The sequence below is a fragment of the Haemaphysalis longicornis genome, unplaced genomic scaffold, assembly GCF_048455015.1.
Source record: "Haemaphysalis longicornis isolate Haplotype H1 unplaced genomic scaffold, Haemaphysalis longicornis Haplotype H1 scaffold_3, whole genome shotgun sequence".
Taxonomy (NCBI): Eukaryota; Metazoa; Arthropoda; class Arachnida; order Ixodida; family Ixodidae; genus Haemaphysalis; species Haemaphysalis longicornis.
Window position 1 is genome coordinate 16232536 of NW_027526335.1, and position 72089 is coordinate 16304624.

The following is a 72089-nucleotide window of genomic DNA, read 5'->3' on the forward strand; positions in this document are numbered from 1 at the left end:
TGTTGGGGTCTCCTGTCGTCGTCGTCGTCACCGTAATCGTCGTCTCATGTAGTCACGCTACTAAAACATCGGGAAACTTGTTTGCGCCTCGCGCTAGAACGTAACGCGTACTAAAAAAAAAAAAACCGGGACACTCGTTTACCCCTCCGAGGGGTAAACGAGTGTCCCGGAGCGCTTCGTAACGTGTACTAAAAAACACCGGGACACTTGTTTACGCCTCAAGATGGAGAGCTTCATGCTTCAAAGACAAGAGACTCTGTCAGTGTTGTACAAGTACACGTTCCTCTAAAACAGGAACGAAAGCTCGTTTCTCGTTCCTTCCCCATTTTGGAATGAGTTCCCGATACAAGTTTCTTTATTGCGAAAGGAACGCGTTCCAGTTCCACTTCGAACATTGGAACGTGTCGTTACATTAACGTTACATCATTTTTAAATTAAAATATGGTGTCGGATAATCCTGACGCGAAATAAAGTGAGAAATTTAAAGCTCACGTCGAACTACGTATATTATACGACTATGAACACCGCCGGCAGCAGATTATCTGGAGACAAACAGAATCTAAAGAAACGCTCCTAGACGAATTTTTTCAGGGAGCACCGGACCAACTCCAGACATGTCTAGCGGCGACTTTGGTGCTCGTCTATTATAGGTGCAACACATATGGCACTTAACACTGCGGTCTTACAAATGCGCAGTAAGGTTACTCCGCTTCAGATGTGCAAATAGACAGTTACTCACACGCAGGAACATAATTAAATTTCTCGCATAAGAAACTGCCTCGAAAGGAATAATACATAGGTCTTTAATGTCATTCAACGCGAACGACATTAGCTATAAATGACATTCGCTTTGGCCATGCGGGTCTACACGGCAAAAAAAAAAAAAAAAAAAATGTCGTTCTATAATGATACCAGTGGCGATTAAAAAACTCGCAGAATTGCAAGATAACGACGTAAATGCGTTTACAATATCTATAACATTTTACGGTTAAATAAACAAATTAAAGTGCATCTCGATTCTAGATGACATTCACATCAGAAGCCGAGGCAAGTAAGTACTTTAGATGAACTTTTTGTTGGGCGAGTTGGTGCACATTATGAAACGGTGTAGGCTGGGGGTCCGGACAGTTTATCGAAGGCCGTTATATCGAATCCTGTTTATTAAATCCCGTTTTATGGAACCCCATTTTATAGAAGCCGTTTTATCGAACGCCGTTTTATCGAATGCCGTTTTATCGAAGGACGTTTTATCGAAGCCATTTTATTGAAAGTGTTTTTCCCGGCATTTTTGTCTAACAATACTTGCAGTACGTTTTTTTAGTTTCCTCTTCGCTATGTAATTTGCAAATCTTTCGACGGCAAGTCTAACAGAATTTGCAGTCTTTATAGTTAATTCGTTATAGTCTTTGTAGTCTTTATATAATAACTGTCTGGGAACCTGTAAGCTGCACTAGGGAAGACACCAGACAGCGAGAAGTACACAAGGATTGGGCAGACTTGCAAAAACACACACAAATACAGACGGACCCGCCACGGTGGCTCAGTGGCTAGGGCGTTGCGCTTCTGAGCACGAGGTCGCGGGTTCGATTCCCGGTCGTGGCGGCCGTTTTTCTGATGGAGGCGAAAAGCAAAAACCCCCGTGTGTACGAGATTTCGGAGCACATTAAGGATCCCCAGGTGGTCAAAATTAATCCGGAGCCCTTCACTACGGCGCACCTCATCGCCTGCGTTGCGTTGGCGCGTTAAACTTTACAATGAATCAATCAAATCCAGGCGGGCACATCATTGCATGCGCACGCGCGAAAACGAAAAAACAAAACAAATCTGCAAAAACTTGTGGTGAGAATTTTCACAAACGATCTTCGGTAAGCAACTCTGAGCGCTGGCCGTTGACTTTCGGGCGGCCACTCTCAAGTATTGTCCATACGGCGCACGATGAAATTAGGCCAAATAATGACGAAATTCTTCTCCTTTGTCAACACACCGCGCTCAATACAAAAAGACCTGGCACTCCCGTCAGCCGATTCTCGCGAGATCGGCGACATACCACGCCGTGACGAACTGCGCGCGTATACTCTGTAACTTCGATCAGTACGACATCCCGAGACACTGCGGTGCGCCCAGCTCTATTGATAGCCGGTGACCCTTTGAATGACCTTTCAGCGAGCGCCACTCTTCCGACAACAACGCACCCACACCTCGCGCGCACTAATGCGGTAATAACCCCTGACAATATACAAATACTTAGGCAACCCTTGCCCGGCAGGGAACAATTCTATCGGTCAGACGCCCATCCTGGCCTCTCCAGAGAAACGAATAAAGGTGAAAAGCATTATCGCGGGCGCGCTATTTACCCTTACGTTACTAGATCCGTCGAACGCAGCGTAAGCTCAACCGGCATGAAAGCAAGCCCAAGCTGCGGACCGCTGCGGGGTTATTCTTCTGCCTTTGACCTTCTAGAGAGAACGTTCCGCTGAAGGGCGGAGGAAGAGAAAGACAGTAGTGACTTGTGGATTTTTGTATTCGAGCCCTGGCATCAAAAACAGCCAAATCCTGGCGATGTAAAATTTGCAGAAGGAACGCCGTTCCTGCTGTTCCTTCATAAACCTAACGAGTTACCGTTACAGTTCCACCGACCTTTAACGGAACGGTGGCGTTCCTCCGTTCCTCCAAAAAGGAGCTAGTTCCAGGAACGCCGTTCCTTGGAACGACGTTCCGTACAACGCTGATCTCTGCCCCCCCCCCCTCCCCTTCCACAAAGGTTTCATCTCCGTTGGCAAAAACACCAAGGCGCCAAGAATGCTCTTATACATGCATGCTTCGCCTTTTCCCAGGTTTCACGTTAGTGGAGATGGCCCGGGATTTTCTTCTCATAGCATAGTCTGCCGAATGTCAGTATTTTTTTTGTTTGTTTGCTTCAATCGAAGCTCGCTCTTCCGTTGGCTACCCGAGAAGATGCTTGGTTTGAATGACCGCTGGCTGCAGGATTAGACGAAGTTCACGTCATTTCGAAGAAATTTGGACAGGTGCCCTATTATTCTCAAGCACCTGCAGCTAAACAGCATCCTTCTTGTCGTCAAAGATCTGATCCCGTATGGCTTTTTCGCGTGGCAAAATGTGGCTTGCGATTCAGGGGCCTGAATCGTGGCAAACCAAGCTTCGAGCACGTCTGCCGTCGGTTACTAGGCTGGTGTCAACGTTACTATATTAGGTGGGCTGGTGTTGCCTGGCGTGGCCTCGACCTTGGCGTTCTAGGCAGTTTTCCGTCTCCACTTTCCTATCCAGAACGGCCAACTGCTGCTGCACCCGCGCACGCACCATCTCCGCCATCGCCACAAAAAGCTATGTGAGCAGTCTAAGAGTTTTTCATGGCGAACATCTGCCTGAAATGATAAAGATATGCATCGCACGTGAAAAATTCAAAAAGTAAAGAGAAATTTTAGGTGACTTCAGAACAAATGAATAGTTAGCAAAGCAAATGTTTCCCCCTTCCCACACACTGCGTTTTTTTATTTCAGCATTCCAGCATAACTTAAACTTGTATGTACGTCGCTTGGCGACACAAGCGCAATCGCGCGATATAAAAAAAAAATATGTATTCCACTCAGCTGGAAAAGTTTCTGAGCAACGTCCACCCTCCAAGTAACCTTGGCTAAAACAAAGCTTTATGGCGGCGCTGAACACCGCTACTTCGTTTCGCTATTGCTGAAAAGCCTTATCGCTATACAGTCACTTTTGCCCGCGCACAGAATTCTCATTCGGTGGGCACAGCCCAGAGGACACTGATATGGTTAAGCCAAATCCACTGGGGATGCCGCCCACAAATCGTGCGCACGAGCGACCCGTCCCGGCGGCCGCAACGGTTTTACATGCCATCTCGAGCCCATCAGGCGGCAAAACACGCCGCACGTAATATGCATACAGAGCACCCTCTCCGTCAAGCGCCGGGGAAGAAACGGACCAGAAGGCGGGGGACGGCAGAACACACGCGGCAGCGCTTCCAAAATGCCGCCCTCCCAGTGCGCCCATCCCGCTTGCTATATCCGATCGCGTGCTAGGTAAACAAGCCGGCATCCCCCGTGGGGTCTGCTGCCCCCTTTTTGCTTGGCGACGCGCGATACTGTTGGCGTTCGCGGATTGAGCACGTCTACTCCATACTCTATCGGTGGAAATCTGCATGTTTTATACATCACACGGCGCCGCGGCAGAGAGTGGCGCGGCGGATCTATTCCTGAAATATGGTCGCGCGGCGACCCCACGTCGGCAGCGAGTTTACTTGGCATGCATGAACAGCGCTATGCGGGCGCGACACACACAGCGCCAGCATAGCTTCGGCGGGTTTGTCGCATAGCAAAAGAGCGCGCGTGGGTGCTTTGGTTCGCCGGAGCGCTCAGGCGCGCACTACTGCCGACGTGGCACGGATGGGGTCTGGAGGAGTTTTCGGCACGCGCCGCCTCCATCCCCTCCGCCCGGTTTTTTTTTTTTTTGTTTTCCCGCGATACCTTGTCACTCCCGGGCTCGGTACAAGTGTATGCTCTCGGCGAAACGTCTTTTGAATACCAGCATGGCCTTCGCTTCGATAGAGGGGCGTGTGCGGCGTCTCATGGGGCTTGCGAAATTTATAACGCACGTGGCGGGGTCGTTTAATAATGCAGTGCGAATGGAAATTGAATGAGCTCTGGACAAAGGGAGGCGCCGTCCCGGCTTGCGTGGCTGATGTACCTAATGCAAGAAGAATTGCTTTTTGGCAAGGGGAGCAGACACTGACGAAGAAGGGGCCGGTTGGCTGCTCTCGTCATTTTACTCGTCTGCGGCGGGCAAGCGCAAGTAGGCAAAATTGCTTGATAACTACTATAGTTCAATGAAAAAAAAAAGACAACGGAATTAGAGCAAGGTGTGTAGCTATTTCACGGATGAAGGTTACAAGTGATGCCTCGACAAGACAGAGAGGCATCTGCTATAAAGAAATTGAGCAAGTGAAGCTTTGCATTGTGAAGGGCACGAGGGTTAGGGCATTGACATCGCTCATTTGCCGTGAGCGATGTCTATTACTGTCGTGAGGTATCGATATGCTGAAAGAGGTTCTGAAAATAGAAAAAAAATGTGGTTGTTCCTTCTTCCACAGGAACCGGTAAAACACGAAAGGGAAATGTGCCTTCCCATGAGCACTTGAATGTTTATTGTGCATCGATATGAACTTGCACATCGCTATTCATATTTCGTCGGTTTGGCACCGTTATACGCATCAACGTTAGACACTGGATTGCACGCGCCGGAGCATTGCGTAAATCCGACTGAAACCACAGGCGCTCGAAAACCGTCCGTGCGAACGAAACCAAACAGGTTGTCAGCAGAGAGAGAGAAAATGTTTATTGAAACAGCAGGGACGGGGTAGGGGAGAAAAAGAGTTAGGAGCTGTGGCTACAAAAAAAAAAAAGATTCAAGGCCCGTCCTGCCAGTGTAGATGACACGTGGAGTTGGAAATCATTGTCACATATTATGACGGTCAAAATGACTTAATTGTCGCTGTAACATAAACTGATCTGCATACTCTAAGCTGCAGACGGATTTTCCAATAACGCCACATCGATGCACGTACGCCGCTGGGTGGTCAATAGGGCTGGATTGGCGTGACATCGCATGCCAAATAAATGCCTCCAGCACGAAACGCGTAAACCACTCCTTCTCCGGCCCGAACGCATCCACGTTAAAATCATCGACTACGACAATAGGGGCAATGTCATCGCAACTAACTGATGGTCCGAGGACAGTCCGAAAAAATATAAACACTATTCAATGGCTATGAATTCAAAAGCATTAATTCCCAATTGGACGCATGAGACGCTTTGCTTTCGCCCCATGTTCTCGAGGTGTGTCGTCTTCTTGCCGCTTGATACGATTTGCTGCGCGATACGCTTCCGCCATAAGCATTCGAATAGTTTAGATCCGCCTACTACGCGTTGCACCACCGATCGTCACCTTTTCATACTGCTGAGTCAACGCCCGTGCTGTGGAATGCATTGCGCTATCAAACGCCCCGTGCTTCGAGGACACAAGGAGTCTAAAGAGTTTTAATGTGAGGTCATCAAGAAATCTATGGAAGCCTAACCTAATACACCTCCACTGAAGAAAGTGGGGCAAGGTACCAAAGCGGTTGCAGCTACTGACGTCTTGGAGGAAAGCTTCTGTGGTTAGGAGCAGACGTGGTTGCGTTACGTCTGCCACGCAGCATTGAGAAAAAATGTGCCGCCATTAGGTCCTTTTGAATGCCGTGTAATATTTTGAGTGCCCATTCTTGAGGCGGCATTCGTTCACCTGAGGCCTATTCAATACCTTCAAACTTCTCGCCGAAATTCTGTAGTTTCTGTAATCTAGTATTAGACGGTAAGATTTGTTTATATTTGTTACGTCATTAGCAAGTTAGTGCATGGGGAGGCGTCATGGGAACAAAAAAACAAAAATGACAAGTAACTTGATGGAGGAGGAGGAATAAACCTGTCTCAAAAACAGTCAGCCCTGGGGAAGAGTCCTCATTCCAGGAACCCTTGAGTCCGTCCGGCTTCTTGGGCTCTCTGCACCAGCCCCAAACAAAACAGACATCTATGAGCGCAACGCGCAGCTACAGAAAAACTACTTGTACAAAGCTGAACAGTCCGGAACAGTACAAATCAGGGCTACCGGTTTTGAAGTATTAGATAGGTACATAAAACGCGATGATTATGATGAAATTGTCTGCATAAAAATTGATGGATTAATTGATTATTATGTTTAACGCGCCGACGCTACACAGGCGATAAAACGATGAGGAGAAGCTCGTGACGCATCATTGGACGTCAACCGTCCGCCATGCTTTTTGCTCGTCCCTGCTGCTCCACAACAGAGGGTGTACTAAGCGGATGAAAGGATACATTTTTCGCTGGAGCCAGGCATAGGCGCTATTCTGTGATACAAATGTCTAAAAAATTCACTGTTGCTCATCCTACCACTTGAGAGAGATGTAAAGGCTGAAATCGATGGGGCCCCTCATCATACTTAACTGCTCACCATTATCGCTCTACGCAACTTCCACTCGCATTCCCCGCTATTTCGAGGTGTCTCATTGGTACGACTCCCTACGAAAATTCACGCTTGCCTCGCTTTCTCCTTGGTTCTGCTTGCAAACGGTGATGTTTCGCTACGCGAACGCCTTCCAAGCGTTCGGCGTGTGGAACGGGTGTTTTGGCAGCCCCAAGACTCCGAGTTTTTCTGCCTGGCTTCGCCATCGGCCCCCTGTCGTGGAAGCAATCTCAGCGTCCCAGCGTGTAGCTTCCGAACGAGCACGGTACTAAATGTTTTTTTTTTTCCATCTTGTCGGATCGACGGTTGAGACTGGTGACTCCATCTCCTGCGCTGCCTGGCAGGAGCGGCAAGAGCTTGAAGCGCCGCCCGATGGCGCTAGAGAAGTATGAGTAGAGTGCCTTACTCTGGTCTATATTTATGGCTCTGTAACCCCATTCACTATTTTTTTCGCATGATGGTGTGGCAGAAAGATTGTTACTTAAGAAAGATTGTTACTTAAAGTGCGATTCTGGCCAGCTGCAGAGTGTCTTTATTTCTTTTTTCACATGGTACTCAGTTATGGGCTTAATTCCCTGAAAAGGATATCCTGTGCGGACATAGCCCCACCGGGAGCACGTCTTTCGTCGAAAATACGATACCCACTGGTTATTTAGGAACATAATTACATTAGCTGGGACGTTGGCACACCCCTGGCCAGCCGAAAGCACGTTTTCTCTCTTAGCGCCAGATGACTGGAAAAAACGCCCAAACAAGAAGGCGTGTGATGTACTACATTGGTCGTTTCAGACAGCCCCGTTGGCAGTGGTGTTGGCATCTGCACGTGTATTGGAGAAAAGCGCTGCACCGCGAGTGTCTCTGGAGGAAAACTGCGTTTTCTGTTAAATAGTAGAAAATGCAGTTTTGTGCTATTTTCTGCCGCTGAACCAATTTTCTGCCTTAAAAACAATATTGTTTCCGCGAAACCAACACCAGAGACAGTATTGCGTGAGCGGTGTTATGGGACGTCGTGGGTAGTGTACGCCTCCTGCAAAACTTTGGCTGCGTCCCGATGCACAACAAGCGAGCTGAAATAAATGGCTTGTTCTTGATTTCATGCCTGTTCTTGATTTCATGCCATCTTGCAGACTTCGTTCCAGACACTTTTTTTTTTGTCAGACGTTTGTTTCTGTCCATTAGGTTAGGCTAAGGAAAGTGAAGTAGCCCCAGAAGCTCGTCATGCAAGAAAACGAAGGTAGGTTGCGCTTTATTGTCGTGAAGGTTTGATTTGATCGATTTGATTGATTGGTTGTAGGGTTTAACGCGCCGACGCAACGCAGGTGGTGAGGCGCGCCGTAGTGGATGGCCCGAGATTAATTTTGACCACCTGGGGATATTTAACGTGCGCCGAAATCTCGTACACACGGTCGTTTTTGCTTTTCGCCTACACTAGAACAGGGACCGCCGCGTCCGGGAATCGAACCCGCGACCTCGTGCTCAGCAGCACATCGCCTTAGCCACTGGGCCACAGCGGCGGGTGTATTGTCGTGAAGGGAAGAGTTAATGACGTTGGGGGAGTGATCAAACAGATGAGAATTTAGGGCCACGGATAGGGGCGGGTCGAAACAGTGTCAAAGGGCAGGAAAAGGCGCAAGAAAGGGATGATAATTAGAACCACTGGGGAGACAGAAGAAGCAAGTCGATAAAGTTTGTTAGGGTAAAGCAAATAATATAAGACAGGCAAGATTGTCGTTAACGACCCACGTCCAGATACAAAGGGGAGCCTTTAACTGCTTTAACCCTCACCCGTAGCGGTGGTGGTGGTGGTAAAAACTTTATTCATCCAAAGCTGTTTAGGAAGAGGCGCCGATTGGGAGCACCGGCACACAACAGACCCCTAATCGACGGCCCGTGGGCCCTAGCGGTGAGTTCGGCCAGCTGGATTACACACTCTTGCACTTGTGGGTCGGAGCTGAGCAGCTTAGCCTCCCAATGCTCTAGAGTGGTAAGGGGCAGGGACAGAGTAGCATGGAGAGGGGGTTTGGAGGGGCACGCGCCCACTATGTGGTGGAGGGAAGCGAAAGGCGCGCCGCACCATGTGCACGTATGGCAGTATCGCGTCGGGAAGTGGAGGTGGCACAATGCGGGAGGCGGGAAGGTGTTAGTTTGCAGCCGACGCCACTGAACAGACTGCCTGCGTTTTAATGTGGGAGCGGGGCCGGTGAAGTGCATCCGACTAAGGCGGTAATGCTGCGTGATGTCCTGATACGTAACTAGGCGATCCCTTCCTCCCGCCCGAGGTGGAAAGGCAGCATCCGAGGCATCCCGGCAGCAGAAATCTCGGGCTACCTTGTTAGCCAGCTCGTTACCCGGAAGGGTCGAATGGGCCGGTGTCCTTATCAGGCGTGGGCAATGTGTAGGCGGATTCAGTGCTGTCTGCAGGATGCGTGCGGTGATGGCGGACAAACGGCCCGTCGCAAAGTTCCGAGGAGCCGTCTGCGAGTCGGAGATTATTGTGGTGGCCCGGGGTAGCTGTAACGGCCAGGGCAATGGCGACTTCTTCACCAACTTCAGGGTGAGGCGTGGAGACCGAGCACGAAACAACAGTCTCCTCGGGAGTCGACCACTACGGTGACGCAGGCTGCTTGGTCGGGATATTCCGTTGCGTCGACGTACAGGGTAGTGGGGTGCGAAGCGTGGGTCTTGTGTAAGGCCTTGGCCCGGGCAAGGCGGAGTTGTTGATGGAAGGCAGGGTTCATGTTCCGTGGCATGGGGGCCACGCTGTAGCGGGATCGGAGAGTCACTCAAGCTGACCTTATCTCCATGCTGCGTAGCAAAGGAGATGCCCAGTTTTGTTAAGATGGAGTGACCCGTCGGTGTAGATGCCAGACGGTGGAGTTGGCCAACACGCTGGACTTCAACCAGCCCCTCGAAGGTACTGTCCGTCCCAGTGTTAAGAAGTTTTACAGTAGAGGTGTGACGGGGGAGACCCATGGACAGCTTGACCGCCTTGCGGATGATGCATTGGAGGCGTCCAAGTTCGGTCTGGGTAAACTTCAGAAAGGGGGTGGCGTATGTGATGCAACTGGTAATGAATGCTTGCACCAAGCGAAGAAGGTTAGCTTCTTTGAGGCAATGGTTGCGGTTGACTATGCGGGCGGTAAGTCTGCCAATCTGGACGGCTGTGTTTTCGAGGGTGCGGATAATTTCGGTTTCAGCCCCAATTTCTTGAATTCGGAGTCCGAGAATGCGTATTGAGGGCACGTGCGCAATTAGGTTGCCTTGTAGCGTGACCTGAATATCGCTACCGAGAGATCAGGAAAGGTTACTGCGTGCCCTGCAGGTCAACACCTTCCCGCATCCCACCAGACTACACCTCTTTGACCGGACACACGTTTCTCCCCTTTGCCGCTTCTGTGGAGAGCCTGGGACTCTCAGACACATAGTGGGCGGCTGCGACAAGTCCACCCTAGACCCCCCTAACATCCACCTTTCCACAGAGCTTTGGGAGAGAGCCTTGGCCAGCTCCGGCCTCGAAGATCAGCTGCGCCTGATCGAAAGGGCTGTCGACGCGGCCCGAGCTCAAGGCATCCTGGAATGAGGACGCCTCTCTCAAGCATTTTCTGGATTAATTAAAGTTCATTCTCTCTCTCTCTCTATCGGGGGCACAAGCATAACGAAGGCGACGATTTCTCGAGTGGTAGAAGAAGAGCTCAGACTTTTGTGGTGAGCAGCTGAGACCCCGGTCGTGGGCGTAATTGGCAATGATGTTGGCAGCTTGCCGAAGGCGCTCTTGGATGTCACCATCGCTGCCCCCAGCTGTCCAAACGGTGATGTCATCCGAGTAGATGCTGTGGTGCAGACCTGGAATGCGTTCCAAGAGGGGAGGGAGCTGCAGCATAACCACGTTGAATTGAAAATGGGAAATGACTGACCCCTGAGGTGTGCCTTTACTGCCCAAGGGCATAGGGTCTGATTCAAGGCCTTGGACCGAGAGGGATGCTTTGTGACCTGTAAGAAAATCGGCAATGTACTGGTAGGCGCGGGGTCCCAAGCGAAGTTGGTTAAGCCTGGTCAGTATACTTTGATGAATGAAATTATCAAATGCCTTGGTCAAATCGATGCCCATGATGACTTTAGTGTTTTGCCGGGAGATAAGGTAGTTATCCAAAATTTGATGCTGAAGCTGCAGCATAACGTCCTAGGCAGATTGTTTAGGACGAAAGTCCAGCATGGTGTGAGGGAACAGCTCCTGATCATCCATATAGGTTTTCAGACGGGCCAGGATGACGTATTCAAGTAACTTGCCCACACAAGAGGTTAGGAAAATAGGTCTGGGCTATAGCCAATTCCTTTCCCGGTTTGGGGATAAGCGAGACTTTTGCTGTTTTCCAGGAGGCGGGAAGACGGCCGAACGTCCACACTGTGGTAATGTAGTCAGTGAGAGCCTGCTCCGCGGCTCCAGTGAGGTTCCGAAGAAGTTTGTGGAGAGGCCGTCAGGACCCGGGGCTGACCGAACATTGACACGAGTAAGAGCAGCCCTTACTTAGGTAACCGTGATGGGGAGATCTAAGGTCTTGTTGGGGTCGCCTGTGTAATCCTGGGGAGGAACGGTGGCGGTGGCTCTGATGCTAAAGCGTTGTGCTGCTGAGGCCAAGGATGCGGGTTTGAAGCCGGCCGACATGGCTGCTTTTCTGATGGAGGCGTATGTTAAAGATCCCTAATGGGTTAACATTGATCTGTAGTCCTCCACTACGGCGCGCCTCATAGCCCAGGTGTAGCGTCGGCACTTCAACCTCATAATCAATCAGTCGAGCCTCGAACTATCGTCAACCATTATCATCCTCTCCATCGTATAAGATTTTATGGCCCTTAGCGTTGTAGGGCGGCTCATGTGCGCACAACAAGTAGAGTTTGTAGTGTTCGCGGAGCGCGAGAAACGTACAACCGACACGTTTGGCGTTCAGTCTGAGAGTGCCTTTATTTTTCCAGTTCCCTTCCCGGGTCGCGCCCTAATAATTCCTTCGTCGGGCGGGCCGAGCCGCCGGCTGCGCGCCGTCGGCTCGGGTTTCCCTTTCGTCTCGGCATGAACACACGGCACATCTTCCCCTCACACCCTTCCCTTTTACAAGCGTTGGACAGGCTTGACTACGCGTCCACTCCGTGTCTTGTAGCCTTGTGGGGCGGATGCGCTCTACTGGGGCTCATTGTTTTCTGGCGGCTTTTGGTCGTCTTGAACCACCGCTTCTCCCACCTCACGTCTCTTTGCATCTTGCGAAGCTGGCGGGTTTCTCCTAGGCGTTGTTTCATGCGACGATTGTGGAACCTCAACTCCAGGGACTGTGGCTAAGTGGATTCTATCCCTTCTGAGTTGGTCTGTGTTTGTCTCCACAATGTAAGACCTCGGAGACCCCGCTGATGAAAGTACCGTTACAGTCTTGTTCTGGTTCTTTATCCACACCGTTTCTCCCGGCTCTAAATCACGGAGGATCCGAGCCCCATGCCTTCTGTCATGGTTTCTCTTCTGCTGGGCTGCTTGGTGCAGTTCCCACGCCTGGAGCACTGTCTTGGCGACCACAGTGGGATCAAGCGAACTAGACACTGCCGGAACAGACGTTCTCAGACGCTATCCCATTAAAAACTCCGCATGGCTAAAGCCATTTGCAAGTGACTTGGCTCTGTACGCGTGAAAAGCAACATAACTGTCCCCCGTTTTCTGTAGGCTCTTCTTTATGATCCGCACGGCTGCCTCAACAAAGCCATTGCTTTGCGGAAACCTGGAGCTTGATGTAACGTGTTCGAAGCCCCATTCTTCCGCGAACTGGCCGAAAGCAGAGCCATCAAGTTTTTTGAACTGAGGCCCATTGTCGCCGAAAACTGTTTCAGGCGTGCCGTGCCTCGCGAAAATAGACTTCACGTGCTTGATGACTTCTTGCGCTGTCATTCCCGGAAGCAGGGCGATCTCGGGATACCTTGAATAATAATCGGTCACAAGCAAGTAGTTATTCCCTCCTCAGTGAAACAGGTCCATGGCAACTTTCTGCCATGGTCGATCGGGAAAATCAGATGGCATCAACGGCTCATGTCTGTATCCCTGTTCTTTAACGCACTGTGTACATCGGCGAACAAGCTCTTCGATTTCTGTCGATACACCCGGCCACCATACCGACTCTCGGGCTCTTGCTCGACACTTAACAATTCCTTGATGTCCCTGGTGTATCTTCGCGAGTATTTCTTTGCGCATGGGCCCAGGAATATAATCCTTGATCCTTTAATGAGAAGGCCATCTTGAACAGCTATGTCTGACCTGTGCTGCCAATAATCTTTACATTCGAAAGGGAGCTCTTTGCCGTCTGGCCATCCATCATTGCAGTAGCTGCTCAACGGGCTGCAAATTGGATCTGCCGCTTGCTCTTGTCGAATTTCCGCAAGTCTCTTGCCAGTTGACGGAAGATTGGCAATTACGTTTCTAACGTAGCATGCAACTTCTTCTTCAATATCTCGGTGAGATAGCGGCTGTCGAGACAGAGGGTCAGCAGCAACAAGGTCCTTTCTCTGCACATGTGTCATTTTATAGGAAAAACGCATCATGCGCATTTTTAGCCTTTTTAGCCTGGGCGTGATATCTGACAAATGTTTCGACATGAAAATCGGAACTAACAGCTTATGGTCAGTTTCAATGGTAAACAGTAAGCCAGTGACATACTGCTGAAACTTCTCACATGCCCAGATCACAGCAAGGCCTTCTTTCTCAATCTGAGAGTACCTGATTTCTGTCTCTGATAGGCTACGGGATGCGTACGCTACAGGTCGATAGACGCCATCTTTCTGCTTCTGTCGCAGAACTTCACCTAACCAGAACGGTGAGGCATCTGCTGAAACTACAGTCATGTTCTCTGGCTCGAATACTGATTGAACTGGACTTTCAGACAGCTTTTTTTTCAGCAGTTCGAAGCTTTTCTGTTGGGCTGAGGTCCATACCCACTCGCATTTCGCGTTTAGAAGAGCGTTCAAGGGATGAGCTATTTCTGACAGGTTCGGGAAAAACTTCATCAGGTAGTTTGCCATTCCGAGAAACCTTCTCAGCTCCTGAGTGTTTGATGGTGGTCTCTTGTCAATGATAGCCTGCACTTTTGAAGGGTCGGCATGAATTCCTTGGTTATCAACGATGTGTCCCAAGAACTTTACCCTTTGTACATTGAACTCGCACTTTTCACGGTTCAACGTGACGCCGAGTTTCCGTAACCATTCCAGTTGCCGTCCTCAGGTCGCGCCCTCATAATTCCTTCATCGGGCGGGCCGAGCCGCCGGCTGCGCGCCGTCGGCTCGGGTTTCCCTTGCGTCTCGGCATAAACACACAGCACTGAGTTGAACCAAAACTCTAAGGAGCAAAGGAAAAGTGAATTGAAATTTTTGTTTGAGCCTACCTATGTCACCTATCTTAGGATGTTCTGCCGTTTGCTTTGTCTGGAGTGAAATTCGGCATGAGAAAGAACCTTCAAGATGTTTGGTGAGACTTGTAACAGAACACATTCGGAATAAATGACCAATCCCGGAGGCGAGGATGTCAGCGGGGAAGAAGAGGGGCGGGGGAAGGTGAACAGGGGTGAGAACAAAACTGACCTTTTTAATGTAACTTTACGTGAAATGCACTTTCCGGGTTACGAGGATCGAAGTATCATAATGAATACCAGTGTGCCCAGAATGGGAGTGTTTTTCAGTATTTTCATAGCCAGAGTTTAGGGTAATCCGGAGTACGTTTCGACAGCCCTTCGAGAAAAGCGCTTAAAATAGATGGCCGACATAGGCGACCGGTTTGAGATTTAAAAAAAGAACATTTGAGTTAAACGAAATTACGAGTTAGGCGAAGAGACTTTACTGTGGCATGCAGGAAATCCTCCTCTTGGGCTCGATCCCGGTCACAGCGGCCATTTTTTGGATAAAGGCAAAAAACGAGAATATTTGTGTCGAGATTTTGGCGCAAGTTTAAGGTGGGACTGTCATGTCCGCTATTATAGATGGCGCTGGGGCCTGGCCGAAAAAAAAAGCAAAGAAGAGAATTGTGGTGGGTCGGATATTGCGGACAGCCAATCACGGGGCTCGGCAGCTGAAGAGTGAGCCCTCTGTAGAGTTTTGCTTTTTTTTTTTTCCTTTCCGGGCTCCACCACTATGGCACGCCTCATAACTCAGCTGGAGTCTCGGTGTGTAAAACCACCGAAGTTTTAATTTCGAGGCCCTCGTCTTGGTGCGTTGGGCCGGAGTGGAACATGCTAAGTCAGCTCATTCCCATTACGCATATTCAAGCTTCAATACAGGAACCGATAGCGAGGTTTCATCATGCCTAATATTGTCACGTAGCCAAGGATGACGCAGGTTCTTTTAGAGAACCAAAGTTTATAGGAGCGAACTTGTGCTTCAAGGACTCAAAAGATTTCACAAGCGGTGACGGGGCAGTCAACAACGTGACGTTCCCAGACGACTGTCGGCGAATCGGATGCCGTGGTGTTTGCCTTGCGAGCATTTATCCTTCGGCGTTAATCCTTGGAGAACTATCGAAGCAGATCTAGGACGCTGGCGGCCAAAGACAAACATTCCATTCTAAAGACGACAGGTGATGAATATTTTCTATCAAATCAGCCTGCGCAGCATACAAAAGAAAGACGGAAACGCGCACTTCACTATACTAACACACATAAGACAGCCGGGCGTGGCCAGACACTGGCAACAAAACACACAAATAAACAAACCAATGGGTATATAGTTCGCGGCAACTCGACATAGACCTAGTTGTTAGATGATAGGGGGGTGTCATCGATTTACAACTTGTAGCATTTTATTAGGTCACATGAAGAAGGGAACCCGAAATGCTGTGTTTTTAAAGGGACCCTGCAACACTTTCGACAAGCGCTTTTACTCTTTCGTTCGCGTCTGGAAACACTGCGAAAGCTATAGTTATTGCCAGCACGGAGCGGCACTGCGCGATTTGCTCGTCGCACCAGATACGCCTTCCATTTCTGCTTTGTTTTTGTGGCTTTTTTAAAAGCTGCTATCTAAAATCGTGCATTGCTGCAAATACAGAAAAATCGGCCCACATCCGTTACATGGCCTTAGGGACGTAATTCGAGCCGTCGAATGACGTCAAGACCGGGAAAGTGAGGAAAATCTCTTGAGTGATTTTAGAAGTTATCTGATGAGCGTAAGCAGCAATTTTTGGCTGAGGGGTTTTGCGACACCCTAATTTAAGTACTGGGTGTGTTGTGAGACTACGTTCTGCAAGCATTTAAGATTTGAAAAGAAGTCGAAAAAAATGTTGCGAGGTCGTTTTAAACCAAATTATTTTATTTATATGAAACTTTCGCAGTGCTTACTGGTCGAACTTTAGCCGTATTTAATTATCTAAATGTTGATTTATACATAAACATTTTGCAGAGATTAGCGTACAAACATAACATAAAAGCTGAAAATAAAAGTTCCTCAAGGCACACAAGTCTGCTTACGTGCTTCGAAGGCGAACGCCTGGTGATACTTATCAAAAACTTCTTTACGGCCGCATTGTATTTGTGTCTGTTTTTTTTTTTCGTTCTTCGCATTTTGGCGCGAAATATTTCGACAAGCTTTACTTTACATCATGTTCGCGTTTCTTTCTTTTCCTTCGTTTTTATTGTTTTTTTGGAATGCATTGATTACAAGCGGTCGGGTAACACATGCCACAACTGCTGCAGAATCAGAGCTCTGCGTGGCTGGGGTGCGCTTGTTCTACTCACGCGCCGTCTCATTCACGTGACTACACAACGAACTCCCACAACAGACACTCGGAAGTGGCCTTAGCGAGGATACGGATAGGCCACACACGTGTAACCCACTCCCACCTGCTCACTGGATCACCAGGACCCATGTGTAGCGAGCGTGGACAGGGCCTATTCGTAATCCACATACTCATTCAATGCAAGGCATTTGATACAAAACGACGCAACCATTTCCCACAGCTATACAGACTACACATCCCACTACACCCAGCGTTTTTCCTGGCTGACGATCCCAGGTTCCCTGTCAAGCGCGTTTTTAATATTTCGCAGAAGTGAGATTTCCAGACCCAATTTCATACCACGTACAATCACAACCTGGCCTTTTACACCAGTCATCCTCATTGTCTTTGGACGAGTTTACTTTTCTCCCTGTCGAGCGATTTTGGTGTTTGCGTCTTCATCTCTCATATATAACCACTGTTTTGGCGCTCTTTGCCCCAGTTGTCCTTGCGCAATTAACATCCAACCACCACCACCACTACCACCAACGCCACCGCCAAAATCGCTGCCGCCACCACCGCCGCCGCCGCCATCATCATCATAATAATCGTCATCATAGTCGTTGTCATAATCATCATCACCATCATCGTCGTCGTCGTCGTCGTCATCGTCATCGTCGTCATCATCATCATCATCATCATCACGTTCACGTGTCACGCGCCGCGTACTATTCTAAATTTTATTCCGCTGCTACGACGCACGAGATGACCTTGCCTTTTTTTTGTACGGACAAGAAAAGTGTTTGGGAGGCAATGACGCTGACACAGCGATTTTGCGATGTAAGTGGAGCTAAGGTGAAGCTTGAAAAATCAAGAGGATTTTGGATGGGCTGGTGGGGTCCACCGCCGCGTCAATATGGAGGCATAACATGGGACTCTGAAACGATACCGTACCTCGGGGTTCCTCTACATCAGATTCGAAACAGTGAACCTCATTGGCCTTCTGCGCTTACTGTAGTGAAGCGTAAAACGCAGGCATGGATGGGGCGGGATCTGTCTATATTTGCGCGTGCAAAACTGTGTAATGTATTTCTAGTTTCCAAACTTATATTCTGCAGGTCCTTATTTGTGCACGAAATAAGGTTCAAGGATTTCATAGAGTGTTGGCTACCTTCGTATGCCGGTCCAAGTGGGAGCCCATGCGCCGCGATAGCCTCTTCCTCCCATTAAGGTCTGGTGGTGTATATGTTTGTACATCAGCTCGTCTCGCGGTTCTTCTTTTTTAAAACGTCTGATCATCCGTTTTTAGAGGTTTTTATTCAGCATAGAATGAGTACTCATTTGCCTTTTTTATTTGCTCCAACCCACCCCACAAATCCTAAGCCGCCTTGGGGCTTCCTTAAAGACGTTGCTGGCAGTTTCAAGTTTCTTATTGTGCGTTTTTGTCTTGAATATCCGCACGCTCTCTTCAGGAAAGAATTGACGGTCGTTTCAATTGAAAGTTTATTTCCGGTGCCCATTTACTGCCAACCATATCTGGTGATTTTAAATAATAGTGTGTTGAAGCGAGTCGAGAAAATATGCATACAGGCGGCTGCAAAAACTTTCATTTGTAAGTTGCACACGTCCACGTTACCTGTTAAGGTAAAGGTGTAAAGGTGTATATGTGTCTTGGTCGGTTAACTGTTACTTGTGTAACCAGCCTGAGGCAATTGATCACTGTTTTGTTTCATGTCGGTATGCTGTGTTTTTTTGGGATGTTCTGCAGCGGACTCTTAAAAAGGACATAGACATCACCCCATACAGTGTACGATTCCTGCCAGTGATGAAGAACTGCTCCGTGCCATACGACCTTTTCGTGCTGATCGGATTCTTTAGCCTATGGAAGTGTCGCATGATTGACCGCAATGCGGAGGATCCTCGTGAAACTAAGTCAATTTTTCGCGAACAATGTGCGCTTGTGTAGTGTGTCTATGCAGCGCAATCGCAGCCGCCGGACTGGTTGCACCTTCTTGAGACGTGTGTGTGCCTGCCGGACTTTTAAAATATGTGTCAGTGAACGCACTGTTATTGTAGTTAGGGTGTGACTTTAAAGCTCTTCGGGCTAGTCTTCCATGCAATAAAGAGAAAAAAAAAAGCGGAGACTGCGCTGTGGTAACGCACTCGGCTCCCACCCGGGAGACCTGGGTATGAGGTATTTTGTTTTATTTACCGTTTAAAGCGGCGTTCATGTTCTGTTCCAGACAGTAACAACAACGACGTTGGTTTTTCGCAGAATGTGGCACTTGAGGCGTTTACCATAAAAAAAAAAAACAGCTTAACCTTTTATTTTACAAAAGATTACACGCTTAACTATGGTCTACTCGTGGTTTTGAGCCAGTGCTAGGTGCTTCATGTTTTAGATTAAGGGGTGGCTCTCAATTGCATGACTAGAAGACAGACATAGAATACAGGAACTAAGCAAACAAAAACCGTGAGGTCTGAGCCCGGCTACCAGAGGCGTTCTACGAGAGCCGCACAAGGGCAATTCAGACCCCACAAAATATCACCGGCAGGGAGAACTGTCACGTAGACAGGCCTACTTGATACGAGACTCGTGGATCTTTTCGGGATTGTAGGCCGTGCGGTCATTTGAAATTCTATGCGTGCGCTGGCAGTTTCCCCGATTTAAACTCCGCGCTGTGGTGGGCGGCCGACTGATAAATAAGCGTTTCTTTTTCCCTTTTCGTTCAATGCTCCGTGCGACATCAATTCGTACGCAGTCGATTGATCTGGATTTATGCGGAGGTCCGCAAAGCTAAGGCTTTGGAAGTTTTGGGATGTTTCTTTGTTGCTAAATGGGAACATTTCGGAAGCAGGCATCGTTTCTTACAATCTTAAGGTTCATCTTGAGGCTTCTATATGTGGAGTACGTCAAGTCAGCAGCGTATTCTCACCGACAAAAAGTTCGATGCCACGGTCATGACGGAAGGCCCAATCCATATTAACCCAAACATAACCCAAAATCCAGCACCAGCCATGGCCTACGAAATCGTCGGATGGGGGTTGACTGGCAAGAAATTTTGTGATGTACTCCCCTCCTCCACCCCCCCCCCCCCCCCAAAAAAAAAAAAATCATATTTTCGCTTAAAGAGCAATTACGTACGAGGCAGTGTCAGGACATTGTTGCGTGCGCTTGTGCAACTACTTCGCTGCACATATGATTTAACAGATTGAGCACCTTGTTGTAAGGAGCTAGCATTTCCAAAAACGCAGGATTTGTATATCAGAACGTACAGCTTGTTTACCGATAACAGCAGTTTGTGGTTTTGCCTGATACTCCCGCCTCTATATTTTTCACCATAGCACGAGGTAGAGCAGAAAAAAAATGCTGAAACCCGCTAGGCAGGTGGATTCCCAGGGGCTGCGCAACTGGCTGGTCGAGCCTGAAAGGGCTCTTTGTGTGCGGTAGACCTGCATTTTACGCATACTCAGCCGTGGCGGTAGGGGGTCTTTATTTTACTTTTGCGTCCATCCGAGCCACCACTCAGAGTTTTAGTTTCGCCTCTCCTGCGCGGCGGGAGAGAACTCCGGCTGCCACCGCGAATTCCTCGCGCGCAAGAGAAGCGGCCTCAAAGTGGGAAAACGTGTTTCGGCGGGAATTATGGTGGTCGTATAAACAGCGCCGGCCACCGTCTTGGTCACAATGAATGGTCTCGTCCCTACTAAAGAGAACGGGGAGAGACAGCGGGGACGGTGAGCAGAGATGAAGGCGCCGCTCTAATTTGAGGACTCTTTCCCGCGACAGCTGCACCACCGCTTCGCGCACCCATCACTTTAGCGGCAGCGTTGTGGCGGAGGACAAGGCGGCAGCAGCAGCAGCAGCAGCACGGGACGCGGCGGCGTTATATGACGCTCTCAGGGCATCGTCGGCTGCATCGCGCGCACCGCCATTTGTTTTCCTCGATTCGTCTTCAGCGTGACGTTGGCGTGGCAGCGTCTCCGCCGTGCCGTCGTGCTCTTGCATGCGCGTACCGCCCCGGCTTGCTCTGGTTCGCTGCAGTTGCTGCTGCGGCTTCTGCGGTTGTAGTGGCCAAGCCCAGTGCGGAGAAGCGCGTGGTGCTGGTTGGGTTGCTTCGAGGAGGGCCCGCCTGTGACACCGCTGCGAGGAGAAATGAGGATGGATGTCCGCCCGGTGCCTCTCCCATCCCGCAACAGAGTCGTGCCTTTGGCAATCCCACGCCTTCGCCGTCACCACAGTCAGTGATTCACGGTGTGCGCCCGCGCGCGCGGACGAAGTTTGTTTAGGGAGCCGCACGATGCCGACGTCGTTGTCGTCCTCCTCGGCGGCGGCTACAAAGTGACGCTGTGGATTCCGAGGACAAAAGCGCGAGAGCAGGCGAGGACGACATAATAGGATTCTTTTGTAGAGCTCGCTTTTCAGGACGCTTCTGGTGGACACGGGATGCTGTCCGGGTTTGTCTTTCATTTCTGCTCGCTGCCCGCTACGCAGAGCTGACCGAAAGCGGAGGGAGTCACGTCGAGCCACTTCTACTCGCTAAAACAATTTCGCCCCTTTTTGGGACTGCGCGCTATCTACCCTTGCAGTTTCTCTCTCTAACAGCCCGGGGGACACTACAGAGGCTATTGCACGGAATCACGACCCAACAATACAGGACAGTAAAGGGGAGATTTTTAGTTTCAGTTTTCTTAAGGAATGTATGGACTCGTACAAGAGGTAGCGAACGAACTTGTCAAGAGACATTCCACTAGTAGTACGAAAAATCGCATTCGCTCAGAAGAGTAAAATATCTACGTAAACCCAGGCCAGTTGATATTCTGCAGCATTCGTGGACGTCGTGGAGCAGCTTCACAACTGCTGAAGGGAAGGGGGAGAATATGAGCGGTGTGGAAGAGTGTGGAAGATGGCACGTCGCCGCTTTTGTTGCCCGCTTCATTTCTGTGTTTCCTTAAAGAAGAGAGCATATGACGGCTGGCAATTTACGAATTTCTTCCGTGGGGTTGACCCTACAAACGCTTTAGCAATTAAAAAAACAAAAGCTTGCGGAAACTTTGGCTCGAACTTGCCGTGAATTACGTAGGATGCAATTGAGTGGGTGAATTACGAACTGGGAACTCTCGTCCCAAGCGATTTCTCTGACGACATATTTATTCAGCCCGTTACAGCACTACTTTCGCCGTACGGCCTTCCCGCCAACTATCATCTTTTCCTTCGCGACTTTGCACCCCCAGTGCCCCGAGGAGTCGATGGTTCACGCCCACCTTGGAGCTCGCAAGGCGTGGGTTTAAATCCCCGAAAAAACGCGTAATATGCTCTTAAAACAGCCTGCACTAAATATGTGTATTTCATAAAATAAACGGTAATAAAGCCGTTAGCAACTTTGTGAATAGGTAATTTAACTGGCAGCTGCCGAGAAGATGCCAACTAGTGGAGAGAAGCCTTCGTAGAAGTATTCTGCAATAAAGTGGAATGATTGATGATGATGAACAGGATGATGATCATGGTAATGATCATCATGACGAACAATACTCGTGTGCAAATAACAATTTTTGCAATGAGCACTGTAACAGTATTCTTACTCGCCCTTTGCAAGAGCTTTCCGGCGGATAATGTGTTTAAAAATGTGAACGAAACACCCAACTATACAGAAACGATCGCATAAAAAGCAGAAAACCCTTATTTAAATCCAATTGAATCACGCAAGCGGCACGAGAAAACAGCTACTTCTATGGGGGCTACTGGCGCTTAGGTGAAGGCCATTCGCTTCGTTTTATTGAGGCTTCCATAAAATTCGTAAGGTGGTTTATGTCTGTGCTAGAAGGCAACGTTTGATTGGCGTTTGAAAGATTACTTACAAGAGCGCCCTGTGTGTTCACAATGGGGCACTCGATAGACATTTGGTTCGAAGGCCTTCGGATGGCCCCTGAAACGGCCGTGTAGTACAGGTATTACGCACGTAAATACTCACTGTCCATTACATCTGAATTCCGCTCGAAAGCTTAGTTTCAAAGCTTAGGTTCGTTTGTTGATCTAGCACACACCATTTCTCTTGAAAGCTTTGTATGCCATAGTATTTCTGTTGTTTCAAACTTCAGGTTGATTTAATTAGGGACGGAACTGAAACCGAAGATGAACTTAAAACCGAGACTTAACAGTTATTTTTGCCAGAACTGAACCCGAACCGATCTGAAGAAAAGGTTCGGCCTTACGCTGTTGGTGTTTCGTGGCGAATTGTAATTGATGCATTTTTATTGCAGGTATCACAAAACTAATGATCATTCGCCCTTTCCCACATATCGCTTCCGATCATTCCCAATAACATAAACTCTCGATTTCCGGTCACGCGATTGCTAAAAGGATGTGCCCAAACATTGAAAGGCATCTTTTCGCTAGTCGCAGGCGAACAGTGCAAGGTGGTACGAAACATAGTCCTTGCCGTTCCAAACCGCAGGCCTCACTCCAACCAGTACGGTGGAGGGCGGCCCAGAAGGTCTCTGCACTGCACATCGACGAGGTGGTACACCCTAAATGTGCCTGCTTGCTGCATTTCGCAACTAGTTTTAAAAGGTGGTACACGTGAGCAATGAAATTCTTGAACAAATGCGAGGAATAAATAGAGAAAATACGTCTTTAATATAGTACACACATGTAGGATCCGAGCGCGATTAATTTTCGCCTTTCTGACACTGCTTTGTTAGTCTTACCTTTCAGATGTCCTTGTTCCCTTTGCCAAAGCAGCAAGCACCGCGTTGCCTGGTATAATCTTTTTTTTTTTAAATTGCGTTGAGCTTGGAAGGTCGCGTTCATTCCAAGAGCTAAATAATAATAGACATATATCAGAAAATTGTTAGCCTTTGCAACTCAGTTTTCCTCCTCTAGGAAGAAAATCGCTATCAATCACCCGCCTTGCAGGGAATACGCATTTCTTATTTGAAGGAGAGGCAGATCTAAAGTACAAGAGACAGGCAGAGGGGTGAGTAATATGTACTCAGAGCTCAAAGTGGACTCACAACTCAAAATGAACTCAGAACTGAAAATGATATCAGAACTCAAACGTACTCAGGCTCAAAATGTACTCAGAACTCAAAATGGGCTCAAAACTCAAAATAAACTCAGACCTCAAATGTACTCAAAATTCAAAATGAACACAGAGCTCACTCGGTTGATTTTGATTGATTGTGGGGTTTAACGCGCCGACGCAACGCAGGCGATGAGGCGCGCCGTAGTGGAGGGCTCCGGATTAATTTTGACCACCTGGGGATCTTTAACGTGCGCCGAAATCTCGTACACACGGGCGTTTTTGCTTTTCGCCTCCATCAGAAAAGCGGCCGCCGCGGCCGGGAATCGAACCCGCGACCTCGTGCTCAGCAGCGCAACGCCTTAGCCCAGAGCTCACTCGGTCTCAGGCGTACACAAACTCAGTCGGGCTCAAACTCACTCGGGCTCACCTGGCTCAAACGCACTCAAGCTCAAGCTCAGCATGCCACACTAGCCTCGCCCTCACTGAAACTCAAACTCATGCGTGAGTTTGAGTCCAAATGAGTCTGAGTGAGTGGACTCATGAGGGAGTCCACCTGCCTCTGGTTCAGAGCTTGCTCCATTTACCCTTTTGCTATTTCGCCTACATGACGACAGGAACAATGCAGAAACCTAGCAAGAATTCCTGTCGTATGACAAAAACCGTTGTTGTGACAACAGAACCCCTGTTGTTACGACAAAGCTATCCGTTGTTACGACACTCATTTATGTCGTAACGACAAAGTCAATTTTCTCAACGACCAACATTCCTGTAGTCACAACAGAACTGTCTGTCGCTACGACAGACACCATGCTGTCGTGACATAGCCAGCTGCCAGAATCCCGACACAAGAATACGAGGAGACGACAGTACGACACGCAAAAATACGTCAAACTACAGGAATTTTTCTTGTCATCATTTTTGACTGGGTTGGTGCTGCTTGATTTTCCTAATTCAAGTTTCCTGCATAGCATAACAGTTTCACTACTGCTCTCATTTCGTAGTAGTCGTGCTCGACAAAATAAAGTCCCAACCTCCAAAAATGCCGCAATTTGTGTCTTCTATCGCTCATTTCCAATCCGACCTGTACACCGATCTTCTAAGTGTTCTTTTTTTTTTGACACTACAAACTCGTGTCGCCAGTTGCTGTCGAATGTAGGGACAGTTGCCTCGTCAAGCTGCCATGTAGTGCAGCTTTTTGGGACTGCTCCCTCCTTGTATGCTCAAGGAGAATAAAGTTTGATTTGATTTGATTTCCCCTTTTTAGTTTCAAATCAGGCAGTTCCTTCTTAGATCCTACATTATAGCGAAAGACTCGATGGTAGGGTCAGGCGGTACAGACACGCATTCAAACTGGCGCACGGACGCGTTCGCAACGGCTATATCAAAATCCGCGCCAGTTTTCAGAGACTTTATGCAGTGGCTCAGCGCTGAGGGAATCTTTAATTTCAAAAAATGTTGTCTTGAAACGTGCACTATGTGACTGGGAACAAAATAATTAAGATTACCAAACAATCAAAGTGACGGGTCGCTTTTGCGTGGGTTCCCGTAAGCAGCAAGGTCCGTGTTCAGCGCAATTACACTGTGCGCATCTTTAAACGCTCTGTCCTGTACGTTAAACCCTACAAAGTCATTTTTTTTTAAACTTTGTTAGCAATTTGTAGTTACCGAACCGGTTTGTGACGCGTTATCTAATGTATTCATAGAAACTGGAGTTGAACCAAAACAAAATAAACGATACCCGGCCTGAACCTAACCAACACTTTTTTTTTTTGTTTGGACGCCCTGGTTATCGAAATAATCCCGACTCCACAGGAGCGGTTTAGTCATTACCCCGGCCGCGCAAGGCGCGTGCAGCTTTGGATTAATTTCGAACACCTGGAGTTGTTCCGCACTCACCGAAGCCCGCGGCGCTATCACGGCTAATTTTAGGCGCGAAATGTGTCCCGGCGAAACTGCACACCCAGCCCTGCGTACACCGGGGCGGCTGTAATTGGTGCCTAGCTGCAGCCGCTGCACTGGGCGTCCTCTGTCCAGCGACGCTGTGCGGCCCGAGTCAGGAATCGAGCCTCGCAGCGGCGGGCATCACGGGGCCAAAGCCGTGGAATTCCGCGGCCCGCGCGGCTGATGGGCGGCAGCACAGCGATGATAGCGGTGGCCCTCAGGCCGCGCGCGCACCTAAATTATGTCGCTAATTGAGAGTCAACAGCTCCTAATGCGACTTGGCGCGCCGCTTAATTTGGGCAACGCGGGCGAGCACCGGCTCCACTCGTTACCCCAATTCGATTAGGCCACACAGCGAGCGCCCATAACTGTGCACGCCGCACACGCACCGCTGCAACGGAACTGCGCCGGGCTCTCCGCCGCCGTCTTCCTTCCACCTCAGCTGTCATTCTGACTGCGCTGGCCTCTCGATCTCTCGTTGTTGTTATCCACTGCCTACGTTCTCTTGCCTATTTTCTCGGAATGCCTGACCCGAGATGCGGGAGCGCGCGTCACTCTGCACTATGAGGCAGGCATAGTGAGTGCTCGAGCATGGGACAGAGCGGGAAACAATAAACGACACCCTTGAGCGTGTTTCTCTGTTTTGACGAATCCTCACGCATTGAGCAGCATCCCGCGGTATCTTTTGTGACGTCAGTTGCATTACAAAGCCATTAAACGATTTGGCGTGGCTACCTCACTCTGGCAGTGAAAAGCCAAGGCTGGCAAGGATGATAATTTTTGCGAACCTTTGCTTTCCACGGGATGGTAGTCCGAAGGGTAATAATCTTTCCTCCTTGTTTGATGAACTATCACCAAATCTTTGAGGTTATTGAAGTGAAGCGTTAAGGGGCGCATGCAGCTAAATGAAAAGGGGTAAATCTATACAGGAAACTTGTGCAAAATGGGACGCGGGGCGAAGCGAGACACTGGTTGGCTAACGTCACCTATCAACCCGACAAACTAACTTCAAATTGTAGCTCAGCTAATCGCTACTTTTCCGCTTGAAGCGATTGGCGAAACAAAACTTCATTAAAAAGGGAAAAAAAGGCAAGCTGAATGCAGTTTTGAAGTGATAGAAATGGCGGCAAACTCTGCCCTGATTTCTTTTAGGGACGACGCCCCTTAGGGGCTCGGGCTGTCGGCATCTCATGTCGTTGTCGTCGTAAACATCGTCTCATGTAGTCACGGTACTAAAACACTGGGACACTCGTTAACGCCTCGCGCTGGAACGCTTCGTAAAGCGTACTAAACAAACGTCGGGACACTCGTTCACGTTTCGCGCTAGAACGCTCCGGGCTCGAAAGACGCGAGACTTTTACAGCAATCCTGTATACCTCTACCAACCAACGGTTTCATCTCCGTTGGCAAAAACGCGAAGGCGCCAAGAATACACTTATACACTGCATTCGTCGCGCCCCTCCCCAGGTTTCACGTTTGCGTAGATGGCCCGGGATGTTTCTCGATGACTTAAATGCATCGAGAAAAGCCGGCATAAGCAACGTAACTGTTGTGCCGGTGTCTTTCTTCCTTAGCCCACTCGTCAGGGCGTCTCAGTGGCTGCGGACGCGGCTTCAATGCTGCTGCAGAGGCCGCCGTTTTTCTAATAAAAAGCGTCAAACGAAAAACCCGTGCGTCGAGTTTTCGGCGAATACATTATGTATATCAGCGTGTCTAAAATATTCTGTAGTCGTCCACTACAGCGCCCCTCGTATCCCAGGTGTAGCTTCCGCACGTGAAACTCGCCAGAATAAAAAAGAAAGAATTAGTTTATTATACGTCAAGATTTGCGAAAAGCTTTCAGCTCGTTTCTTTTAAAACTTTTACACAGGCGGGCACAAAATACCGAGGGCTGCTCAGCTCAGGCGATTCGAAGAATATATGTCCGGAATCGTGTAAAGGTACTCGCCATAGGGTTATCATTTGTTTCGTTTTATAAAGTGAGCCTGTGTAATATGACTAACACGAGTTCATTTTTAACAGCCTAAGCTTACGTCGATTCATCCTTAGAGAGAGTGAATGAGGACACGAGGAGGAAACAGCTAATAACCCGTCGCGGTGGCTCAATGGCTAAGGCGTTGTGCTGCTGAGCACGAGGGCACGGGTTCGATTCTCGTCCGCGGTGGCCGCTTTTCTGATGGAGATTTCGGCGCACGTTAAAAACCCCCAGGTGGTCGAAATTAATCCGGCGCCCTCCACTACGGCGCGCCTCATCGCCTGTGAAGCGTCGGTGCGTTAAACCCCACAATCAATCAATCAATCAATCAATCAATCAATCAATCAATCAATCAATCAATCAATCAATCAATCAATCAATCAATCAATCAATCAATCAATCAATCAATCAATCAATCAATCAATCAATCAAAACAGCTAATCGGGTAGCTGTGCGCCAAAGGAGACAATGAACGCAAAATGACCTGCGGGCTGTACGGAGATAAGTTTCGCGTATAAAATTCCCTATGCTTCCAAAACATTGCCAGCTCTTACGCAGTAGTTTGATGAGATAAACTGGATAATATGACTAAACCTAGTGGTTACAAAAATGTGGGGTTCTCGAGAGTTTTATCGTTTTTAAGTTAATGAATACGTAAACACCGATTAGAAGGAAGGCCGTAGAAGCGAGTGCCACTTTTATTTTTCACTGAAACGTTGCTGTTTTCTACAATAATGCGTTCGGGAAGTTAATCGAACTCTTCGCCGAAACGGGGCAGCACTCTAAAAATCACCGCTCTTAATTCTTTAAAGTCATGATTTATTCATCAGGTACGTCGATATGTTTTTAGCAACAAAATTGTTCTTCGGACAGCTTGATTTTTTATTCACGCGTAAAAAGTCACAAAACTGCGATTTTCTTTCTCGCGCAGGCCAGTAATTTCTGTGCTTCTCACTCCCTAGTGAGGGCGACAAATGACGAAGAAAAAGTGAAGCACACGACAATTGAAAGGAAATCAATGTTTTCCTTAATTTAAACCGACGCCTGTACAATGTCTGGTTCCCGCCGCTTTTTTACCTTTTTCCTGCACATTCGCTAAGCTATATCTACGTCGCTCTTTGCAAGCACGCACGAAATTTAGTTATTTCCTTACGCTGTCATCTTATATTCCTTGCACGCCGACATCTTATTTTTTATTTGTTAAAGTTGATTGCAAGAGCGCTTTTGAGGCGGGGGTCTGATTACTCTTGATAGGCGTTCTTTAACTTTGTTCATTTTTTTTTTCATTCTTTTAAGCCTGGTTGACAGTTCCGCATAGTGCTGCCTTTTTTGCGAAGCCAGACGTCGCAGCTGTCTTGTGACAGTTTTTCTCGCGCCGGTGTTGTTCGGTGTGAACGAGCGGCCCTGGAACTCGCCTCACATCTTTGCATACGTACTGTGCGAGTCGCACCAAACTCGCGGCACCCGTTAACGAATGTCACTTCCAATTAGGCGAGGAATGGCGACACGCGCATTCGTCCCGCGTCGCTGCCTCGTTACTGCCGCCGTTGGAAGTTGCTGTCCGACGCTTTCTTGGGAACACCTTGCGCTTTCGGATTACGCACCTCGGAAATAAGGCCCACGTGTACGCACGCCCGCGCTTGGGATTAGGTTTAGCGGAGAAAATGCACGCACCTTTTGCAGACGACAATCCGCAAGCCGTATGCGGACGCCGCGGGCATTCAAAGTTACTTGTGAGAAGGAGGAGCTAGGACGACACCTTGGAGTTCCTCCAGGTAAAAAAGCAACGCATGTGTAAAAAGTGCCGTGCATGCAGCTGGGCCGAAAGCAGCTTTCTTTTTTTCCTCCGCGCATAGAAGCGATGCGAACGCCATCTCTGTGATTTGCTGGAGCGGCGGGTATCTCTTGTAGTCACGGCTTTTCTTTTGTTGTATTCTTCTTTGAAGCGAATATATAATGTTTTCAGTGCTTCTACTTAAAGAATACTTGCGAAGAGCGGTCATATTGATTGTGGGATGCCGCGCAAGCACTGATGAATGCCCATAATTTGAAGAACGGGAGAGAGGAATCCTTTTGAGAGCGAGTTTCTAATTGGTCTCATTTACATATAGGCGTTATGTTTGGCACATGTATTTCCTGGCTACCTAATCTCAGGACTAGATAAACCTATTTATTTTGTTCTGAAGGCGTTTCAGGTTTTGAAAAGACGAAAAAAAGATTTTGTAAGTGCACCTTTCGGACGAAATAGTTGGGGTTGCAGATATCCTATTGGGTTGTTCTGTCTCAACCTCTGTGTGTTCCTTTGACGCGTGAATTTGGCACAAACATTTGTGCGTGCCAAGGGGAGCTGCGTAGCTTTATACTTAGGCGCATTTACGCGCCCATTCCTCGTCGATGCGTGAGCCGTGATGGCACGCAGCTAGAATTCATGCGCAAAAGTAAACGTTGCTCGATTAATGCGGTGTGTACTGAATAAAACGCTTTCTAATAGTCCATAACTGCCATGTAAAGTGTTTGAGTGCAGTGTGCTGATTTGTGTATTATTTAATTGACGACATAAATGTGATTGTTGAGTATAATTTCCTAAAACCAGCCTGCTGTCTGGGTTGTTGGGAATCTAGGCTGTTACTTATTCGGGTATTCATTAGTTTGGTAAACAGCTTGTGTGCAACCGAGAGTAGGTTAAAGGGACCCTGCAACACTATTTGATTGGTGGAAGTAAACCTGCGCGACGCTTCGCTTACACTACCAGAAATACCTGAGCCAAATATTGCACGTGCCCGCGAAGCGGTAAGCGCGATAATCGCTGTGAAAGGCGCGGAAAAACCAGCCGCGCTCTCTTCAGTTCTCATTATGCCTCCCTGGCATGGCCTAAGCGACGTCAATGAGGCCATGGCTGTCCGATCGGCTGTCGCTGGTCGACTTCACGGCTAATTTCTCGCATTTCCTATGCCGATCTGCCGTCGTCGGCGCTGTGTACGAACCTCTTCTATGCCTGAACCTATGGGCACAGTTTAGCCGTTTCTTTTGAGTTTTGAGTGTTCGCGGAGTTTGAGTAATGAGCTCAATAGTTCCCTTTCAACCAGACCACTCGACAACAAACGTTTATAGCTTCAAAACTGCCCTACCAGCCCGATCGCGCACTTGCGCGCAGGCGCTCATGCCTGTTTTTTTTTTTTTTTTTTTTTGGGGGGGGGGGGGCACCAGACCGGAAATAGGCCCCTCCACGTTGCGGAGAAAAGGAGAACACTCCCCGGCATGTGATATATTGAAGGCTGCCGAAGAGAACGCCGCGAGCCGCCCCCCTCTCTGGGAGAGAGCGCGCAGCTTTCGTCGCGTTGTCCGCGGTCGAGTTGAGAGGGAAGGATTATGCGCGATTTCTCATCGCGCGTAGTTTCGGTGATAGTGAACGAATTTTCATAATTCTTGCGGGAGGAGATTTCTGGGACGATAGACTTTACCCCCATATACATTCTCAGCAGTCGATGGTAAGTGCTGCAGGGCCCCTTTAATGGTTTTGTAATTCTTGAAGCCGTTGGGATCTCGATTCTTATGAATCAGAATAATTTTGGCGCTTTTCCAGGCTATGGACAGTTTTTGAGTGTCTTCAAGCATTGCGAAAATAGTACCGCAAGCTTTTCCAGTACAATATCTCCTCCTTCAAAAGATCCACGGTTGTGCCGTCGTCACCTGCAGCTTTTTCTCTTTTCGTGTCCTTGAGAGCCTTTTCTACTTCCTCTTTAGTTACTAGCGGGTCATCGCAAGCTAAGCTTGTACGTTCAGTCAGTACTTTCCCCTGGAGTAACGACGCTGGCGTATATATCCTGGTGTAGAATCGTTCTGCTACGTTGATTATCTCGTCCATGCTGTGAGTAATGTTACCCTTCTCGTCTCTGAGTCCACAAATTCTGTCTTTACCCATAGCTAGCTTCCTCAATTAGTTATTTTTAAGCTTCCTCCTATTTGCAGCGTTTTCTGTATTACTGCCATCACTATTGGCCCGGGCCGTAGAACGAAGGATAGGAATAACACCTAGGGACGGGAAATGAACTTAATGGACCAGGGAACAAACCCGAGTAGATGATATCATATTTAAAATAAAGAAAAAGAAGTGGACTTGGGCGAAATGAAAACCGGTGGATCACCAGGGTAACGAGTGGATTTCGAGAGGTGGTTCAGAATAAGGGGTAGGCCACTAACTCGATGGGGGGACGAAGTAAGGAAAACCTGGAGGAAAGAATGGGCTGGAGCAGCGCAGGGCAGGAGCGGGTGGAGGTTAAGGAGAGAGGCCTATCAGAGAGACGATAATGAGCCCTATATTTAACCCTATAAACGCTGATTTTTTTATTTCAGGTAAACAATGTTTTCTGTGTGTTTTTTTTTTAGAGTCCCATACGCCCACAAACAAAAAAATGAAGCAGGAAATGCAAAAATTAACAGTTATTTATGAGTCAATTAGTTAGGACATCTGGCAATTAAAAATATTAAGTTGAGCAGAGACATAAGTTTTGCATATTTTCCTAAATCTTATGACTACATGAACCTACAAACAAAAAATGAGCTCCGTAATGCACGTATTTATAGATTTACATGCTTTGAAATAAAACTCAGACCGCCATTTTTTTTCAGCCTCAATGTCGTATTCTCATCTTCACCAGAGCTTCTTCTTCTTTGTAGCTTTCAGCTCCACTAAAACGAAACAACAGTGATATCTATCGCAATAGGCATCATTGAAGAACGATTCCCCAGAAAACAAGCAATTTTGGTTTCGTTCTCTATGCGCTAGAGGAACTTATAGGTGAACACCACTAGGGCCGAGTTGTGCTCAAGTTAAGCGTCTCTGCATCCTTATGGGTCATCGCAAGTAGTTATTAACATTGATTTTGCCAATCTAAAAAGCGATGACGATTACTCACTTCTACATAAGCGGTACACAACCAGGATTCCACATCTGGGCGCTGCCACATATTAAATTTGCTTTGTGTTTGCCTTGCCATGGTAGCAGCCCTCCGGAATCGATCGTGCCGGTTCCTTTAAAACAAATAGAGACAAAGAAAGAAGATGAAATGTGATAGAAAACGGCGCAAAGAACTGTTCGAAGGTGGACGAAGAATGGACAGACACCGAGTGTTTTGTCAGAACTCGCGGCAGTTCTTGGGGTCGGCAAACAAAGAGCACAGCGCACGAAACAAATATAAGTGTTTCCGTTCGTTCTTCGTTTTACGTGCCCCAAATCAGTTATGTTGAAATTTCCCTTACCCGGGTGCTTGAATCTTTTTTTTTTTCGAGTTCTGCGAAAAGGCGCCCCATACCTTTCGCTTTTGCGAACTCGCCTCCTTGTACCGTGCGCTGCTGCACTTTCATTCCTGTGGCCCGGATGCTTTTGTCTCTGTCGAGACCGTTGCTGGTAGCCCAGAGACCGTTTGCCTCCGACAAAGTGAAAACACGACGCTTTGTTTGCGCCTAGACTCGGTGTAGGTGCCTCTACTTTCTTCCTGTGTGTGTCTTTCCTCGGTCTTAGCTCCTTCTCTCTCTGTATCTCACTACTTCCCAAGTTTGTCCCGGCGAGTTGTGCTATGTTCAGGTATAAAAGCACCGGGCGTTTGCGAACCTTCCGTCTCATCTTTGCGTTTGGTCTCGGCCTATACAGGGGGAGCAGCGGCAAACAGCCGAAGCAGATCGCGAGGAGCGGCAGCTTCACGCAGCAGTGGGACCGCCCAGGATGTTTGTGCTCTCCATTTGGCGCGTGGTGCGGGTCACCAGTGACGGCGGTCCTGAAAGTGTATTGCGCCTCCGCCCACAGTGCGACAGGCTGACGCCTTTCAGCAAGCGTCCGGTTCTGGATGAAATCAGACACGCGGTGACAGAGTGGTCTTTCGCCACACATCAACTGTCTACACGTAGAATCATCGCGTTCAGTTTGTGGAACGCTGTGTTATTAAATTTTCCAATACTAGTTTCGCTGGTTATACTCCCTCATTGCTTAGCATTTTTTAGAGTATTCTAAGGATGCATCGGATGTGGTATGCCTTCACAGTTTTCGTGTTTTGTTCTGGATTTTTTAAAGACGATAGTCTTTCTTGGGCTACTTAAACCCAGAAATTTTGTTCTGTCTGTATGTCTGTCTGTCCGTCTGTCTGGCTGTGACTCGATTCAGCCACCCGGCCAAAGTAAAATTGATATTGCGCAGTAGTCTTATATACTCACAGCGACATGTAAACGTCTAAGCCTGGTTTATATCTTCATACTTGTCAACTTTGTTGAACAAGAACAAGACATTACGCAAATATAAGACAGCAAATTAGTACACAAGGGATATTTACAGTGTTCCTTTATTAAAAAATTCATGGATGCTTGGTTTTTCGATAGCACATGATATTCTACATCTACTGCAGAAAACCGCCTCCTCCTGGCGGCAAATGAAAAATCACGCGGCAACAGAAGCGAAAGGTTCCACTAGCTAGGTTCCACGTTCTGCTTGGACCGCACGTGGAGCACGGCCACGCGGCTCTATAAACCTTCTAGTCGGCCGCCTCCATTCACGCGCGTCTCCGCCGTACTGCAACGCTGGCATCGAGGAACCCGGCCTGTAGCAGTGGAACGAGGTAAATTCAAATCGCCTTGCGCAAACCCTTAGTGTCTTTACCTTGGAATGAGCGCGACGGTACAGGAACAATATGAGAGGTGAGCGGGAAAGCAAAGGGGGGCATTTTCTTGGCAAATGTCTACAAAGACTATCGTCTTTTGACGACATTTGCAACGAAAGGAGCAGATACGCGGCCAATTTTTTAACAGCGAATCTGTTTAGCAAATCGTAATTTTTTGTGTCCGCAGTTAAAAATACCAAGAAATTGCCGAGCGCGCGCACGTGAGTGCGAGCCTCGCGGCGACCACCCAGCGTCCCCGGTGCACGTTTGTCAAGCCAAGCACACCCGCTTAGGGAGACTGGCCAAGGCTGCTCCCATCCCCTTCAAAAAAAGAAAAAGAAAGCTCCAGCGTTCGTCGTTATCGTGGCAAATCCTTGCTTGGAACAAGGAAGACTCTAGCGTTCGCCGTAATTGTGGCGACACTTGCTCGGTACGAGAAAGACAGGCCATAGCGTACACCGCACGAAGGTGATAGCCAGTGATTATCACTTCCAAAAAAAATGAAGGACGCTCACACTATAGCAACAATGATGGAGTGAAGGTCGTTGTGGCAGCGAAGAAGAAGCAAATCGGCTGCTATCGTGAACTTAAACCGTCGTGATGGCCGTGAAGGTTGCGTACAGCTTCGCTACCTTCAAGTCTTACGCGTTATAGTGAGCTTCCTTTATTTTTGTGTTTTTGTTTCTCAAACGCGGCTGTAAGTTGACCTGCTTTTCTTGCTGTATATTTTGGATGGTAGAGAGGGAGATGACTTACTGTCCCCACCAAATACTGCCGCTGTTGATAATAGCAAAATAGGCGATGTATCAAAGACGCTCCGGTGTGTGGGGTCACAATTTTATACTCCCTCTCTGTACGGTTATATCCACGTTATTCGGCTATTCCGTTTGCTTGTTCGGAAATTTGTAAACAAAAAAATAAATTTGGAGATTACCTACTCCCGAGAAAGTATTCTTACGCCATTTCGCTGTTTCTGAAACCATACGTTTCCATAGGGCCATCTTGTGTGTTATTTTATTATATTTTGTTTTTGAGTAATCGCGTGAGCCTGGTGGATCGATATATCATTGTGATATTGTTAGTACATTCTGAGTTTCTTAACACGGAAGTGTTTTATTCTGGGATTCACGAAGATTTCACTTATGTCATATCCGTCACGGAGATGACGCCAGTACAACGAAGCAAGCGGCTTGTAAACGGTGCATCCCTGCACACAGGGTCTTCTTGTGTGGAAGCAACCTTTAGTACTAAACAGTACGTTATACTTAGGGTTGTTCGTTTTCGGGTTTTATATTTATACACGAAAGTGTTTTATGCCGCGATACCTCAAAATTTCACTGACGTCATATCCGTCACGGAAATGACGCCAGTACACTTTTGCCGAAGCCGCCGACCTGCAAATCATGCTCAGCTGCAGATTTTGCTGCACATTTCACTTTCGTGTCTTACCGATTCCTATGACAGAGGAATCAAGTTTCTTTTTTATAGCGACATTTAGCTGTGACTAGCCAAAGTGGGTGAAGCAACTTTTTGTTCTCTTTAGTTCGATTTGAGCTGTATTGGGCGAAATGGGGAGACTTATTGTTTAGTTTTTGTAATTTTTAGTTTTTTGGTTTTTACTGATGACCCACGTTTACACTTTTTTGTCCGTCTGTTGCTTCTTGTTCTGGCTTCCCACTTGTACATCCTTTATTTTGTTTTTACTTTGTTTTCTCCTTCATAACTCCACTTCTCTCCAAACGACGTCCACAGGTGCGCAATGGCCAGGTTTCCGCCTTTTTGATACAAGCGAGTTTGGTGGTATGTATTAATCAGCCACAATTTGAATTGTGCTGCACAATCAATAACCCACAATGGCCAAGGTGACATGCGTCGAATGTAGTGTATTTATGTTTCCCCAGAAAACAGAAAGGTCTTCTTTAAACCAGATTTGTCTACACCATTTGTTAAAATGTGCTTTCATGTTCGGGTAACTGGCACCTGGGTTGATGTTCGCGCATTATTAGGTACTCAGTCCATCCTGAACTGCCGAAGGTCCATGCTTGCCTGAAACATATATTAGCACACACAAAAGGGCGCGTTGGCCCTAAACATTTTTTCTTCGTACTGAAGCCTACGCGAGTTTACGGCTGTGATGTGCACCATCCTCATCCCTCCTTGCTTAACACATACAGCTCATGGTAGCCTGGTGGCGTACTTCGGAGACTTGGTGGGTGCCCTACAAAGCTTCCACCCCATCTTGAGTGCCCCACAGCTCACTCGTCCTTGATGGGCTCCTCATCATGCACATTTTTGAGTCAGCCTCGTATTCAGGAATTGTATGTATGTATTGTTACGATAACAAAAGGAAGTGAACAGTGGGAGGTGGCGCCATGGACAACCTATACCGACGACGACGAAAGTGGGTGGCGCACGGCATTGCTCAAGCTGTGAAGGTCACATTGTAAATAAATTGCATCTTTTAACACGAAACTGCCTATTCCGGGATACACAAACATTTGAGTGACATCATGTCCGTCACGGAAATGCCGCCAGTGCAATGAAGCAAGCGGCCTGTAAAGAGTGCACCCCCGCAACAGGGTCTTCTAGCGGGGAAGCAACCTTTAGTACTAAAGAGCATGTTATACTTAGGGTTGTTTGTTTGCGGGTTTCATATTTTAACACGAAAGTTTTTTTATGCCGGGATACACCAAGATTTCACTGACACCATAGCCGTCAGGGAAATGACGTCAGTACACCTTTCCCGAAGCAACCCGCCAGCAGGACGTCGCTCGCCAAGCACACCCACAAGACAGGCGCCGACCCGCAAATCAAGTTCAGCTGCAGATTTAGCTACACATTTAACTTTCGTGTTTTACCGATTCCTATGGCAGAGGAATCAATCACAAGTTTATGTAAATAGATCGCTCCAGCATCAACCATTGTTTATGTCATCCGTCCATCCACCCCGTAACAATATTTTTAGAAGAAGAAAAAGAAAAACGTGGCGCGGATCATGGCGATTATCATGTTAATAGAACGCTTCAACTATATATCGTTCGCCTCATTTTTACTGACACCACGTAACAATATGAGCGTGAGCAATCGCAAGGTAGCACATATACGGCCTTATATATTTCAGTCTGATCTTTTAAAGGGAACCTGCAACACTTCAAGTAAATGCTTTCACTTCTTTTTCGTGCCTGGCTGCACTGAGAAAGCTGTAATTATCGTCAGCGCCCAGCGACAATGCGTAACTTGCTCGTCGCAGCAGATGCGCCTTCCATTACCTGTTTTGCTTTTGTTACAATTTTTTAAATGACTATAGAATGCGTTTATTGCTTCAACTAAAAGGAAGCTGGCCAATAGCGCCGATATCGCTTTAATGACGTCATTCAAGTGCTCAAGAAACGACCAGAACGAGAAAGAGGGAAACACCTCTTGACTTAGCAGTAAAATTTCGCTGGTATATTTTGTGACCTCTAATCGAAGTGCTGGATGCACTTCTTCAATACTTTCTGAAAGAATTTCTGATTTCGAAAAAAAAAAAGTTGAAAACGTGTTGCATGGTTTTCCGTTATTCTAGTGTCTGTTAATTCTGTGTAACAAATAAAATAAAACACGCTCCATGGTTTCCCAGTAGTCGAGAGCACATGCTTCCATATCCCCAAATTCGAAGCCGGTCAATTGTAACCGTTAAAACGTTTTGGGAAAATGCTTGATGGTCGGCCATCCGCTTGAACGGAATGTACTTGCATACACGCAATATAGATTTTATCTTATTCGTCCAAACGACTACTCCTGGGTCTACTCACCAGACAGCGAAACCCGCCATCCTATCTTCGTTAGAATCAGCTAGAAATACGTGTTGCAGCCGCATAGGTTTGTGATAGCTGGTGTAACAACTGCTCTTCTTCTGCGATGTTGTCCATGCAACGACGATCTCGGGGGGCCTTATTTGAATCCTTCTTCGCTCTTCGCCAAGTGTAACCAGATTACGTTATACTGCCGAAAGTCTGTTGCACAGCCGCTGCGCGCGGCGCTCTTTTTAATGCTCGAAGTCGGCGGCTTAATGATTGGCTCTGATTGCTGCCTCCCGCACTGGCTAATAAGCACTCCCTGGTGTCGCCAGGGTTAATCTTCGAGCTGCTGCGGTCTAATTCATCTGCAGTCGTCTTTAATGAGCGCCAACTCAGAGATCCGTAATGAAGTGCTGCAGTTCTCGCTGCCATTTGCCTAGCTCGGCGGCAGGGGAGGGGGGGGGGGGGGGGGAGGGAGGGGGGAGGGGGCTTTAGCTGGATCCCGACGGCCGATAAGGACGATATCGACCGGGTTGGGCCGGGCGAATCAATAATTCTATTTCTCCGTTCTGGTATCAGCAATTTGAAAGAAACCGAGCCACCTTGCTTTTGGCACTCGTACCTTTTTGCGCGTCTTTTTGGTTCTTGTCGGCGGCAGTTTCGCTACGCGAGGCAATAAGTGTATCAAGCTTTGTAACGCTGTATAATTTATAGAGATGTACCGTCTGCAAATTTCGTTAACTCACGTTTGTCGGAATGTTCCTTTTTCCTGAATAAAGGACGTTTGATCTCTGCGGAAAGCTCCAAAGATGTCACACTGTTTTCCCGATGGAAAGAATATCCCTGTTTGAAAATTTTTGATAACCCATAGTCTTTTCTGAACAGCGCCGACAGCCAAAAAAGGGCGGCCTCGCAATGGTTCCCGCTTCATAATGTTTCAATTCATTTGACATTTAAGCTACCACACTGAATTACTTAGCCACAGCAACAAAGAAAAATGTTTCGGAAAGAGTGAATGCGCTCTGGGGATGTTCATAGCTGATGAGCCGGACCAATATCGATTTAATTTGTAATTCACACACGTATCACGTCGAACTTTGGTTAATACAGCTTTGGTTTCTTATAGTAAAACGAACTCAAATGTTTTTCAGTCGGCTTGTTTTGTTTCCGCGCTTCACTTTAAGGGAGGCCTCCACCACCTTTCAGTATTCTCGCTCATCACGGCTGCTGTTAGCAAGGCGCAGTTTGAGCCTACTGTCGGCCGCATATATATCTTCCCGAAAATGGTGCGACATGTGTAAAAAAACGGGCGACATCTTCTTTTTCTGGCTCTCCGAATATCTTTGATATAGAGTGCTGCTTGGTCTGGAAGTAGCCATCATCCCAGATACCTGAAAGGCTAAACTAGAATGGTGCAACCATGCTAGGAAATTTGAAGGGCGACCGGTACATAAGGTAAAGTAGAATTGAGAAGTGTGGATATATGGCCAAATTAGGTTACTTCTCAATAAAACTATCAAAGTCGACAGAACTAAAAAAGGTACTTCTGGGTGTTGTGTCAAATGTCCTTGAGCGGATGAACTTTCATCTGTTATGTTCCAAGTTTCGCCCTTCGACTATGCCGTTATGCAAGGCTGCTGCATGACTCGTCTGTTGCTGTAGAAATCGTCATAGTGGTGGTGCCTTCGGAGCCTACATTGCGGCGCTGCTGTGCTCTAATTGCGCTCCCATCCATTGATATATAGTAAAAGCTAGTTGATTCGAACTCGTTTAATTCGGACTCACAGTTAATTCCAACTGACGCCCTGGTCCCGGTACAGCCCTGCATATTTCAACGGGAAAAACACCCGATAATTCGAACGCGTCGGTATCCAGAACGGCATATCCAAACAGGAATCTTCTGGTTTCTATCGCTCTGCACAAAAGCAGTCGGCCTAGAGTGATTACAATGTGCTGCAAATCCAAACCAAACCAAATTTTCTAGAGATACAAAACCACGAAACAGAAAAGAACAGCGTAGCGCATGCGCAATGCTGCTCCGACAGCTTATTTCTCTTCCGCAGCGGGCCCCGCGCTGCCGCCTCCAGCGCTACGGCCCATGCCGTTGCAGGTTTTCTTTTGTCGTGGTCGCTGGTCTGGGCCCGCGATCACGTGGCGTGCGCGACAAACTTGTACAGTTAAACCTGGATGTAACGAACCTCTATGTAACGAATTCCTGGAGTTAACGAAGTTCTTTATTTCCTCATTTCTAAACCTTCATTGAAGGCCATGTGCTTGCGACCTCTATGAATCGATGGAGTCGCGACGGTTAACCCGGATGTAACAAATTCGCTACGCTGATGAGTCAATGTTTGTTGCCCCTTTTCTGAAAAATCGGCTGGCGAAATGTGCTAATTTAGCGAATTTCGTCCGCACCGCGATCTCCCGTGTGTTTCCACGAGTGAGTGCGGTGTCAGTTAGGTGCTTGGCCTGCTTGTCGGCGTGTCGTCTCCACTGATGTCTGTGGTATGGGTTCGTGGGTGATGAGTTCTGCTGTCTGAAAACGAAAAGATTTGTCTCTTCAAGACAAGCTCGCAATTTTGAATGCCGTCTCTGCCGGCGAGAAAGAAGAACGTCACCACCCGGTACACCGTCCCAGCTATAGCGTCACCGCAACAATTTTGAATGCGGAAAAGGGCGTCAAGTTCGCGAAAAGGCGCCCTTTCAGCGTAAGTTTGGTTCTTGAAACGCGTTATGGCACCGAAAAGAAAATAATGTAAAAGCAAAAGTGATACTTGTTACGTTTGTGAATTCGGGGGCCGTGTAGTAGCAGCAGGCGCCAATCGCGCAGTTTTTCAGTGCGAAATATATCCTTGAACAAGGGTGAGTTCAACATCAGTGATGTCCAGCATATTGGTTTCATTTCTGCTTCATTCACGCGAGCTTTACCTCGAAACATGCATGTAACGAAAACCTGGATGCAACAAAAAATGGGATTTTTTTGTCATCTTCGTTATATCCAGGTTTAACTGAAGTAGCGCCTATAGTTCCTGATGACAAGCCGAGAGGTGGCTTCTTTGCGTTCTACCCGCACAGTGGGGCGCGATGTCCATTCAATCTAGCGCCCGCCCGATATATTGGAACTCCGCCTAATTCGAACCATTTTATGGTACCTTCGAGTTCGAAGTCACGAGCCTTTACTGTATACATAAGTGCTTACTACGGCAAACTCGGTGTTGCTGCAGTAACACGGACTTTGTTGCGTGCGCAATAGTAGCGAGATTGCGGTTTCTATAAGTACCAAGTTTCCGAAAGCTGTGGTCTGAAGTCTCGGGATGACACCCTATTCAAGGCCATCGCTCAAAAACGAATCAGGATTATCTTTTCAGTAAAAACAACACTGTTATGGTCGTATCCGGGAAAGTTTGTATGAACATTTGCACCGGGCCGCCTTCCGCTTAGTTGGGTTGGGAACGGATGGCAACAAATAAATACGGACCTAGACAGCTTCCAGAGTGAGACCACTAAGTTGTAATTTTTACTCCGGACTTTTGGACCAGTATCCCCGGAGCAACTGCGGCGCGAAAAACACCCGAAATTTGAATTCTTACCTGAAGTCTTTAGGCGGCCTCTTCTCGGATGTCTCAAAGGCCTTCTCGTCGCACAACGCTCAGGTCAGGAGGCAGTGCAGGTTGCCCATAGTGTGGCTTCAGTATCTTTGAGAAGAATGGTAAAAAAGATTCTACATCAGGGGATTAGGTTGGTCGAGTATTGACGCCGTACTTTGTGAACCCATTAAACGCAATTTGCGATGGCATCTGACCTTCTGTTCTTCTGTGATATGGAACATGGTGCATGTCTGCATCAAAGAAAATTGTTTTTCTTCTTGTACGTACGTCAGGACGTATCATCTTTGGCATTAGCATCACCAACAAATTCACGCTATTTAAAGATGAACCCCCCCCCCCCCCCCTGTCTTTTGGAGGAGAGAGATGGTGACAGGACTCATGAGTGGGCCTTTCACACTGCGAGTAGGCCTCCCCACTCTCTGAGGAGTGCGTGATCCCGCCCACCTGAGAGACAGCGGCGAATTACACGCCGTCTAGTACGACTTGAAGGGCGCTTATAAGATATATCTCATCTGTTGAGGGACACTTCTGGACCATAGGAAGGAAGAGCAGTGATCATTTCTCTCCCTACCAGGGAGGATCGTTTCTCCCGACAGTGTGGTGTAGATTTATCAGGTGGGTGTGCGTTTAGGAGCGTATGGCTCACCTCTTGTCATAAACTAAACCCTTACCTATTTGTGTATAACACGATTCGACGCCATTTTTATTAGGCGAGAGAGGAGGGGGTTAGGGGTGGCGGCCCTTTTTGTTTCAGATTTGGGTTCTGTTAACAATATACCCTTCATCGAGAGTGCTACAAAAATAAAATTGGAGTTTTAAGCACCGGAGGTCGTCTGAGTTACACCATAAGGCTAAGAATTTATTCTGAGTCCTCAAATATCCATAATGTGCGCCTAAATTACGACACACAGGTGCTTTTATTGTTCGCCTCCACTAGAATAACAACGGCCATGGCTGGAATTGAAATCCCCGCGTCCTCGCGCTCAGCAGCACGGCGCGTTAGCCACGGAGCCACAGTGGTGGGTAAGTAGTATGCAGAAACAGGTTTCAGAGTTTGGCGCTCTGTAAACGGATGACCTGTCGTGTCAATCTACCTCATCAGAGCATGCAAGCGTGTACGAGACATATGCTACCAGTGCACTGAGGTGGGCTCTGAAGAGGTGTGTGCCCGGCTCGCAATACGGAGGCACTAAATTCAATTGCCATATAGTCCCAAACTTTCCAATTTTTCTCTTCAATTCAATTACTTTGCTTGTATACCCCTTTGCACCAGCAGCCATTTGAGGCGCCGTTTTGCTGCTACACAGTTGGCGGCTTTTATGCTCAGTGGGCCATTATTGCTTTTGCGTTAATAATTTTTTCTCTAACCATATTTAGCTCACTCTACCGCCGCCTTTGAAAATAAAACTACCAATCTTAAACGCTTGCTTCCCGCATACTTGACCATGTCTCTGTGTAATTTAGACGCGGGTGCGGTGCAATGTGGTCTCGCAAAGTCATGATTCGATAATCTCGGTTCCTCAATTTCGGTACCTTAACTGGGAGGTAATCTCGGTTACCTAGGAAACAAATTAGTAGATTAAGCAATTACGGTACATTATCTACGTTTGACAAGGACGATGCGTGCGTTGCAGGGAAGGACAAAATAGACGGCATCAAAAGAACGAGAAGAAAGCCAGAAAAGATGGCGGGGACAACGGAATCCCCGCGCGCGTTAGCGAGATCAATAAAAGCAGCGAGGCGCAAGAAGAAGAAGGGAAGCTTTAGGCGATGAGATGTAAAGCACTTGTTTGCTCTCCTGTCGGCAGGCACGTATAAATCGACTGCTTTGCTTCTTGTCTCCCGCAGCCGCCCGGGGCCGGTGTCGCGAATAGCGGGGATGGTGGGCTCCCCACTTCTTTTTTCTCCGCCCTAAAGACCACATTTGTGCGGTCGGCAGCGCGGAGTGAAGCCAAGGCACGGACGACAGGGGCTTCGGCGGCGGCGGCGGCGTCTCGGTGAACACACGAAGGGGCGCAGCAACATCAGCGGCCGTTCGCGGGCCGTGCTCCGTCCGCGCCGGAGATGTGTTATGACAGCTGGGAGTCCACGGAGAGATGTCGCCGGCGACACGCTCCGGCGTCGAGTGCTTCGGACCATTCCGTTGGACGGCGGCGCCAGTGCCTCTTAGGCTGGCGTGCCCTGATAGCCTGTGACGGACGGGTGCCTGGCCGGCCCCGTGTGAGCATCCCGGAGCCGAGAGGCCACGCGAGGAAGGAAAAGTGTTTTTGTTCCGCGCCGACGCTGTCGCGCCCTCGTCTTCCATCTCGAAGAGCAGCCGCTCAGTTTGACTGGACCGCGAGCAGCGGAATCTGTTTGTTGTTCTTCCTGCAGCTTTTCTTCTCTTTCCTAATTCTGCATTATTTATTTAATCAGCTTTTTCTCCTTCTATTACTTACAATTTCTGCGAAGTCATTTCCACTATTACGGGTTTTTACTCTTGCGGGCGTTGCTCACTGCTACAGAAGTCGTGAACTGCAGCTACTCAACGAGCTGCTGGGCGTGCTTTTGGTATTAAGTTTGTTGCCGGTAATGGAATTGGTAGATATGAAGATAAGGTTCGAGTATATTTTTCGGGCGCTGAGTGAACACAGTGCAGACCACCGCAGTTGCAACAAGTACCTCGGCGTTGACGTAAAATGATGGGTCTGGCGGGTCTCTATGTGCCTGTGACGCTGGGCAGCAACCTTTTTCTTGAAGTCTTCCCTATACCACAACGAAAAGCAGCAAGCCACAGAGGCAGCTACATCGGAGACGTCACCGTACGTCACGCGCAAAGCGTAAATCATAACGCAATCTAGCAATCCAATCGAGACGTAGCGAAATATGAGAGAGCGGATTTCTTTGGTCTCTGTTATCGCGCCATCTGTGGAAGTGGCCTTCCTATCTGCGTTTTCTTTCTTTTCATCCTCAACGGCCTTCACCAAAGACTGAAAAGATGCTGCCTGCAGGAGAATGAAAGCAAGAGAACCAGCATTCGTCGCAGTGGGAGCTTGCAAAATGCTCGGATCCGTTTCTGCTCCTGAGAATTACCGTGTCTGCTCGCAGCGCGTTGTGAAATCTCGCCTGCCGCGATTGCTTGCTCCGTTCCGTGCCTTCTGCTTTGAAAAGAGATAAATAGCAGCCAACAAGGAGTGAGCGAATGCTCGCGGTATCGCCGGCACTGTCGCATCCATTTTGCAAGCTGAAGCGGCGGAGAAGCACCAACGCTGCCTGGCCCAACATTCCAAGAAAAGTAGCTGAAGTTTTCCCATCAAGTACAGTTTAAACGGCTTGTTTTTTAAAAGTGAATCCGGCAGGGCGCAAAAGAAAAGTGGGGTTCTTAATTAGAAAATATTCCTTTGGAATGGGAAAGAATAGAACGAAACGGATTTTGTTTGTTAGCCTCGCAATTTTTTTACTGTATACGCGCGGAATTGAGGTATTCTGTGCGCACACAAGATGATTCAACTACGGATGATACAGATGCATAGCTGAATCGTCTTCACTATGCTTTCTTTTTAGGCGCGTCTTTCGGGCTGCGATGCGTAACTCGAACTGAATGCGTGATAAGAAAATAAGTAGTGAATATTTTCTAGGCACGACACGCGGTGGGCTTCTAGTCTACCGACACGCAGATGATTTGTGCGCTCTGAAACAGACGGCACGATTTCTTTATGAAACTCACAGAAATATGCCAGAATCTTAAAGGGACCCTGAAACACACTTTTTTCAACTTTTTTTGAAATCTTAAGCGCTTGCAGAATGTAGTCACCCCAACACCCAGAATGTATATTAGAGGGTCGCAAAGTACCTCAGCCAAACACTACTGCTCTATGCCCATCAGATAACTTGGAAAGTCGCTCAAAAGATTTTTCCCTATTCCCCATTCTTGACGTTCTTCGACGGCTCGAATTACGTCATTAAGGCCACGTAGCCGCTGTTGGCCCATTTTCATGAAGTTGCAGCAATGAACGCTTTTTGATAGCAACTTCAAAAATAAAGCCATAAAAACAAAGCAGAAACGGAAGGCGTATGTGCTGCGACGAGCAAATAACGCAGTGCCGGTCCGTGCTGGCGATGACTATAGCTTTCGCAGTGCTTCCAGACGCGAAGGAAAGAGGGAAAGCGTTTATCGAAAGTGTTGCAGGGTTCTTTTAAAACCTGTTTCGTGCGTCAACGCTGCCCTCAACTACCCGACCGCATCCAGGGTAGCGCCCCATGTTGCAGGGCTAACGCGTTTTCTTTTAAAGGAGCCATGAAGAGAAAACACAAGTTTGGTTCATTCGAAAGATTGCCTCGTTAGAACCATAGCGACACCACTTATAACGCAAACTTCGCTCAAATAAGCTACATAATTAGGAAAAAAGGAAATGACCATGCGACCCACCAGCTCATTTTCCGCAACAGAACCTATGCCGTCACATGGGCTAAGCTCTGCGATTGGCGGAGGCCGGCAAAAGCAAACGCATGTTAGGCAGGGCTTACAGCTTGCATAGCGAGCTAAATGCCCGTGAAACATACTGCACATTCTTTTTATGACAAAGAACGGTGGAGTAAACGGTTGAAGGTCCGAACGAACTCGCAAGCGTGTGCGCCAATGCGTACGAAACTAGCGCCGCGGCCGAGCTCGACATCTCGCCGTCGCGCAGACGAATTTTCGGGTTCGAGGCTCTTCGGGGCCAACGAACCGTTCCAGCACGCACAGCCGCGACCTTGCTTCGTATCGTAATCCCTTCACAGGAGGTTGGCCGTCATATCGCCAACCAGCAAAGGTAAAAATAGAAACGAGGGGAGTAAGGAACAGCAAGAAGCGACGAGATCGTGCCAGTCGTCGCGTAAGTTTCGAATGGTGTTGGCTTGCTGCTGTCGTTACGAGCTCGTTTCCAGTTTACAACCACTGAAAACTTCAGTTTGTTCAGTTACGGCAGGGACCCTTACGTTAGCTCACTCCTGGGACATGCTGGCGCTCGTCGCCGACTTCGTCAAATCGCTCTGACCTTGGGGAAACAAATGCCGTAAACACCGCGCATTGACGCTCGTATCTTTCTGGTCGAAGCAGAGAGCTCGCGCGAACGGCTTTCCATACACGACACCGGCCAACTGGCATAAGCGATACTGCTACTGAAACTGAACTATTATTAACCGTAATCAAAATACGGCACATACGTACCAGTCTGTATTCGTCCGTGGCGACGGCGCTGACGAGGCAGCGGTGCCGACGGCAGGGCGTTCGTCTGTTGTGGCTATCGCGGAATGGTCGCTTTTCCGTCCACCGCGTATCCCACAACTCTTGCCGCTCGTGCACTTAGAAGCGTTGAGCGTTCAAGTGGTGTGAGGTTGTTAAATGCAAGCCCGAGCTCCTCGGCGAGAGTTTTGTTCTCCGGATCAGGCGATTCCATGACTAGGGCTGCGGGTGCACTAGGTTTTACTAGCATTTTTAAAATGGCCGCCGTCTCGGTCGACTCCCGCGTGTGGGTGCTATATGGAGTCGACATACTAAGTATCTGTTTCATGGACCGGCGCTATGACGCCATTGTACACGTCACGGAATGTTAAATTTTAGCGGGAGATTTAAAATTTTGGCTTAAATTGCCTTATTTCTCAGTGAATAAAGCATCATTTGCTTCCGGGAAAGCGCTTGGGGTACTATGAAACACCTAATCTTTCGAATAAAACAAACTTTTGTTTTCTCTTCATGGCTCCTTTAAGTGCGGAGCACTTTAGGGGCTAGGCTCGTTGTCGTAGCTCATCCGCGGTCACGGTGTCTCGAAGCGCCACGCACTCAAACGGGGGCTTCGAAAAGATTCCCCATTGTCTCTCGATTCAGCCTTCCGGCCAAAAGTTAAGAGGATACTTGAACAAGATGTTTATGTAGGCAGAGTCGTTCGAAACGCCTGGGACTGCTGGCACTGATCATACACGTCCCCATTATTTAAAGCAAAAGAAACTGGAGGTACATTTGAGGCAAAATATACGTATTTAACCGGCAGTCCCCGTGTTCATTTAGTTAGGAATGCTGTTGGTTTTCACGATAGTAAACGAGAAAAAAAAAGTGGCTGCGAAAGAAAAAAATGACGCGTTCAAAATGGCGCACACAGGCCTCAGCACGCGCGAGATGAAAGCAAGCACAAAAAATTCACGCATGTCCCCGAAGTGAATCATGAAGAGTTGGCGAAGCACTGGGGATCGTTCTTACCGTAAATCACCCGTGAGAGTGCTTACTGCTGCTAAAACGATTTCCAATCCAATCCAAACCAATCCAATCCAATTTAATCTTATTCAATCAAACCCAATCATATCCACTTCAATCCAATCCAATCCAAATCCAAATCCAGTCAAATCCAATGCTCCTTGCTTGCGCATGCGCAGCGAGGCTCTCCAGGAACTCTCTCTCTCTCTCTCTCTCTCTCTCTCTCTATATATATATATATATATATATATATATATATATATATATATATATATATATATATATATATATATATATATATATATATATATATATATATATATATATATATATATAGAAATATCTTTTTTTAACCTTTTGTAAACGTTTTATTTTGTTCTTGTTAACCTTTGCTTTTGTTCACAAATGTTTCGATTTACACGGTGCTGTGCAGTGAGCAAGGACGCCGGACGCCGGACGCCGGACAAGCCTCCGCCTTAAGGTGCTTCGCCCCTAAAAGAACAGAACTTCCGCTCAGGAACACTTAGGCACGTTATACTTTAATGCACCCAGGCACGTTATACTTTAATACTTTAATGCAACAGCCCTTCAGGTGAATCACTGCTTCGCACGTGACAGCCTTCACGCTGAGTGGAACTGGTTTTGGGGCCCGGCTTGTCGTCTTAGCTCGCCCGGGCTCACAGTATCTAGCCACCGCGGTCGCGCTACGTCACGCACCTAAACACAGGCTTCGAAAAGTTCCGCTTGTTCTGGTCGGTGTCGAACTTGGGTCCCTCGCGTTACAAAGCCGATGTCAATCCCATTGCACCACACAGGCACACTTTACAAATATGCAAAGTTTTAGGGGTGCTCTTTGCTCTGCGCCGTTTCCTCGGACGCTGCTGTTGCTGGGCCGAAAATAAGTACACAATAATATAAAATTCGAAAAAAAAATCAGGAATGAACCCATTACCTAACTCAAATTATTGCATTCTCAATTCAGTGTCTCTCGATAGGTTTTTTCAGTGGCTGCAGCGCCCCCTCTTGACTACTTTCGGTATCAACGCCAGGCTGACACTGAAAGTAGTCAAGAGAGGGCGCCACAGCCCCTTTGGCGAATCACTGCTCCCCACTTGACACCTTTCACGTTGACTGGAACAGCTTTAATTTTTTCTTAAACCCCTCTCTTTCGGGCACCGATTTTTCCAGACTGTGTCCGTCAGAACCAATTAAATGTGTATTTTACATTAAAAGAACAGTGCGAGGCTTGGTTTGACCATGTTTGATAAAGCCGTTTGACCATGTGTCGTCGACATGTGTGGTCAATGTCACTCAGGGATTTTTCTCTTTCACGTACAATCAATTTCATAATATTCCATGCAAAACTTTCGGCGACGGACAAACCACTAGACATGATAACGGCCCAGCTAATATTTCAAATAAACGATCGCATAAAATGTAATCGTATCGCACTCTCACACGTACCATTCTTGAGTGTTTCTGCAAATATTAGTAGAATAGCTGGCCAGATATACTACCATCAGGCCTACCTTTCTGTGTTTTTTTCATTTCAATAAAATTCCTCTCTCTCTCTCTCTCTCTTGGTAGATTTTTTCTTGTGTAGGGATGTATTGAACATTGTTGACGGGAAAGGCAGCTACGTAACGAAAACATCAAAGTCCGTGGTCGACGATATTCCTCCTGGACATCTCCTTACGAAAAAGAGGAGCACTGAGTGCGCTCTCGTATGAAGAGATGGCTGTCTCATCAGGAACGGAATGCCGTGATTACGCTCTTTTACATGGCTCAGAAAAAGAACATGAAAGTAATAAGGCTTAAACGGCTCGGGAATCTACGCAGTAAGCCGAGGGCGTCATTGGGATGAGCAAGGCCTGCCCGAATGTTTTGGCTGAACCTCACGTGGGAGCGGGGGACGATGCAATACCAGCTTTATTGTGGCCGCGCGGCCCTGGAACCATGTTACAGTATGGGCCCCAGAGCTGCGTCCAAAGCCGCTACTCTGGCGAGCCGGCCATGTCGCCCGGCGAGGGGTTATTGAATTGCTTACTCCCAGGAAGGGCGCTCACCCAGTCGCAGCAGGTCGCGCGCCCTGCTTCGAAGAAGCCACGGCGACAGGAAACAGGCGGGAAGGCTTGTGTTTATATATCGTGCTGCATCGGCCGCCATGTATGCCCACCTTCTCTACAGCTTGCCTGATTCCCGTTCCCCCGCCCCTTCATAACCGCTACGTGTTCTGACCTGCATGCCAAAGTTGCGGGCCGGTCGGCCACGGCCCGCCACGGAAATTGCGAGCACGGTACGAGCCCCGCCGGTTCTGTCCTCTTCGTGCTTCTCGTTGACCCAGAAGAATTCTTTCTTGTTTTCCTGCGGTACCGGTCGTGACCACACAGCTGGCGGTGCCTGGGCTGCCTGCGAAGACGTGGATATATATTATATATGCGAAAACACACTAACTGTGCGTAGCACGCAGACAACGACCTCACCCTTTGCTTTACGTTTCCCCGGAGGAAAAGTAGGTAGGCACTACGTGAACAGTTCTCCCATAGACGAAAACCTACGGGAAAGCTACTAACCATCGTAGGGTACCGGGAACAGAAGTCTTAGCTACGAAAAGGCATCACTGTTCCAGTTGGTACTGTCAAAGTACACCGTGGACAAGGCGTAAAGATCAAGTATCCTGATTTATATGACGTCATTGCTTTACTTGATAGATCTTTCTTTGTTCCAGGCATTGGATAACAAAAAAAGAAAGAAAAAAAACAGGAGTGTCATCTTAAACGGGAGAGACATATTTACGTGTCGGAGTGAAGCGAACGCCATCTCCCTTTTCTTTGAAAAGCGGCGGAAGATTTCTTCGCCCACAGTGGCGAAAGGAGAGGCTGAACTCTGCACAGCCTTGGTCTTTTTAGAGTTTGTAGTGCGCACAAGACATTCCAGGCATCCGATCGAAGTAATTTACCCCACTTGCTGAGTTTAGGTAGCTAAAAACTGAGCACTTAGATCGGAGGTTTGGAGACATGCTTCATGAATTTACGGACGGCTCTGTTCACAGAGGACTGAGGATCAGCGCAGCGGCCTTTGTGGTCCCCGCCTTGAATGTTTCCTAGGCTCGTCGTCTAGACCACATGACGTCATCCACAACGGCGGAGTGTGTTACGATTGAGGCGGCCTGAAAAAAGGTCAAAGCGCTTGGAGTACGGTGCACGGTCGTTCTAACGGGCTCTAACACAGCCCTACAATTTTTAAAGACGATAGTCTTTCTTGGGCTACTTAAACCCAGAAATTTTGGTCTGTCTGCATGTCTGTCTGTCCGTATGTCTGTCTGTGACTCGCTTCAGCCACCCGGCCAAAGTAAAACAACGCCTGCGCAATAGTCTTATATAGTCACAGCTAAATCTTCGCCTAAGTCCGGTGTAATGTTTATGCTTGTCAACATTGTTGAAGAAGAACAAGTCATTACGCAAATATAAGACAACAAATTAATACAGAAGTGATATTTGCAGTGTTCCTTTATAAAAAATCATACATGCTTGACTTTGGAAAAACTAAATACTTTATAACCTGCAGAAAAAAAATATTCACTTCGCCGTCGCCTGCTTTCGCCCGCGCCACTATAGCTTCTGGCGCCATTTTAAGAAATCAACCGGCAACGGTTACGCAAGGTTCCACTAGATAGGTTCCACGTTCTGCTTTCAACGCACGTGGAGTAGGGAAACGCGGTTCTCTAAACGTTGAAGTAGGGCGCCTCGATTCACGCGCGTCTTCGCCGTACGGCAGCGTTGGCATCGAGACACCCAGTTTGGAGCAGTGGAACGCGGGAAATTTAAAACGATTTAAGCAAACCTTTGGCGTCTTTACCTTGGGAGGAGCGCGACGCAAGAGGAACAACATCAGAGGTGAGCGGGAAAGCGAAGGGATACATTTACTTTGCAAAAGTCGATGAAGAGACATTTGCAACGAAAGGAGCAGATACGCGGCCAATTTTTTTATAGAGAGAATTTCTATAGGCAGGTCGTGCCAGTGCTTTGTACGTCTTGTTCAGCAGCTTAAGGAAAACAGCCACAATGTTCGCTTCCAGTGGTTCCCTTCCCACGTAGGGGCGCGAGGAAACGAAGCCACTGATGAGTTGTCCCCAGAAGCGCTTTCACATTCTCGATCGTTGAGAATGATACCAGACCCACGGCGCATTCTAATGCAGGCGATTATCGATCCCTTCAAGTCAATTTGGAGCCCACGTCGTCCAACCTTCTGTTTCTACAGGAATGAAAAGTGCAGAGGTGCCGCTACTGCTCCGTATCGGGACAAATTCAGCCCGAACACGGGCTTGACTTTATAAGCTCAATCTAACCCCATCGCCCCTGTGTCTATTGGGTGGTTTGCTTGGTGACGACAGACATTTTTTTATACACTGCCCAGTGCAGTGGTGGGGCGCTCAGCTTTATTTAAACAACTCCACAAAAAAGCCGCCCCTCATTCTTCTTTCGGCGACATACTATTCCAAAGAAAACAATGGATCACTAGGAGGGATATCTCACGTTTTGTCCTGAACTTTTTGAAAGACGCGAACCCCTGTGACTCCTTCTGATTGGCTGTGAATAGTTTTAAAAGGGGCCACACGGGGGAAGCAATCACCAGGACTCCTCGCAAGGCTAAGTCCTAGCAATCACCAGGACTTCTCGCAAGGCTAAGTCCTAACAACTCATTCATTTACTCATATAAGAGCCCTCAGAAAAATAAGAGAAAATTAGGCAATAGCACCCACGGAAATACTTGTACAAATGACGTAAAGCTTGTGTTATTCCTGCAGAGACACAAGCTTCTCAGGCTTTTTGTGGGTGAGAGTACGAGCATACAGGCAAAAAACATCCTGTTTTTTTATTTTGTCTTCGGATCCACCCATTCTACATCTGGCGCGGTAGGTTTCGAGCACATGCGTGGGTATTGTCGCCGTTACTCACTAAAACCTATATACACCTCCCTTTTTTATTATGGACTAAACAATTTCGCTGCCTGACTAAGTTTCGCATTGCTTTAGTCATTAGAACTCGCTGAACGTTTAACTTGCAGAAATCGGCTCAGGTTGTCTTTTCACAAGATTTAACAGGGAGGGGCAACTCCTTGCGGTACCAGTCGGCTGCGTTAGCCTCGTGAAAGGGACGCGTATTGGTGCAACTTGTGAGCGTAAAGCCACGTGGCCCATTTGAAAACGGTTTCAGTTGTAATGGGGCCTTTTAACGGGTGGACGTATACGCACCCCTTTGCCTCGCTAATGCTTTTCCAAGAGACACTACAGGGTGGCAACAAGTTGACCTGTATAGATGGATAAAAGTGCCGAGAATCCAAATTCACCATTCTCGCAGCTGGGAGCAGGGACCCCAATGACTATGTTTTTTTTCTGTTTTTTTCCTGACTTTCTAGGTAGTAGTCTGTGCGTGTTTGTGTGTGTTTGTTTCTTTTTATTTCTAACATCTTGTAGTCTATCTCTCCTTTCTCTCTCCGGTCCACCTTTCTGACATCCCCTCCCCCCTTCGCCACACCACCAGCCGTTCTGGTGTACACCCCTAGGTGTGAAAAGTTACGTTTGCTGGTGGACTTTTCTTTCTTTTTTTTCTTCTTGAGAATAAATTCATTCATTCATTCTAGCAGTTGTTCAATGAGGGAGAAAACGCCAGAAACGCGAAAACAGGAGCCGACGCCTTGCACGCTTTCGGGTACTACGGTTTGTGACGTCACAATATCTATGCACAGCGAGAGCACATTGGAGAAGCACCTATAATGTATTTCCTAAAACAAACAATTTCGAAGGGGTTGACCACGTGAAATAAACGTGAAATAAAAGCTTTCCGTGGGCTGACGTAATTTAAAAAAACGAAGACTAATGATTGTATGCGAAACAGGCTGCTTCAGTCGCGGTTGTCAGCCGTCATGCTTTCAGTTTCGCTTTGGAAAAGGACTGGTGCGCAATTAGGGAAGTCCATAAGCTACCACGGTGAGTGCCCGAGCTTCTGCAAGCAATATCCCCGGCAGGAAGCGGAAACAGGAACTAGATGCGCGACCCGCCTGAGCATCTAAACAGTTCTCCTCGCGCGGATGTTGCTATCGACAAGGAGTATCCGCGCCCGGTTCGAACCTTATCGCCCGTAAACGGTTGGGGTGCTTACTGCATGGGGTCATCCGACCGATCCGAACTTGGGCTTCTCGTTCACTGCAAGCCGCGGTTTATAAATAATCCGTAAATCGTGCGCGCATAGCTATACCCTTGTTATGTTTGGGCCGGGGAGAGCCTCGGCCACGAGGACTCTCAACACGGCTGCGGAAAGCTAGTGTGTATTTCACGCCAGGTTGTTTGGTCGAATGAGGGAAGATAATATGAGATGGACGTGACCGCCCCATGAGGTAGACCAAGGTTCCCGCTTGAGCGACGCCTAGCGTTGCAGCCGCTCTTGCGCGATATTTGAAACTGCGATTGTCGCTTCTTTTTTTGCGGCCAGCGTGATGAAGTCAAGGTGTCTGGTGTAGGCGGGCACAAGGCCGCTGGAGCCATGAAAAGAATTTCTCGTTCGGTCGGTGACACAAGTAAAAGCCAGCCTGCTCGGCTAGAGAAGCGCTGCCGTAGTCGGCCATGTCGGCCATTGCTCGGAGACGTAAAAGCTACCCTTGCCAGCGTTTACGCTCTAGACCGCACCAGTGCTGCCAGTGCTTCGCTCCTGGGCTGTGACGCAATGGCGGTGTCACAAGAAAATGAAAGGGAAGAGGGTGAGAGAAATGCCACCTTTGTTTGCTTATTTATCAGCAAATGACGCCTCGTTGCTTGTCGAACAAGAGCTGAGAGAGCTAGGAAACGTATGATCTTCCAGATAATATTTAATTCAGTCTTTAGTGCCCCTTTAAGAACCGAATGCCTGTTACGGAGCCTTAGGAGGATGCATTTTAGGGACCCTGAGAAATATTTCCATTACCTCACGGTGACGCAAATATTTTTGAAGCGAGTCTTTCCTGTCCGTTTTCGGGAGAATAAGGCCTAAGTACATACCGTTGCACTAGACTTGGGTTGAGGAATAGCTTTCATCAGCATTGTCACATGAAGAGAAAATGTTTGCATAGGCATGGCGAAATGAAGTATTTCACGTGCTTTTGTAGGCGGACCACGCGCGAAGTTATGGGATGTAAACTGCCCCATTTTGAGTCTTTGGCGTGGTCTGGATAATTTTGTATCGGCGTCCGACGTTCTCAGTTTCTCGTATCACCCGCCATGGTGGCTCAGTGGCTAAGGTGTTGCGCTGCTGAGCCCGAGGACACGGGTGCGATTCCTGGCCGCGGCGGCCGCGTTTCTGATGGAGGCGAAAAGTAAAAACGCCCGTGTGTACGAGATTTCGGCTGACGTCAAAGATTCCCAGGTGTTAAAAATTAATCCGGAGCCCTCCACTACAGCGTGCCTCATCGCTTGCGTTGCGTCGGCGCTTTAAACCTTACAATCAATCAATCAATCAATCAATCAATCAATCAATCAATCAATCAATCAATCAATCAATCAATCAATCAATCAATCAATCAATCAATTTATCGTACCCGTCTCACCACAAGAAATTGTTTGATACGAAAGTTGCGGTATATCTGCGCATGACCTTTTCACGAGGCTTGTCCGGACCGCCCCACTTTTCCAACGAAGTCTTGCGGTTTCACATGGCTCGTTATGTGGGTACGTTTGATATCACACGAGTTGATTCGTTGGGGCGTTTAAAATTGCCCCCAAGCATTTCAGGCTATCCCCCGAAGCGTTGTCAAGCAGGTAAGTTAACCTGTGCCGAAACCAACCTTGCAATTTAAAATATTAAATTTAAAATATTTAAGAGCCGAATAACTAAGGCTTCCTGACAATTGAACAGTGAACAGTATATCTAAGAAACAGTAGCGAGAAATATACAGTCAGCAATGATAACGTTTGGAACTTTGTGCACTTCTTTCGCCGTAGACTTCGCGCCAATGCTCATGCGTAATTTCAGCAGGGGTTCATTCAACTAACACTAGATTCTGTGATCGAATATTTTTTATAGCAGAGCTTCTTAAGCTTGTAGTTCCGCCGTATAGCTTAACCAGAAAAAATACCAGGGAAAAAGACGGGAGCATGCGCCTTGTGAGAAGTGTACGGCGTGGGCCAAGTTTGCGTGTGGGGTTGCGCTACGTGAGGAGATCGCAAAAAAATACCAAGGAAAATTCCGAGCGCACATGAGCACGCACCTCGGGAGGAGGCCCGGAGTCCGGAGCTTGACTTTCGAGAACACTCTGCCAAGCGCTCGTGGCGTGATCTCTCACGTGCTCTTCTACTCGCCAGTTCACGTGCGTTCGCAGTGGGAAGCACAGAGTCCGTCTTCGCGCTACAGACGCCGAGTTCGCGAAGCCGGTTGCAGCGGCTTCTAGCGCGTGCCAACGCGGTATATTTTGGGACACATGTGAAAGGCTGCGGACAGAACGACCCGAGCCTGCCAGTCATGGAGAACTTTCAGCGGCAAGTTCGGAAATCCATGTGAGGTGAAACAGCCGGGTCTCCGACAAAGGATGAGGGGCCGCCAGCTCTTCTATTTCTCCAGCCTTGCCCCACTAGTGCAAGCTGCGCTTTTTGCTTGCAGACATTCATTGTGTTATGCAAGGACCTTATCTACAAGCGTTGAGGCACATAGCCATCACCGAAGCAAGCGTGAGCGTATCTGCGGACTACATCAACACTGGAGAATCGATATAAGCAGGCAACGTATAAAAAAAATTACGCCCACCTCCCCCCTCGGGAACCCTGGTGTGATGCGACGCTGAGGGGGGTTCAAGCGCAAGCGGAGAGCAACCGTCGACCGAAAGGCCGCCGGAGAGCGGCACACCAGTTATATGCGCAGCGCGCCCGAAGGAGAGGAGACCGCGGAGAGAGAGAGAGTACTGCACATGCGCAGCACCGTGCGCAGCGCCGCCCAGCGCCGGAGTGAGAGCGCGCTAGGAGGAGGAGGAGGAGGAGGAGGAGGAAAAACTTTATTGTGAGCCTGGTGATGTGGGAGTGGCTCCTCAGTCCAGGAGACCATGGGACGACCTTGCTGTCTCAGCCCTGTACACCAGGAGTTGCTGTGCATCCAAGCCGGCGCTGATCGTCAGGTTCTCCCACAGCTCAGGAAGGGGAAGGGAAGTGGGTAAAGGAGGGAGGGCTGCGTTGTGTGCGCACCCCAAGATCATGTGTATGAGGCTACACGGGCTAGGACAGAATTTACATGTGGCAGAGTATTGGGTGGGGTACATCCGATGTAGCCAAGTTGCGTGAGGAAAGGTGTTTGTTTGAAGCCTCCGGAGTATTACTTCTTCTGTTTTAGTAAGATGCGGGTAAGGCGGGGGGAAATGTTGTCTTGATGTGCGGTAATGTTGGGTGATGTCTTGAAATGTGAGCAGGGGAACGAGACTTGGTGGTTCTTCAGAGGCCTGGGAGGAGAGTTCGCAGGCTTGTCTATGGGCAAAATTATTGCCCGTTAGTGAGGAGTGTCCCGGGGTCCACACAATGCCGATCTTCCTGTTGGGGGGCGTGCTGAGCCAGGAGGTTCCACGTAGTTGAGGCCACATAACCTGATAAAAAAAATTCACAGCATATCCACGGGGTGAATGATGATGAGTGGGCGAAGCTCCTGAGGGGAAATCATCGGTAAAACCGTGACTCTTCAGTGAAAGTTCGCCCACTACATCTGTGTCCGAACGTAACGTCTAGAAAGTCTCGCTTAAACCGCGCGTCGGCACCTTGGGGCTGAGCTCGCCTGATGCGTTTTGCAGACGCCTCATGAGCTCTCACTGCATCGGGGTCTGCCTGCCGATACGCGCGCTTTCTCGCCGCTTCCCGTTCTCTGGCGTTTTGGAGATCCTCTTCGCGCCGCAGCCGTGCCGCTTCGCGTACGGCAGGGTCCTCGCGCCGTTGCCGTGACGCTTGGGCCTCTCGTTCTCGAACGCTGGGATCTTGGCGGCGGCGTCGCGCAGCCAGACGACACGCTTCGGCCTCCCGCTCTCGTACGGCAGGATCTTGGCGGCGGCGTCGCGCAGCTTCACGGAGCGCTTCTGCCTCGCGGGCTCTCACATCTGCAGCCTTATCCATCGGGCGACTCCGAGCGCGCGCGCCAACAGCGAACGGATTTTATTACAACGCTCCCCGCCATCTAGTAAACAATCCAAGAACTAAACTAGAGGTAGCCACGCCATCTAGTAAAAAATCCAAGCGCATCTTTTCTGACTGACTGAATAAACTTTATTGAAGGAAAGATGGAGGAAAGGGGAAGGGGAGAAAAAGATGAAAGAATCATAGGTGGAACCCTTTGTCCAGGGCTCCAGTGGCTTCTGCTCCCGTCTTCGCCCGGCTGATTAGGTCCTTTTGGACCTGTAAGTCGGGGCTGGCGAGGGCGGCCTCCCATGATTCACGGGAAGTCAGTGGCGGGTTCTTTTGGTGTTCGGCCCCTGCCCAGAGGTGTGGGCAGGCCCACGTGGCATGGAAGAGGGTAGCAGTCTCTCCGCATAGCCTGCAGTTTTCCGTGTAGTCAGGGTGCCGTTGTTGGAAAATCTTCGCCCAGCGAGATTTATGTATGAAGGTGTTTCTTACGTAGCATCTGGGCTTCACTTGCTGTTAGTTCGCGATGCGGGATTGGATATGTAGCCCGCTCTTTTCTGGTATTTTGTAGGTATTCCCCGTACGTAGTGGTGCTTGGGTATCGTAAGGCGACAGTCACAGGGGGCGTGGTGAGTGAAGTCGCACGCTCGCCTGTTCGCCGCCTCGTTACCCGGCAGTCCCTCGTGTCCGGGGGTCCACGTAATGTTGTGAACTTTCTCGAGGGATTCCGGAAGTACCTTTCTAAGTGCAAGTGGTATTCTTCCTGCCGCTAGCATTCGCACAGCCGCTTGCGAATCGGTGATGATGTTGAGGCCGCGGCCCTTTCGTTCTCCCCAGCGAATCGCGAGAAGGAGGGCTCCGGTCTCCGCGTGCTTTGTGGTGGTGTTTCGCATGGTGATGCAGTCTATGATGTCGCCTTCACGGGTGGTCACCACTAATGCTGCCGTTTCTTCGTCATACTTCGCTGCATCGACGTACACCGTAATATTGTGATGTTCGAATTTTTTGTGCAGGAAATTGACCCTGGCCTTTCTTCTTTCTACGTGGATATTAGGATGCATGTTTTTTGGAAGGGGCAGCGCTTTGATGTGGGATCGTTGTGCAGGGTTTAGGTCTGTTTCCATCATATACAAGTACCGCCATCTAGTAAACAATCCAAGAACTAAACTAGAGGTAGCCACGCCATCTAGTAAACAATCCAAGAACTAAACTAGAGGTGGCTAGATACATACATCGAGGATGGACAGACCCACGCCTGAAGGAGCTTCGCCCCTAAAAGCTGCGGCAGACGGCTTGACAGTCCGTAATTAGAATTGTGGCGGGTGTTTGAGTGATGGCGAGGCCCACAGCAAATTCTTCCGCGGCCCAGGTAGATGTGGTCTTGATTGAGGCGCAGGTGATGATCTTCTCTTTAGTGGTTGCTACGGCTAAGTAATGGGACGGATTGGAGTAAGGGCTGGCATCTGTGTACAAAACGTTAGGATTTTTTCCGTAGATTGGCCGCACACCCGCAGATGTTGAGAGAGAGTGTTCGCGCTCACCTGGGCACGCGCCGGTGCCAGTGCGTCTGCCGCGGCTATGGCGCAACACAATCCAACACAATCCACTTTAATCCAATCCAATCCAAATACAATCCAATCCAAGCCAAGCCAAGCCAAGCCAAGCCAAGCCAAGCCAATCGAATCCAATCCAATGCCCCTCGCGAGAGAGTGTTCGCTATCGGAGAGGAGAGGGGGTGAGCGGAGGAGAGCGCGGACGCCGACGACGACGACGGACGCACGCAGGAAGGATAGGGCCGCCGACAAGAGATGCTCTCAGCGTCGCATCTAAAAAAGTTGTACGGAAATTCAGTACTGGATTAGGATAAATGAGGAAGGAATGCGAGGAAGGCAACACGCCTTTCTGCACTTAGCCCGGCGGGGGGTTCTCCAGCCACGATGCGTTTTCCAAATCACGCTTGTCATTACCGCACACTAACTGCGGAGCACTCAGCGAGCTTAACCGGAGCCTATACAGCAGGTTTCTTTGTGTGGTCCATGAATGCGCGTATCTGGCATACTCGCGTGCCGACATGAAGCAACTATGCCGACATCTGCAGGTACAGGGGCTGCCGGAGGGAGCAGGGATTCACGTCGAGCTCCGGCGACCCTGGATTTCCTCGCAGTGCGCAGTGGGCGGGTCCGTCAGGCTAAACGAGAGCTTGAGATTTGTGAGGATGCTTTAAGTATATTAACATGAAGAGAAGCTGTTCATGTACTCCTTGCCAAGGTCCTCGGCTATTCCGCCGATGTTGTCTTCGTGAATTAATAGAAAAAATTACAGAAATTTCTAATATGCACAGAATGTTATATAAGGCGTATATTAGTATACCGTGACACGTGCGCACTCGCGCGCGCGTTCGTTTACGCATACGTATACGTATACGCATGCACACACACGCCCACACAAACACGCTCAACGCGCACACAGACGCCCATGCATTCAAACATGGCCACTCTACGAACGAAAATTAGGTGTCTTAATGTACCCTTCACCTTCACAACTGTTAAAATATTCTAGGAAGAAAAAGTGGCTACTGGCAGCTGCCTCCAACTACCATCGTCATTGCGACATAGCAGTTTTATACCAGCAATAAAGAATCTCTCACATCCCACGACCCGGGCCTCGAATTCCTCGACAACAGCTTAGTATCACTCTTACACTACTACAGGATAGTATACACTAGTCAGAAATGAGGGGTGGCGGAGAAACCTCACCGGCCCCGAGGGGATGGGTAATTTTTATTTACAAATAAATGTCTAAACTACACACACTATAAATACTGACTTAGGGAAAGGTTTGTACTAAAAAATAAGCTCACACTAACGCGTAAGACTTGAAGGTAGCGAAGCTGTGCGCAACCTTCACGACCATCACGAAGGTTTGAATCCACGATTGCAGCCAATTTGCTTCTCCTGCGCGGTAGCGACGACCTTTACTTCATGATTGTTGCTATAAGTGTGACCTTCGCTTAATTTTTTTGGAATTGCGAATCATTGAACATCACCTTGGAGGGGCGTACGCTATGACCTGCTTTTCTCGTTCCGAGCAAGTGTTGCCACGATTACGGTGAACGCTGAAACTTTCTTATTTTTTTTTGCCAATCTTGGCCAATATTCCTAACTGCGTATGTTTGGCTTGACAAACGTTCGCTGGGGGTGCTGGGCAACCGTCGCGAGACACGCACAAACGAGCGCTCGGCATTTTCTTGCTTTTGTTAACTGCCGGGCAATCGCCCCGGGGCTTGCGCTCACGCGCGCGCGCTCGGAAATTTCTTGGTATTTTTAACTGCGGATACGAAAAATTACAATTTTCCGAACAGCTTCGCTGTTAATAAACATTCATTAAGTGCTTTGAAAGTTCCTTAGGAAGTCGGTAATAGCGGAACGCAACCAGAGGTGACGATAGAGTCTGAGACGGACTGAGGTGAGGGCAAGGCATAAGATGTAATACGTCACGTAAAGCACGAAGTAGGCTATGGTGTGTTAACCATTCAATGGGAATCATTAGAGGTCAGAATCTTGGTGATGCAGTCTTTTCAGTAAGTCTCTTCTTAACAGCAGGCTTATGGCGATGCTCTCAATTACGAGCATGCTTCCATTCTCGAAATGATTCCTCAGATTCAAGCATTCATGGACGCCGTTAAACTCAGGAACTCGCTGTCGAGGATCACGCTGCAAAAGACAAACATTGATTGAGAACGCACGCGTATCAGGTAGGCGTTTCCTGTAGCCGCGCTTCGTCACTCAGAAGCGGGCTTTGCCGTGCAGTGAAGCTTAACGCGGTTGTGCACGCTTTACAGGGGCGTTCAACTGCTTGTATTGTAATCACGCTCGCGAAGTTTGGACTTTGTTACCAGGGTTCGACGTAACACATAATAGGTTCTTCATACGTCTACCCACCGTCCCAATCGATTAATCGTGTCGGGCACCCCGCACAGCAAAACGCTTTGGGACAAAGCCAACTTTCTCGAAAATATTTTGTTGCTGTCAACCTAATGCAAGAAATCTTAAAAAAAAAAAAAAACACTACACATGCGATTCGCCGCTAAAACGGCTCTATCATTATGTCGACTTTCATTTACTGGTAATTTCAGTTTGTTCATCGTGAAATTCTAAACAATTTTGAATCCCCATCTACTGTCAGTATATCGGCTTCAACGGCAGGAATATGGTCAGCGAAAGTGGCTTTGACTCGTGTTTTATCGAAACTGTCTCGAAACAAATTATATGGCATTGGGTTCCTCAATATATTAATTAACCATGGGAGGTTTCATCTGAGCCCGTATCAGGAATAACTATCACTCAAAATTTTCACAGATATGACAAGAACCACCCTAAACCCATTCCAGCAGCATCACATTTCCACCTTGAGACGAACAGCCCCATGTTTGTCTGCTAGGACAAAATTGTAGTGCTTCCACATTTCACTAAGCTAATTAATTGGGAAGCATGGTCAATAGTAAATTGTAAACAATCCTGTTTACTTTATAGCGCTTCTTCGAACTACGCCCCGGTCAATCGTGTTTTGTGTCGTGCACTCAGTTGGCTTCACTACACATCCACGTTCACACCGTGGATTGGAGACATTTTTTGTACGGGCCTTTACACGAAAAAAACCTACAGGCCCGGTGTTCACGTTCAAGCGTATTACACACACACTGAACCCGCAGCTAAAAACACCAGTGGAAGAACATCTCCCCGAACCTAGTGATTACGGTCGAAACATACCACACACCGAGCTACGCGATTGAGTGCCCGAGAGCCGACAGTTGAAAGTAATTAGCGGCATAACTTAAATGGCGCAATATAACATGAAAATACTTGAAATCACGAGAAAAATCTCATATAAGACCGCATCCACTCAAGCTAGATAATGAAACTCCTGTAAAGGAACTGGCATCGCTATTTTGCTTCAGCGGCAAAAGGATCTTGTCAATTGGGACTGAGCCATTTGAAGCTTAGTACAGGCTGCGCCCTCTGCAAGAATAGAGAGAAAACACTGAAGAAACTGGCCTCTCCTCTTTCTTATCATAGAGGGAAGTGCAAACTATCGGACAGCATTTTAAGCTGCTTAGCTTGCTTTGGTTGAACATTAAACTTGCAAATATATGTGCATGGGTTGATGATACACCCACAGGCCTTTTACTGTGGTCAGGAATAATTTAGGTAGGTTCGAATTTATTAACGAAGACTGCAAGAAACCTCTCAAGCCCTGTCTCCTCTCCCCCCTCGCTGTCCTCTGAACACATGAGTAAATATTCCCGCGTTGGTTTACAATCCATTGCGTAATTCGCGGAAGTTTTCAGTAAAATCGAGTTGGCCTAATGTTTTAGTCGAGATATTAAAAGAAAAGAGAGCCAGGGGAGAAAATTGCTCCAGTGTCATTGTGGCTGTCCGTCCACCACGCCCGACAGCCCTTGTCCGTCTATTAGGCAACTGTCAGCAATGTCAGTCATTCATTTTGCCCCCCACCTGAAAACAGTCGAATTGGGGTCACCGACCAAGTAATAGGCGTGGAGTTGGTGTCTCGGAACGGATACGCGTTCTACTTTACATACGACCAAGCATCGAACGGTCGTCATTTTACATGGACAATATACGGTGTAGTAACCGGGAATGGGGATGCAGAGAATTTCCTATCAGTCTTGTCGATACCGCGTGGCAGTTAATGATTTATATTTGAAACAAAAGGCGTGTTTGATAGATTTTTGTGTTGTGCTGATAGCACCGTTGTAAAAAATGATGCAGGGATAGGTTTGGTGAGTCTGCTTAGTGGCATGGGTGTGCTCCCATCTGATGTTACACCTAATGTTACACTTTCAAATGAAACATCGTCAACTGTTCCCCACTGGCAAGAAGTACAACTATTTTGCATGGCACGTCGCTAGGTATCCGCGCACAGAAGAGTCGGGGCGACGAGAGTTTGCGACAGCCAATAGTCGGGCCTAACGTCACGCTTCGACATTACATCCGTTGAAAAAAATGCTCATTGTACTCATTGCACGCTAAGATGCGAGTATCGGCTCAAGGCACAAGACCTTAAAACGTAACGTTAGCACTGACCCCCATAACTCCGGCGCATAACTGACGGTTGCTGCTGTAGTCTAGCAAGGTTTACAGACGACAGAGTATCACATACTGCAATGGTATATTAGAGGACGCTTTATAATTCATCTGTTTCCGTAGTCTTAACACTGATGCAAAGAAAAAGGATGGCTAGGATAATAAGACGCAATAAAAACGACGTCGTTGTCGACGACGACGACGACGATGATAAGAGCACACCTTCGGCATTGGGGCACTAATGTTTTGGCATTCACTGCATCATAATGAGGGCTTCGGTGTTCGCATATTTCTTCGTATGAGCTGAGAAGCGCAAGTAATTATTTTTTTTTTGCAATAAAGGTTACCATGTGGCTGTTGTTAAGCTCGGCTTCATGCTGCCAATTCCACGCATCCCTAAACGCTGCACGGGATCCTGGAGGTAGCTCGCGATATGATCTGTCCAACCAAGGTGCCTATTTTCCCATTCGTCCGGTCCTCACCACGGTGCCAGTACACTGCGAGCAAAATCAATATTCCGTCCCCAAGGAGGCCATCTTCGCAAAGCACACCGGCAGGGGAACACTAGTCCGTGCAAGGGCAGCGTGCACTGGTGAGCTTGTGTTTGCATTTGCTACCGAACGTAACTATAAAAATACACGCGGCGTTCGGGAAAGCACCGGTGCTGTGGATGGCGTGCACCTGGTCTCATATGTTTCATCCTTTCTTTTTTTTCTCGTGCGGACGTGTCGCAGCGCTCCTGCGACAACGGAGCAGGAAGAGGGGAGGTTTGTGCAGCGGCGTCGCTTTGATGCCCCTTTGTGTACCAGCTCGCCGTGGTTAGATACGCTGTGGCGCGGCCGAGAAACAAACGCCGGGGCCTCCCGGCTGGTCCCATGGAGCTGTACGGTGGCGGCTTCGGAAGCCGGCTGTATACATACGATTCCCCGCAGGCCCTTCTCGCATTGCACGCGGGAAAAAGAGCGAGACCCGAGCCGGCACTGACGGCGCTAAAAGATTGTGCCGGGCGTCCGCGTCGTTTTTCCCGCGCTCCGCTCGGCGGGGGCTTCTTCCCTTATGAGTCTGCGGGTCCCTCGGGAGGGAGCAGCGGGGAAAAGGAGGAGGAGGAGGAGGAGGAGGAGGAGGAGAGGGTGTGGCCCGGCTCCGAGCGGCCCAAGTTTCTCGGTGCTTTGACAGAGCCGAGCCCTGCGTGGCGCTAAGCACGAGTCTATGTGCTGATGGCTCCTGGCGTGCAAGAAACGCGGTACAACGTGTGGACCCCGAGGCAACGATGAAAAGAACTGGGCTGTTTATGTTGGCACTGACCTGGAACGACCGGACTCAGTTTATAAGGCTCCGTGGCGCTGTAAAAGCGCGGGAGTTCGAATTTTGTTTTCGGGTCAAGGCGGATCATTTCATTTTATTTGAAGGGCGCTGGTTTTATTGAACATGACGCAGCTCAGAAAGCTAGAAGATGAAGGAAAGGGCAGCCTAAGGACGAGAAAGACATTGAAAAAAACCAGACGAACAGCAAGCAAGGTTGATAATGATGCTTGCTATGATATGCTTAAACGATGTGATAGCCGCAAAATGCGGGCTGCAGACAATGCATTTTAAAGAAGTATGGTTTGGAGCCACATGAATCTTCAAAAGAGATTCAACATTTTACACACGAGATATTTTTCTGCACCTTGAAAAATGACACGCACTTGCACAACTGGGCATTGAAGCAGGCCTATTTGTTGCGTAGCGGAAATAGCAACCACTCAGCCATGATGACATCCCCCTCTCTGCGGCTGGGCAAGAAGATGGGGGCTGTATACGGCAGTTTTATGGGCTGGTATAAAGCCCAAGAAGTGGAACACAATTAAAACTTTCATCATCAAGAACCGACAACGGCCAAAATGGAGATAGTTGTTAGCGACATTTCTTTCTGAGATAGGTACAAACCCAACCCTTCCAGTATATACCCGCGAGAATCCACTGGCTGGCTGTTGACACTTTCTCTATTATTTTTAACAGCGAAGTTCTTTGGCAAATCGCTGGAGTTTGTTGTCCGCAGTTAAAAACACCAAGAAAAGGCCGAGCGCTTGTGTGTGCGTGCTTCAAGGCCACTGTCCAGCGTCTCCGGCGCACTTTTGTCAAGCCAAGCATATTCACTTAGGGAAACTGGCCAAGATTGGCTAAAAAGATAAAAAGAAAGCTCCAGCGGCCGCCGTGATAGTGGCAACACTTGCTCGAGAAAGACACGTCATAGCGTACGTCCCTCCAAGGGGATGTGCAATGATTTTCACTTCCATAAAATGAAGCAAGCTCTCACTTATAGCAACACTGATGGAGCAAAAGTCGTTGCGGCAGTGAAAAAGGAGCAAATCGGCTGCAATCGTGCACCTAAATTGTCGTGATGGTCGGGAAGGTTGCGTACAGCTTCGCTACCTTCAAGTCTTACACGTTAGAGTGAGCTTCCTTAATTTTTTTTTACCAACTGCTTAATAAAGCTCTCTGTCTGGCTACTTTATCTTCCATGTCTCACACCGAAACGCTGCCCGTTAGGATTTGGCTGCACGAAACGAGCATTTTAGTGTATCTCGTAAACTGCCGCTTGTGCGGTGTAGCCTTGTCGGAACCAGCCCCCCCCCCCCCCCCCCCCCCCCCCTTTCCTCCTTCCGCATCGTGCGCGGCTTCGTGCATTTGTTTTCTTTCATAAACAATGTTTGTTCCGCGTGTCTTTTAATCGCCCGCTTGTGCCGAGAGTGCGTATGCCCGCTACTGCCTATGCCTGGATGTAGGGAGCGAAAACCCTTTATTGAGCTTTATGTGGCTCAGAAAGCAGTTTCCTTCAGTTAGAGTCCCTGATTCTTGCTGTCGGGTCTCACGCCCCAGCTAGTGAAGGTAGTTTTTGTTTAGTCCTGTGCCGTTATTGTAAACATGTTTTCTTAGATCAATTCTAAGCTTCCTGCGTCAGAAGCTGACGTTGAACATTTGCTCTGGACTTGCCCAGGCCTTAGAGACGCCCGAACGCAACACCTCCGAGGCACAGGGCTCCATCCTGGCAGACCCCCAGATCTAAAGCGCTGGATATGGGGGCCCCAGCACCGGTCTCTTCTTGAATTTTTGCGCGCTGCGGGTGCTGTGTTGTACATATGAGAATATTTTCTTATTCCGTGGGGCAATCGTTCGCACAAAAAAAAAATTTTAAGCATTGTGTTCGTAAGTAAGGCTTGTTTGGTATCTTTAGGTGGGCTTAACTGTGAGCGCAGCCTGCCATTAGATTTAGCTACTTACTTAGCGTTTTTGTCACGCCGGTAGTGCAGGGCTTGTGTACCTATCTCGGATTAAAATGTCACAGTTGCTAGATATAGCTCGGGGTCATCCGCTGTCAAGTAAAGGGAGCAGGCCCGACTGATCCCTCACACACGGGCGTGGATGGTTGGCCAAGCTTTAATAAATAAATTGATTGCTTGGCCGACCTCAACTGTCGTCTGATGGCAAGAAAAGAGACTGCCCGGAGCACTTACTTACATACCAACACCTGACTCATAACGGCACGATAGTACGACCAAAGTATAATAATGAATAAATGGGTCGAGCTTGAATAAAACCTGAATGCACCATGCTAAGAATGCGAGCTTGGTTGCTGGTTGGCTCACGGAGAAACCTTTACAGACGCATTTCGTACACGCGACTTCCTCCAAAAATACTCATTTGCCATGTTCTTCTTTATTTTGTTTAGTAATTGCTTCAGTGAAAGAGTCCTTCAGTACTACTCTGCTTCAATGTAACGTTTTGCAGATACAATGTTTAAAGCCTGTCTGCCAACGCAGAGGTACTGAAACTGCATTGATTCGGCTTTTTTTTTTTTTTTTGAGACGCCAGCTTCTTCTCCATCCGCTTTTTTCCACCTCTGCAACATCGCTGATGGAAACAAAACACACTGATTGATTGGTTCACTCGATCGCAATGTTCACATGATTACTCCCACCGCCATCAGCATTGTCACAAGTTTATCGCATAGCGACTCTATTCGTAATTGCCATTCGGGCGACAGTGGCATTGTACTTCGCAACCCCACCGTAGCAACAAACCCCCCCCCCCCCCTATTCAGATGATTCAGATCCTACTTTCGTTGAGAAATGAGAGTATTGCGGCACGCGCAAAATCACCGCCGCGAACGATCACACTTGAGGATCTTATCACCGCGACTCTCTTTCAACTGAGCATCTTCCCCCACTCCGGTAGAAACACGGGCGCACGCACATCAAAAAAAAAAGTGGGGGGAATCGATAAATCTAGAGCCTCTAGGCGCCCATCGGGGGGATGAAATTACAAACAACGCATCTTCAGCGACAATGAGAACGAGACGAGCCGCGTCCATTCTACAGCTTTATTTTTGCCATTGTCCGAGGGACGGCTACGGTTACCGTCGCCGCTCCATAATAGGCAGGGAAGCGGGATGGGACGTCAGGCGAGCGATCCACAGTGCCTGGCAGGCGACGCACGGCAGATAATGGGGCTAGATAGGCAAAAAGGGCGAGCGGTGCTGCCGGCGTTCACCGCACCAAGAAGCGGGGGATCGCATTTACTTCTTCTCCCATTAAGCGAAGATTGCCCAAGCGAACGAGGGAGGGCCCGCGAGAAAGATTTGAAAATTCGCCGGGCGTGCCAAGTCACCGGCGTATCGGGCCTGCAGAAGGGGTGGCCGCGAGAGGAAGACAAACGGAAAAAAGGGAGCGTTAAACGCGAGCGTCTCCGCGCACGCGGCGGCCGGTGTGCCACGTCGGCCTATATGCGCGGCGGCCTTATCTTGGCAACTACGACGTCGGAAAATGAGACACACCGGTTATTCTATTACCGTTGCCGCCGGCTGCGAATATACGGCGCGAGCGCCGTCGTATCAAAACACGCAGCAGCCGGGCGTCGGAAGCGGTGCGACGGACTACGCGAGGCGCCATAAATGGCGTCGAATTTCGCTGATGAACAGAGGCATTGCCCGCTTTGCCGTCTGGTATCTCACTTCGAGAGTTGTTTCTCTTTGGAGGCTGGCGCAGATTCAAAATGATAACGTCTCAAAGGCGGTGAATCAAATGAAAAAAAAAAAAAAAGAAAACCTGGCGTGGACATATATCAAATTCTTTCTTTCTTCGTCCCTCTTTTCGCGAACCTTGGAGGAAGGTAACAATGGCGATACAGCCTAGTCTTGTACCAGGCCCCACGTCGCTACGCTAAGTGCCGCACTACCAGTACGATTGCTTCTAATCGCAGGCAGTGTCTGCCAGGCCTATTTTCCCTTAACGTTGTTGATGGTGTAATGAGATGAGGCTGCTTAAAATGCGGGTATGTGAAAGCACGACAGACTAGATTAGGGAGAGGCTTTTCATAAGGCATCCGAGAAAGTCAACTTCATTTATATATATCGTTGCCTCAGCTGTCAAGAGAAATAACTTTTGCTATTGTTGTTTCGTCTTCGCGTTCTTCATGCATGTTCCTCAGCCATGGATAATTATTTTATTTATTTATTTGTTTATTTATTTATTTATTTACAGTTACCCCCAGGGCCGAAGCATTATATAGGGGAGTGGGTTTAACATCCTTGAACAAGTACAGCTTACAGTGCATATCAAGCAATCAAACAAAAAGGAAGAATTGCGCAAGAAAACAACATAAACAAGTTTACTTATTATGTACACAAAAGGGCAATGACAACAAGGAGAAGTCAACAGTACGTTTACACGAAAGATCAAACAAACGCAAGAGAAAATTTAGTATTCATTCATGACTGTTGGAGTGGTTTTCATTACTAATAACTAATCGGAAAGCATCATTATTTAAGATTGTCGCAGTTGCTACTCCTGGAACGGCCGTTCCAGAAAGCCGTTCTAAAAGGCCGGAACGCCTTTGGGATTATTTGGTCAGCACTTTCGCTATTTATTTATTTATTTATTTATTTATTTATTTATTTATTTATTTATTTATTTATTTATTTATTTATTTATTTATTTATTTATTTATTTATTTATTTATTTATTTATTTATTTATTTATTTATTTATTTATTTATTTATTTATTTATTCGGGAGTGCCCACCAACAGCACTAGGCCTTCCTTTGATGGTGCAGTGCAGTACAGGGCGACACACAGAAGAAACAAACAATCAAGTATGGATACTGGTTGCGAAGTGCAGTGAATCACGAAGTACAGTGTAGCGCCGCACACACGCACGCAGACACACGCACGCACGGGGACACACACACACACATACATAAACCCATAAGCACACAAATTACACAAGTAAGATATGAACATTGCGTTCGGGTACATTAGCAAGCACGAAAAGAGGGATCATGAAAAGTACAGGCATCTGCAAACACTCATGCTCCAAACATTCGAGTTAGCGTATGATATTGGAGAAAACAAATATCGGGAAATGCATGTAAGGTACATTGAAATGCAGGGACAAAACGCCCACAAACACGCTCACAAACATGCAAACAAAAACGGTACCTCGGAATGCCTTGTATACCATACTGAGGGAGCACGAGGAGCTTCAGATGCTTCCATTTTTACGAGAAAGCTTAAAAGATTTAATATTGCCTAAAATGACGTCTACGTGTCCATAAAAATCAGGATTTATTCAGTTAAAGAGAATCTCCCATCTCTCTTCAATTTTCCCATCGCCTGAATGACGCAGTTAAGAAATAGCGTCAGCGATTGTGTTACTGGCCACCACAATGGTTCTGGTCACTGGGATATTTTTAGCGAGCACAAATGCCATGTTTCCTATGTCAACTGGACCATTATCTTTGACCCTGAACTCATGTATTTTCTCCTGCGTGCCATTCTAAGTGACTCGATCTCCGTTACTCTATGAATGAGTGTGCAGTCCACTGGGGCCAGAAAAATGAGTGTGTAGTGCCGTGGGCATCGGCAGGATTTTGTCTTGATGGGAGCAAATTTGTTGCATGGCGGGGGGAAGGAGGCAGTTATTCTGGTTCAGCTTGGGGGAGGAGGCAAGTATCCCTTTTGCACACCCTTGCCGGCCCCCATGTGTAGTGCCCAGGTATACCATGAGGTTTAGCTGTATAGCCTTCCTTCCCAAAAACCTTCCCCTTTTAGATGCGAAGCAGCTTAGGGTCCCGCCTGTTCCCTCCGCCGTTGTGCGGCGTCCACCCCCCCCCCCCCCTGCGCATGTGCATCCTCCTCCCCCTCCTCTCCTCTCCTTGTCTCATCTCCTCTCCTCTCCGGGATTGCGCAACGAATGGCAACACCTGCGGCTCCGCGCGCGATAATGCGAAGCAGCTTAGGGTTAAAGGCGCGCGGTAGCCGCTGAATACTCCACTGGGGGCTCCCGGAACTACGAAATGGGAACTTGCGTTAACCCCATGGCTGCTTCGCATACTACTCAGGGTTCCCCTACGGAAAGATGGTGAAATTTTTTTTTAGAGAGAGAGAGAGAGAGAGAGAGAGAGAGAGAGAGAGAGAGAGAGAGAGAGAGAGAGAGAGAGAGAGAGAGAGAGAGAGAGAGAGAGAGAGAGAGAGATACGTCTATTTGAGCTTCCTAAAGTGGGAGTGGTCCCCTAGTCCGGGGATCCATGAGATTAGCAGAAAGCTTTCACTCTGGATGTCAGGAGTTGCTGTACGTCGAGATGGCCGCTAGTCACCAGGTTCTCCCACAGCGCAGGGATGGGAAGAGGGGATCGGAGAGGCGGACGTTTGGGATTGCGCTCACACTGTACCTTGGTCTCCTTTACGCAATAAAGCAGTCCACTCAGTCATCCATTTACCCGTTAATCTGCACGCCTATTATGACCTGTAATTGATCCTCAGCAAATTTTCACACTCTACGAATGGCCGTTCTAAACTAAGCCACTCCGAGCGTCCATAGTGTGCGAGCGAGTTTAAATAAAGGATATTCTACTTTAATCATTGC

General features: G+C 48.2%; 1 pseudogene; it reads left to right on the forward strand.

Annotated features, from left to right (window-relative positions):
- The first annotated feature begins 17979 nt into the window (after positions 1–17979).
- Positions 17980–21067, forward strand: LOC144173519 (uncharacterized; annotated as a pseudogene).
- Positions 21068–72089: the final 51022 nt, after the last annotated feature.